This window comes from Hakea prostrata, chromosome 9 (genome assembly GCF_041222555.1).
Source record: "Hakea prostrata isolate BN-2017 chromosome 9, UWA_Hpros_2, whole genome shotgun sequence".
NCBI classification, from domain to species: domain Eukaryota; kingdom Viridiplantae; phylum Streptophyta; class Magnoliopsida; order Proteales; family Proteaceae; genus Hakea; species Hakea prostrata.
This window is the reverse complement of record NC_142608.1, coordinates 19,701,630-19,773,718: the sequence shown is the minus strand read 5'-3', so window position 1 is coordinate 19,773,718 and position 72,089 is coordinate 19,701,630. Positions and strand designations below refer to the sequence as shown.

At 39.9% G+C, this 72,089-nt stretch overlaps 2 protein-coding genes and 2 pseudogenes across 2 annotated transcripts; 1 reads left to right on the top strand and 3 right to left on the bottom strand.

The window, feature by feature from the left end:
• The first annotated feature begins 23,712 nt into the window (after positions 1–23,712).
• Positions 23,713–24,459, top strand: LOC149004951 (secreted RxLR effector protein 161 pseudogene; annotated as a pseudogene).
• A 14,619-nt stretch (positions 24,460–39,078) lies between these two features.
• On the bottom strand, positions 39,079–40,452 carry LOC149004950 (uncharacterized). Its single transcript, XM_089135749.1, has 3 exons — positions 40,398–40,452; positions 39,692–39,995; positions 39,079–39,589 (listed from the first exon to the last, which is right to left on the bottom strand). The coding sequence occupies exons 1-3, from the start codon at positions 40,450–40,452 to the stop codon at positions 39,079–39,081; spliced, it is 870 nt and encodes a 289-aa protein (XP_088991875.1).
• Positions 40,453–57,590: 17,138 nt separating this feature from the next.
• LOC149004949 (MLO-like protein 12) lies at positions 57,591–60,644 on the bottom strand (annotated as a pseudogene).
• A 2,643-nt stretch (positions 60,645–63,287) lies between these two features.
• Positions 63,288–71,220, bottom strand: HPY2 (RING/U-box superfamily protein). The gene is made up of 7 exons (XM_089168269.1): positions 71,038–71,220; positions 70,858–70,929; positions 70,672–70,791; positions 70,440–70,550; positions 68,428–68,567; positions 63,883–63,968; positions 63,288–63,797 (listed from the first exon to the last, which is right to left on the bottom strand). The coding sequence occupies exons 1-7, from the start codon at positions 71,137–71,139 to the stop codon at positions 63,652–63,654; spliced, it is 777 nt and encodes a 258-aa protein (XP_089024395.1). The 5' UTR covers positions 71,140–71,220; the 3' UTR covers positions 63,288–63,651.
• Positions 71,221–72,089: the final 869 nt, after the last annotated feature.

Below are 72,089 nucleotides of genomic sequence, written 5' to 3'. Positions count from 1 at the left end.
AGTGGGGTAGTTCCGCTCATAATCCTTTAGTTGTCGAGAGGCATAAGCCACTACCTTTCCGTGTTGCATCAACACGCAGCCCAAACCGATTTTAGAAGCATCAGTGTAGACCGTCAATCCACCGGAACTATCAGGTATAGTCAGAACCGGGCGCTTGTCAATCTAACTTTCAGCTCTTTGAAGTTCTTCTCACAAGAATCGGTCCAGACAAACTTCTCTTCTTTTCTAGTTAGCTTAGTCATAGGGGCAGCCAACCTAGAAAAGTTTTCAATGAATCTCCGGTAGTATCCTGCTAATCCAAGAAAACTTCTTATCTCAGTCACGGTCTTCGGTCTTTCCCAATCAGTAACAGTTTGGACTTTCTTTGGGTCAACACGAATACCCTCGGCTGAAACAACATGGCCAAGAAATACTACACTTGAGAGCCAGAAGTCACACTTGCTAAATTTAGCATAGAGTTTCTTTTCTCTCAACCTTTGCAACGTGCAGTTCAGGTGCTCCGCATGCTCTTCCTCATTCTTTGAGTAAATCAAGATGTCATCAATGAAAACGATTACAAATTTATCGAGTACATCGTGAAATACTCGGTTCATGAGGTCCATGAACATGGCAGGGGCATTAGTCAAGCCGAAAGGCATCACTTTAAATTCATAATGTCCGTACCTTGTTCTGAACGCTGTCTTAAGGATGTCACTTGACTTCACCTTCAGCTGGTGATATCCCGATCTCAAATCAATCTTTGAAAAGACAGCAGCACCCTTCAACTGATCAAAAAGGTCATCAATCCGAGGCAAAGGGTATCTGTTCTTGATTGTCAGCTTGTTCAATTCCCGGTAGTCAATGCACAGACGCATACTACCATCTTTCTTCTTTACAAACAAGACCGGAGCTCCCCAAGGCGACACACTTGGCTGCACGAAACCTCCTCGAAGAGTTCATTTAATTGAGTTTGCAACTCTTCGAGTTCGGTAGGTGCCATTCGTAAGGGGCCTTGGATACAAGAGCCGCTCCAGGAATTAAGTCTATAGAAAACTCAACTTCCCTATCAGGAGGCAAACCTGACAAGTCATCCGGAAAAACATCGGGGAATTCACTAACAACTCTGACTTCTTCAAGTCTCTTCTTCTCTCTGACCTTGCTTCCAGACGAAGCATCTCCCAAAAAGGCATGGACTTGCATTAGAGTGGACAAGGTCTTCTTGCTAAATCTTCCCTTCTCTCCTTGAAATTCGAAAACTGAATTCTCTTCTACACGGAACTGAATCTTCTTTGAGGAGCATAAGATCACGGCATTGTAGAAGGTCAACCAGTCGATTCCCAAGATTACATCAAAATCTCTCATGTCAAACAATACAAGGTTTGCCTTCAGATTTCTTCCACAAATCAAAATAGAACAATCTTCTAACACTTTATCTAGTTTAACAGCAGACCCAACAGGGGTACAAATAGATAAATGACTAGATAAACATCGAGGTGTCAAGTTAGTTCTCAAGGCAAAAGTAGATGATATGAATGAATGTGATGCACCCGTATCAAATAATACAAATGCGGGAAGAGAAGCTACTAACAGAGTACCTGTTACAACATCGTGGCAGGGGTCTTGCTCGGTACCAGATATGCTAAACACTCTGCCAGAGGGAGGGGCAGAAGTAGCAGCAGGAGTACTCTTCACTACAGGAGCTTGAGGTTGCACAGACTTCTTGGGGCAGGAACGAGCATAATGGCCTGCTTGCTTGCAGAGGAAGCAAGTAGTATCTTTCGGTCCAATAGGAGCTGCAGCAGGGGGAGGTCTCTGATAAGCTGGTCTAGGATTCACCATCCCAGGCCTAGGAGGATAAGTAGCTCCCTGAGGTCTGGCTCCACTGGACTGACCATAATAGCTCACAAGAAGGGAATTAGGATTTTGACCAAAATTTCTCGGCTGAAAGGCGGGTGCAGGATAAGGAGTAGGTCTAGCAAAACGCCGATCAGTGCGGTCCACAAATCCAGAAGGTCTAGGTTGCCAGGGTTTTTGAACTCGAGCATTTTCCTTTTCATTTTCTTCAAGCTTCTTCGAGTTTTGAACCACCTGAGCATATCCTTCAAGAGGCAAGACAGTGAGGTATGCCTTAATAGAAGGTCGCAAACCCTTGAAAACTTTTTCGCCTTGGCTTCTTCAGACTTAATAGACTCGGGGGCGAAGAAGAAAAGTTCTTCAAATTTATGCTGATACTCAAGCACAGACAAAGTACCTTGTACTAAGGCCATGAACTCGGCCTCCTTTGCGTCCTTTACAGCTTCCGGAAAGTAGTTCTTGCAAAAAGCTTCCTTAAACTTCTCCCAGGTAACAACACCACCATTCAAGGTCTCAAGGATAGGCCTAGTGGAAGCCCACCATGCATCAGCTTCTTGCTGAAGCTTCTGCTCGGCAAACAACACTTTCTGAGCATCAGAACATTGCAAATGTCTGAAGGCCTTCTCCAACTCACGAAGCCACTTGTTCGGAAAGAGGGTGTCCTTGGTCACACCAGTAAAAGAAGGTACTTGTAACTTTATGAAACTTTCCATCAAACGGGTGTGGGGTGTCCCGGTGAATCTTTCCATAAGAGGGGCTGCGGCTCCAGAAGTTCCAATTTCGGCACGGTTCTCATTGCGAAGGGTAGCAAAACCAGTCATCATTTGATTAAATTGGGCAGCCTGCTGTTGCATCATGTTGGTCATGACGCTGGCGATATCTCTAAAGCTTCCGATATCGGGGGCACCAGGAATGCCATTCGTGGTGTGGCTATCGTCCTGTGTCTGCTGATTAGAGCCCCCAGCAGGGGTTTCTTCGTTTCCGTTGCTTCCGGATCAAACGAAACGATTTCTAAGTAAGACCATTCTACAAGGATCAAAGATAAGGATACCAAAATTTCAAATTTGACAAAGACAACTTGGCCAACGAATAGGATAACCAAATCATGGTTAGAATTTATCAATATAACAGTAAAATAAATCAACATTGATCAAAATCCAAAGAAAATGAGTCAAGGAATCAAAAATTCCCAAAATAACCCAATGCAGAAAAATGAAGAATTTTGGTCGATGCTTCTTGGTCGATGGTATCGACCAAAAGGATCGACCAAAATAAATTCTGCGCGAAAATCAGATCTAAAGGGCCCACTTCTCATTTCATTTTCATTTCTCACTCAACCATTTCGAGTTTAGCTCTGGAGAAAGCGATTTTCTAGGGTTTTCAAAAGTGCTAGGATTTGATTCAAGGCTTCAATCATTCTTGATAATCTCACTTGATCATCTACACAAGTAAGTTCTCTTTCTTTTTCTCTTTTCTTGTAAACTTCATTCACCATTGTTGTGTTCTTCAATAAAACTGAGTAATACTTGTAGCTAATGGTTAGAATCATACATATAAATGATTAGAAACATGTTTTCATAACTTTTCAATTAAGATTAAGTTCCAAACACAAGATTGCATCTATTTTGGTTACCAAAACACTATTCATTTCACAAAAACTCAACTTTACAAGCACTTGTCTCATTTTCAAACCAAAAGGAATTTTGACATGAAACAAATTTCTACAACACTGATCTACTAGGGGAAAAGTGTTCCCACTCTCCATTCGGTCAAATTCCAATTTTTCAAAAATCACAAATGCAAGCCAAAAGAGGGATTTTTCTCTCTCTTACTTGCTGAATTTTCACTTTGAATATGCCAAAAAGATGGATTTTCACCAAATAAAGTATTCTAGCTTGCTTGTATAGGTCTTATGCATATGTTAGAATGATCAAATCAAAATTTCACCAAAATCGAATTTTCTGAAAATTTACGAAAATGCCCTTCATCTAACAATCACACACTGAGACTAATCCAAATGAGTTTCTTTCCTTGTTTCAACATATACACCATGGCTAGAGGAGGAAGACGAGTGGACAGGGGTAGAGGACTTGTTCCCCGGGCTGAGGTCATAGACGAGGAGCATTTCACTACTCCTATGGCGGAGTTTCTATACGAGCATTATTTCCATGATATACCGATCGAGCACGGACGATTGGTGGATGTGGATGATTTAGAGGTATTTCGCATCCGAGAGAGATTAAAGGCTATGGATTGGCTTCACTTATACACTACGGCACAGCCAGTCTACCCAGATATTATCAGATACTTCTATAGTAATCTGACTTACCGTATAGAGGATGATCTGAGGGATGGTTCTAGGATTGTCATGGATTCCATGGTCGGAGGTAGAGAGATCAGTTTCACTACGAGGACACTGGCTCGCATCTTAGATGTACCAATCATACAAGATTCCCGTTGGTGGATTCCCACTGGCACAGATATCACAGAGGTGCTTCTTCCTTATGAGGTATACGAGGTGTGCATGACTCTATGGGATGACATTGACTGCTATATGCCCCGGTGTGGTACCGCGATGCGTCCTTCAGCTAGAGTTATCGCTTGCATCGTCGGGCGAAACATCCTTCCGAAAGGCAGGGCATCATAGGAAAGTGTCGGTGATGGAGGCACTAGTCATTTATAGTATGTATACTGGAGTACAAATCGATTTAGCATACATCATGCAAAATGTCATGATTGATCGGATTAAGTTTCCTAGGGATAGGAACTTGGCTTTCGGTCGACTCTTGACTCGTACCTTTGAGTACTTTGGTGTGGACTTGGAGCATACACCTACGATTCAGGGTCGAGATTTAGGTGAGCCCATTTGTACATGGTTGATCAGGAATATGGGGCTCCAGGATGCAGTCAGATCAGAGGATGAGGATGATATCGATGATGCATCAGGAGATGACGACTCAGAGGATGATAGTACTGATGATGATGATGGTGGTGACGATGATGAGCATAGTGAGGATGATGATCAGGGCCATGATGATCAAGGTCATGAGGAGGTTCCCGCTCCACGATTTACTGAGGTCGGAGGCCCATCACACACGACTTCTGAGGCTCCAGATGTGGCTTCTCATCAGTCATCGATTTACTCTATTCTTGAGAGGATCGAGGCTCGGCAGGAGAGGATGGAGTTACACATGTGCACCCTAAGTGAGAGGTTTGCACGACTGGAGGAGGAGTTCAGATCTAGGAGGGATCAGACAGATCGCAGGAGTCGTTCACCTACATAGACATCACTAGGAATTTTCTTTTATGTCATTATGGATGTATTTCTCTTTTTCAGACTTGTAAAAATTTCCCTATGAAATCAATGAAGTTCAGTTGTTTTGTCTATATTATTGTGTCTTATTCATGAGTCAAATTATGTTTAAATATTTTGGTTTCTAGTCCAGGTTATCTATTATTCACTTCTAGGAGTACTTGAGTCACTTTCAGATCTGTGACTCGGAATGTTCCATCACCGTTTCTGTGGTCGGGGTTCCACTTGATCTTGGGCTCTGATACCAATATTTCACATCCACCCAGCCGGTACCCCATTTGGAATACCCGAGATGTGATCCACAGTCCAAGGATCAATGATCTGAGGTCCATGCCTCCCACATACACGGTAACACAATCATGAATAGTAATAATCAATGGTAAAAACAGCTAATACTAAGTATCATGAGTAAGATAAGATTAACTAAATCAGAGTGCGAAATATAGATAATAATAAAGTGTGATCAAAATCATAAAGGGTGAGAAGGTGTGGTAGCCACCCTCTCAGAGCAGCGGAAAAGAGTCAAGTTAGTTACATATCCAAGTATCACCAGAATAATTCAAAGACAAGTTAATTACAAGAACCAAGGTCCCACAAATACACCAGGGGAATGGGGCACTATGCTAGGGTTTCTTCTATACTAATGGTAGTCTCCTCAACAGTACGGATGAAGTAAACCCAACGCTGCCGCTCCCGCACAACTGTGGGGCTAACCCTGGTGCGGATAGTAATCCTCCTCGGCTCAAATATACGGATCCTCACCGACGCCACTACCCGGAGGGTAGTATGTGGAATCATAGTCCGCCTCATAGGAGGTGCCATTGTAATCTTCGGTACCTGGAATGTAATCTAAAACATTTGCACAAAAGGAATGAGTTCGGAGAACTCAGCAAGGAAGTTTTCCATAATTAGAAATCATACACATTCAGAACATATAATAATGCAATGTGATATGGAACATATGATGGATATGAGCCTAACCCTATGAATGCTGGTCTCTAGGGTAGACATGCTTTAAGTCATAGCACCGTACTTCTCTGGGTCGTCAGTCACTCTCCCATTTCCATATCTTGGGAATGCCCGGGGAAGATCGGTAAAGTCATCAAAAAGCCGTGGTAAAGGGATCGGTCACCACTCTCTCACATCACCATTTGGTCAAGTATTGGCGCATGTCAAAGTAAAGCCTAGCCCAATGCAAGTCATCTACTCAGTCGGTCAAGTTAGATTCAGATACGTCCATTCCTCGCCCCCGGCGATCCTTTCCGATATCCTTCACACTAGAGTCAGCGAAATCCAAGATTTCGGACTCATCAACCCTATTGGTCATCAACATATAGTAAACGGGAAGCTCTCACGTCCTCTCACGGATTGGTTACCGGTCTTGAGCGCCCGTGAGCCCAAGTCTATCCATATGCAACTCTACCAATAAATGGCCCCTTTCAGGTATCCGTAGCATGGTTTATGTCCCCTACCGGATTAGTTACCGGCCTAGAGCGCCCATCCAACCATACACTACCACGGGTTGTTCGGTCTCAATGCCCTTCCGATTCGGGTCTGACACGACAAGGATGAACCTAGCCACACAACTAGACAATCCTATGTATGTCATCCAATAACTCGGGAAAGTGTCAATAGGCACCATCGAAGAACATCCCATACTATTCCCTCCGATGCCCAAGGACAAAAGTGTCGTAAGGACACCCCCAAATCCCAAGTCATACGTAAGCAATCACACATCCAATCTCATCATTTCTCGTGCATCCAATGCATATTCATAATAGTAATCAAATCATGATATTGAAACGAATCATTATAAACATAAGCAAATCAAAATGATAAAGTAACACAACAAAAGTATAAAGATTTAAATGCTACTGTTCTAACACATATGTAACAGTCTCATAATGATTGAAAGGAAATTTAGGGATTTCATTCTTTAATTAAAGCACAGCTCAATATTTGATGACTTATATGTTTATGGATATAACCATCCTTACCTTTGATGAGTTGATGATGAATTGAGAATACCAAGAATAGTCCAATAGAATTGTTAAGGCCCTAAACAAACATCAATAATAAGTTAGAAAAGAAGTCGGGAAGATCGGATGTCATTTGGTCAAAACTGACTGAGGTTGCTGTCAGCAACAACTTTGGTCGATGGTTTTGGTCGATGGTATCGACCAAAAGGATCGACCAAAATTGTCCTCGGGGCAGAATAGTGGATTTTGGTCCGAAATGAGTCTTCCGGTGTTCGGATCAATCTGAAACTTGGAGGCATACTTAACAACAGTAGTAGGACACTATAAATCAAGGAATTAACCCAATCCAATGGTCTAATTAAAAAGCCCCAATTTGAGCTATCAAGTTCAAGTGATAAACATCATGGCATGAGTTGGAATTGATTGCATTGATGAGGAATAGCATGCAATAGTTAGAGGAACTAATAGAAATTTGATTGGAATCATATGGCAATGTTAAACATGAACATAATACACTCTATAGCTCAGTTTGATATCAAATGGTATGATGTTAATAGGTAAATCATGGAATACATATGCTAGGCATGAGATATAAGCATAGCATCAATGAATAGCTAAGGAAATCATGGATTGAGCATGAGTAGGCACTTGGAGTGGTGGTTGCAAGGTTGCAGCACCATTCCAAATGTCTCATCAACAAGATGACAATAGAAAAGAGTAGAAAATGGTAGGGTAGAGAGTGGAATGAGGAGTCATACCTTAGTGTGGAAGATGAAGACAAGAATCAATGATAAACTAAGTGTCTTTGATGAGATACCCTTCACACTAACCAAGGAGCTACTTTGGGAAGCTCTCCCCACGTTCCCAGGTGAGAAAATTATTGCGAAAGGCTCAAGGCTCGAGGTCACATTAAATAGAAAAGGAATATTCCATGGAATCATTAACTTGGAAGACTGGGATATTTTGGTCGATGGTCCTTGGTTGATGGTATCGACCAAAAGGATCGACCAAAATATTTTCAGCAGAAAAGTCAAGTTTAGAACAGCAACTTCAAGTAGGGATTTGAAAGGCTATACAAAGTCAAATTGAGTGAGGTTTTCTTCCACAATTCAATGAAGAAGTCTAGTTTCGGGGAATACCTTTGGATTGTGCACAAGAGGTCATTTGGTACATCAACCATATTAATCTTCTCCGATGCGCAGACTTTCCTTAAACACTGACAATGCATTTAAGCAAGGGGTATCATTGTCAATGTCCATGGGCTAGATCTCCGAAATGATGATCATCAATCAGAATGGTCTATAAATCTCTTCTTCCACCGCTTCGGGTCTTCGGACCTGAATACAATAGTGGATCCGGGTCAGGGTCAAGGTTAGAATAGGGCTGGATATTACAACCAGCATATATATAAACAAGTGTTGGGGTACAATCTTCACTCGGTCAAAAGAGAAAGAAATCATCAAGAAATTACAAGATCGAAAGAGCTTTGCCAGAAGTAATACAGAGTCAGGAAGCAACACAGGAAAAAAGCATATTATCAAAATCCTCTACAATTCCATACTCTTTATCCAGCTTGACCAGAAGAGGCCTGATCGTTGATCAAACCTGTATTCAAGGCAAACTCTTCATAACTGAAACCTTGGAGAGGAGCATAAGGAGGGGAGTCATCGAGATAATGCATGATATCTGGATCTGGAGGTAGAGGGTCGTTCGTATCCTTGGACCAGTCAGGAAGGGGAAGACCCAGCTCTGCAAACACTTCAGGATGGCAACTAGCACTGTATGGAGTCGTATCAAAATGAGGATCTTTCCTTAATATCGATTCCCATACTTCGTTTTCGCCAACCCGGTATGCCTGCAAGTTATAATCGTTCAGCATGTCAACAAAGGGCTTATTGTGCAAATACTTGAAGATGCAAGCTCTGCGAACATTGGTTGGAAGGGATTCAGGCAAAGGAATAACAGCTTGCATTTGGGGTAACGCTTCAGATCCTATCGCGACTGACTTTCCTGCTTCTCGCTCCAGCCTCTGGATCTTCTCCTTGGCATCATCCAAATCTGAACGGAGACGCTCAATCACAGAGTTTTTCTCTCCTGCAACCTCCCAAGCTAATCTCCTAAGACGAGCAATTTCAGTATCCTTGGCTCTAGTGTCTTCCCAAAGCCTGGAAACTTCATTACTCAGTTTACTGAGTCTAGAGGCTGCTTCCATTTGGTTGTGGAAGTTGCCAGTGAGACTCCTGCAACAACTTCCGAGTTAGTCAGGAGCAAAAGAACAATCTTCAAAATCAAAAGTTAATGAAGAAAAACTTACATCACCAATGACTTCATAAAGTCATCGCTTGGAAGTTTGGAAAGAGCTCTACTTTGGGTAGGCATTTGAGCAGCAGTACACCACTCCAGCGCCTTGTCAAACTCATCAGACTTCCTCAGTGAACAGTTAGGATGAGCTACATCATCCGCCAACTGACGGCGCTTCTTGGTGACAAAATCCTCCAGCTCCAAAGAAGGAGAGGAGGAGGATGCCAAACAAGCATTACAGTTGGAAATAGAAGCAGCACCTGCAGGAACCGCGCCTTCATCAGATGCCAACATAGTTGCCTCAGATGTCCGAAGGGTCTCCTTCGAAGAATACCAAAGGGTTTCTCCATCTGGGGCATCAAAAGTACAGGCAGTGACGAAGGGATCAAGATCTTCCTGGGAAGACCGAGCGATCTCTTCAGGCAAAAAGAGCATGGGAGAAACATCAGCAAAAACTGTGGGAATTTGATCTGAAGATTCACCAACAGCAATCTCCTTATGCTTAGAAGATTCACAGATGCAATCGCCTCACAGGAGCAACCTTCGCCGGTACTAGGACAATTTTCTTACAAGAATTCGCCCTAATAAAGCTCAAATCAATTATGGGAGGCACTGCAAATACAAAAAGTGGTGTTAGTATGAAGATCCTACAACATACAAAAAAAGGGGAAACCCTAGGTCTCTGTTAAGCATAAACTTTTTGGAACTTCCTTAATAAGTAAACCCAAAGTATTAATACTGTGGGGTTTACTCAGGGAGAAGAAGAGATGAAGATTCGTGACAAAAGACTTACTTTTTCAAACTTCTGATCGAGATGGTGTTGAAGGACAAGAGTATAAGAAGACAGAATGTCGTTTTGCAAATCTATCAGACAAAAATATTTGCAGATGGCAAGATGATGGTGAAGCACCTCGGAGAGGCTTAAATAGCCCCAAGGTGCGATGCGATGGTTGAAACCCCAAGGTAATCAAAGGATAGGATTAAAGAGACGCTTCGAACTCCTCAAAACGAAAAATCAACGGTCAAGGGATAACGGCACTTCAAATTCAAAATTCAAAGGCTGATCAAAGTTTCCTCGTGGAACAATATTCACTTGATACGAGGATACTATCAACCGTCGCACCACATGAAGTATTAAACTTCTTAGGAGAGCGATTGGCGTACGAATACAGGAAAACGTTTGGACTTCGCAATAAGTGGAGGAACGCTTGGAAATAAATGTCCAGAGAAAATGAACACTTTTCTCCCGAGCGCGTATCTGTGACATCCCGAACGGTATCTCCAGTTAAAGTACAAGTTACTCTACAGGATTAACTTGTATCATTTACGTCTTGAACTAAAGACGGCATTTTGGCACACGAGACGAAGAAGCATAAAGACAATCATTGGAAGAGTTTGAGAAAAAAGATTGATTTCTATTTCATCAATAATGTGGGGGGCCAACCCTTACAAAAGATATAAATATATACATAGGGAATTTGTTTTCCTATGTTTCTTCTGCATCATCAACGGCAGTATTAACCGAGGAGTCTCTATCAGGGTCTTTTTCTGAAGCAGGCTGAGAAGGTTCTTCGGGAATAGGCGGCGAATCAGCAAGATATTCCTCAATAATTGGGTCCGCTGGAATTGGATCCTCCTCTTCCAAGGTCCAATCCGAGAAGGCCAACTTAAGCTTACCAAAAATCTCTTTGTGGCACACCTCTCGGAAGGGATTTGTATCGAAGGAAGGGTTGGATCCAAGAATTTTTTCCCAGGACATCGTTCGCTCCGCTCGATAAGTTTGAAGGTTGAAACGGCCCATTAATTTGGTGAAGGGGACACTGTTCAGGTACTTCTGGATGCATTTCTTCCAAAGATATGGCTTGATATGTTCGGGTTCACTGGGAACTGCCATTTTTGAGAGGCACTCATTGTTCAGGGACTTAAGCTCAAGGCTCTTGCCAAAGACAATGGCCTCCTGTTTGTGCTTCATGGCCTCACGTTCAGCATTGCGGGCACGAACATTGGACGAGTCAAGTTCCTTCCTTAGGGAATTCAGCTCCTCCTCGTGCCTCTCCTTCAGCTCTTCGGCTGCCTTTTTCAGCCAGTCGACTTTGGAATTGGCCTTTGCCAAATTTTCTTCGCAGGTTTGCAGCAAGGAGCCGTTGCGACCAACTCGGCTCAAGGCTTCCATGTGTTGATAAAATCTCAACACCGCATTCCTAAGAAGATAGGGAGATTATTAGAAAATCTCAGAGAAGATTACAGGGTGATTGGCAAAGGATCAAGAAAATTAATACCTAGTGGAGTGACTAACAAGAGCATCATCCTCCAGAGCTTCAAAGGCCTAACGATCGGCAGGCAAAAGATCTAAAGAGCTCCATTCAACAGCTTTCTCGGGATCCTGAGTTGCCCGGTTTGTTCGTGTCAGCATCCATTGAGGCATGAAGATCTCCTCAGAGTCCTTATTCTTTTTGGATTTCTTCGGGATGGAAGCAGCAGCTGAGTCATGCTTCCTTTTGGATCGAGTGGGAGAGGGGAGGTCTATCTCTTCCACAATTGGTTTTTTACCTTTCCCCGAAATGTCAGCTACTGGTTTCAAGTTCCGGATACCTTTGTATGAAGGGTCTGGGGGAGGTACGGAAGATACTTGTTCTTCAGTCAAGGCTCGAGGAGACCGCCGTTCAGCAGTCACAACAGCCTTGGTAGCTTTTACCCAAAGACTCTTGGGATCCATTCTTGGAGGCACTACAAAGAAAGACAAGAGTCAGAGTTAGAAGAATTCTCAATATTTTCAAGGTAATAAAGCATGGCGGATAGAGAGCTCACGTCGAGCCAACCCCCAATATTGAAGGATGGATTGGTATTCCATCTCATATCCATGTATCTCTTGATACCATGGAATTGACTTGATCTTCCCGACGGCCGCTCTGTCTCCTTGGGATAAAGGAAGGACCCGGTTACCCTCAGAGTATGAAGTGTACTGCTTCCAGACAATCGGGAAGTTGAGGTCAGATTGAGGCGCTTGACAGAAGAAATACCGCTTGCGCCACCCTTTGTGATTAGAAGGGCAAGTTCCTTTGGCAAGAATGTTGCCCCTCCAGTCAAGTTCCACTCTATTGCGCTTGGAAAGCACAACCCAACCGGGAGGATGGGAGATAGAAAGAATGTGAAAATGTATGAAAAGAGGAAGAGAAGGCGTGATGCCAAGTTCGAAACATAATCCCAAGAAGCCGACGATGAGACGCCAGCTATTGGGAAGAAGCATTCCAGGACAGATGTCCCAATGATTTAGAACAGCTGCAAATAAGGGATTGAAGAAAGGAAAGCAAACCCCGCTTTCCAGTGCATCTATATACAGGGAAAATTCACCCGAAAGGGTCGAATCAACTCTCTCATCTGGTTTTGGAGCCCTAAGTTGGTACGAAGAAGGAAAGCCAAAACCCTGGATAGCTAAAGGAAGATTCTCCGCATTATAGGAGGAAGCTACAGAATCAGGTCCATCGGCGGATTTGACGGATTCTTTTGACCGCCCAGAAGACTCGGCAGTTGCCCTAGGAATCATGGAAGGTCCAGACTTAGGATGCATCGAAGAAGTCTCGGTTCTTTCTTCTACTCTTTGTTGGTTAACTTTTGCGAAGTCACGCCAAAGAGCAGTTAGGGTTTTATTGTCACTATTCGACTGCTCAGAGGGGAGAGAAACGAAGGCCTCATTGCCACTGTCACTTTTACCAGTGCTTGACGCAGGGGAAACCCTATTATCTTCCATTACCAAAGGGTCTGACGACAGTTTCTAGAGAAAAAGAAGCCTGGTAACAGAAGGTAAACTTTGCAAAATGTTCAGTAAACTTATTGATTCACTGAGGCAGAGAGCTCGAGAATGAAAGAATCGTAAAGGCGCGAAGAAGACGACGAGGTTTCAAAATTCCAGACAATAAGAATGAAACCTAAGAAGACAACGAACAACTTTTAAGCACCCGCACGGATGTTCGAGGACATGAATGATCGAGATTCATTCGGCATCAACGATCGAGATTTGAGGACGGTTCAAAAATTTGAACTCACGAATCCAAGACAGGTGTTCGAAAACCGTCGTTTTGATTGCGTGAGCCACGATAGTTGGCAGGAGGATGTTTAGTGACACCCTCACAAAATTCGAGGAAAAAGCGACACTACCCCATTAAATGCGAAATGACGTTTAAAGGATTATGCAAGACTATTACTTGACGAAGAACCCAGTTAAAAACCAAGCCCTCGAGATCGACCGAACGCTTGGTCTGGGGGGCTCGTGATATGGAGAAAATATGATCGAACTTGGTTCATTCATGGTTCGACCATCGACTCTGGTCGACGCGAAGGGAATCGACTCGTTTCCGAACAAGCCGGGTTCAGGAGGTAGCTTGCCGAGGAAGAAAACTAACTCAGTTACAGGCACACCCTAATCCAATACTTAGGGAGGAGGTTGATTAACCTAATCGCGGCAGTTAGAATTGGGCGGCTGTCACTTATCACTTTCAGAAGGATAATCATCAGATAAACAATCGGGTTATCGTAGGAGTCCTCTACTAGTCCAAACTAGTAGAAGTCTATCACTCAACGGATCTATTTGTTGAGATCCAATGGCTATCCGAAGAAGGCTCATATGCATCCAGCGAAGGAGATTCGAAGGTACATTCTATATAAACATCGCCTCCCCACAAGGGAAAGAGAGATCTAGATACACACACTTGAACGTGATCACTCAGATGCTTACTATCTGAATCGTATTCCAGTTATTCATTCCTTAGCTCTGTGTTCTAGCAGAGCCGTTTGTGATTAAGTTCATCAACTGACTTAGCCTTCGGAGGTGGACTCCCGACCCCCGCAGTCGGGCCACATCTAACGCTTTGTTTTGCAGGTCATTCTCAGGAGATCTAAGGACTGAGCAGATTTTGGACGCATCAGTATGTTTTATCAATTGTCCAATGCTTAGACATGATGACACATATTGGTTAATTACATGGATAAGCTAGGATTATTGGTTAGGATATCATTCTTTTATGTCGATGCCCATCGGATAAGACATGAATGAATTATTTTTTTTAATTTTTTTCTGACGCCCATCGGCTATAGGAATGTTTAAAGAAAAAAAAATTTTGATTGATGTGGTTCTTGGATTATCGAATTTTTCCTTATGCTCATTGGATAGAAGAAAAGTTTGAGACATCTAAGGACTTGTGATTGCCACATATGTCCAATGTGAATGTTATAGTTTTGTGCAAGTGGGTCATGGTCTCCTCATTATGTTACATGTTATATAAGAGATGGCCGGTTCTTCTAGCTCATTGAATATGTCTGATATCATGAAAAATTGCATCTTGACTGGACCCAATTATGTTGAGTAGAAGCGTAGAATTGACTTGTTTATTGGATTCTACAATTACTCTATTTGTACTAAAGAGAATTGTCCTGCTATGCCTAGTGCCCAATCTTCTAAAACTGCAAAGGCTGCTTATAAGTTCTGGATTGAGGTTGATAATAAAGTGAAATATTTGATGTTGGGTTATATAATGGGTTCTCTTATAAATAGTCCCTCTGCTAAGGCTATTTTAGATAGTCTTGAATTGAAGTTTGGCAAGAAATCTAGCCAACACATTGAGGGTTTGTGGGAGAAATTTATTAGAACTAAATTACCTGAAGATGGAGATGCTAGAGAACATGTGAATAGTATGATTGCAGTAGCTGATCAATTAGTTTTGCAGGGAAGACCAGTTGATGATAAAACTAAGATTTCTAAAATTTTATCTTCTTTGCCTGATTCTTATGAAACTATAAGACAAATCTAATTTGTGTCTGGGTTAAGTTGAACTATGTTGATCTTTTATCCAAGGTTACTGGTCATGAAGATGCTAAATTGAGGAAGAAAGAATTTGCAATTCATGTTGTTGAAGAAAAGGTTGATAAGCCCAATAATTCAAAGAAATACCAGAAGAAGTAGAGGCTTAACAACAAGAGGCATGATTGGCAAAAGAATAAGAGAACTAATGTGAGACAGGATATTGAATTTAAGTCAAGGCAAGTTGTATGCTATTTTTGCAAGAAGCCTGGACATAAAAGGTCTCAATGTCATTCTTTTCTAATATCTAATGGTAAGCAACCTCAAGGGGTTCAAAGAACTAAGGAGAATAAGTGATGGGAGGAGCTATATCTATATGGGAAATGATGATAAAGCATCAATTGAAGGAGTTGGAATTTTTGAGCTAAAGTTGAATGATAGAACATTCTTTAGTTTAGTTGGTTGTTTGTATGCTCATAGTATAAGGAAAAACTTGTTATCTGTTTCAATGTGGCAAAACTTGGTTATGGATTTTATTTTGGAAATGGGAGATTCTTAATGCATAAAGATGGTAAAGTTGTGTTGCATGGCTTTAGAAACAACAATATGTATCAAGTGCAATTATGTGGTAATGTTGTATACAATGTGGATGTTTCTGTTAAATCTAATACCACATATATTTGCATTTGAGGCTAGGACACATCAATGTGGATAGAATTGGAAAATTAATTAAGTCTGGAGTATTGACTGGAGTATCTCTAGAGAAGTTCCCAACTTGTGAAAGTTGTATTTCTAGAAAAATGATTAAGAAATCTTACAAGAAAGGTGAAAGGTGTTCCCATATTTTAGAAAAAGTACATACTGATGTATGTGGACCTATGAACATTATTGCAAGAGGATGATTTCATTACTTCATTACTTTTACTGATGATTTTTCCAGATTTGGCTTTGTATATCTTATGAAACATAAATCTGAAGCTTTAGACTTTTTCAAAACATTTCAACTTGAAGTTGAAAAGTCGACAAGAGAAGTGATTAAGTCAATACATTCAGATAGAGGTGGAGAATATCTATCTGATGAATTTGAGAAGTATTGTGAAGAAAGTGGCATTAAACATTTTAGAACTCCTCCTCATACCCCAGAAGCTAATGGTATTGTAGAAAGGCGTAATATGACTTTGCTTGATATGGTTAGATCTATGATGGCTAGAGAAAATTTTCCCACTTCTTTTTGGGGAGAAGCTTTGTATACTTGTCACACCCCACCCCACCCAGCCGGATCCGGGCATACCCGAATACCCGTGGGGGTGATACACCACAAGACCTAAGTTCAGTGACAATTCCATACAACATGATATAGTAAAATCAAACGGACAAGAATAAATCAAGTTTCAGATATAAAGTTATCAAATCTGAAATAATAATTACAATCATCCATTATTTCAAATCGAAAGGGTATAACATCAAAGTTTTGAAAAGAAAAGAGAGTAATTTTCATCGTAGTGGAAAACTAAACTAGACTAGTTCTCTAATGGAATCTAACCCAAAAGAATAGTCTTAACACTGGCATGAAGCTCCATGCGTGTCCACTTCTTCTTCAATCACTCCTTCAAGAAGATATGCCTCCAACGAATCCTTCATTTGGAAGAAGTCCTCATAACCTGTAAAATCCAGTTTTTACCTAACCTTGACCCGACCCGGTCATTGTTATGTTTGCAGGTCCAAAGACCCGAAGTGGTGGTAGGAGGGACTTATGGGCCCTACTGGTTGATGACGTAATGTCGGGATTCCAGTTTATGGACATTGATGATGCTGCTCCTTCCTTGAGCACATTACCAGTGTTAAGTTAGAATCTGCGCACTGATGAAGAGCGAGACAGTTAAAATAGCAAACGGACTCCTGTGCATAATCCGAAGGTACTCCCTGAAACTAGACCTCTTGAGTGAACTGTAGGAGAAAACCCCATGCAATTTGACCTTGTATAGCCCTCCAAGTCCGCACCTAAAGTTGCTGAACTATTCTGTAAAATTTCTGCAGAGTTTGTTTTGGTCAATACTATTGGTCGATACCATCGACCAAAGGTATCGACCAACAAGTCTGCTGAGCCCAGATTTAAAGATTCTTGGAATATTCTTTTCTATTTATTTATTCCTCGAGACTGGAGCCCTATTCTCGCGTCTTTAACATATGGGAACGTGAGAGAGCCTCCCAAGAACTCCTCCTTGGTAGTGGTGAAGCATCTTCTTCATCAATTATTGCCAACCACTTATTCCTACTTTCTTGTTCCACTTTAAAGGTATGACTCTCTCTCCTAATCACTTTCTCACTCATCTTTTCTCTATTTTACTGTTGGGACCATGGTCAAGGTGCTGCAACCTTGCATACACCTTGCCATGAACCTTCTAAACCCTATACAATGATGTTTTCACCGATATGACTATGATTGATTCACCTCATGATCATTGACTACACATTTCCATAATTTATTGCTTACCAACTTGCTTTATTTACCAAAACTGAGATGAAGCTCGTGATTTACCTAATCTATACCTTGCATATGTGCTCCATGTTACTTCTAAACGATTCCCTACCTAATCCCCCATGTTTTTCCCCTAATTTGCAGTGAGTTATAGCCAATGCTATGATCTACAACTCTTAACCTTAATATGTCAATTTGGGGATTTCCAAATGGACCATTGGATTATGAAAGTTTCTTGATAATTAGTGTCCCCATGTTGTGTTTAGACTATCCTCCAAGTTTCATGTCAATCCGAGACCCGGAAGACCAAATCCGGGCAAGAATCCGAAAAGCCAGCTTGCTGTCCTGGAATTGATTTGGTCGATACTATCGACCAAATGTATCGACCAATAGAGTTCTTGTCAAAGCAACTTTTTCCCGATTCCGATTCGTTTGATCTCCGATTGTTCTGATTTCTTCTCTAACCTTTCATATATGCTTGTTTAGGACTTTAAGACTATTTGGGCCATCGCTTGTGATCTTGGACCATTCTCTTCTCCGATTCAAGGTAAGGATAGTTATCGATGTAATTACCTAGGATATGGAAATCTTGACTTGGTATTCCTAACCTAGTAAATATAGTTTCTATTTCATATTCTTATCATGTTAGACTTGCTACATATGTCTTTTAACAGTAGCTTTGTGTTTACATTATATTACTTCAATGTTTTATCATGTTTATCAATTTCAATATATGATGACTTATATCAATGTCATGAATTGAATGTTTATTATGACGCTGTATCTTGTGAACTGATATGATGAACTTGGGCATGTGATTGCTTAAGTATAACTTGGGATTGAGGGGTACCCTACTGGTGCTTCTGTCCTTGGACATCGGAGGGAATAGTATGGGATGTTCTCCGAAGGTGTCCATTGACGCTTTCCCGGGTTATTGAATGACATGCATAGGATTTGTCTAGATGTATGGCTAGGATGTCCCTATCATATCAGACCCGATTCGGAAGGGCATTGAGACCGAACAACCCGTGGTAGTAGTGAATTTGTGGGCGCTCAAGACCGGTATCCACTCCTTGAGAGGACATAAATTGCATTACGGTTACCCGAAAGGGGCCATTTATTGGTAGGGTTACAAATGGCTAGACTTGGGCTCACGGGCACTCAAGACCGGTGAAATGATCCGTGAGAGGGACGTGAGAGCTTCTCGTTTACCATTTGTGGATGACCAATAGGGTTGATGAGTCCGGTGAGTAATATCCGTGACTCTAGTGTGAAGGATACCGGAAAGGATCCCGAGAGGGGAGGAATGGAAGTATCTGGAACTGGCATGATATGATTAAGTAGATGACTTGCATTGGGCTAGGCTATACCCTGACATGCGCCAATACTTAGACCAAACGGTGATGTGAGAGAGCGGTGACCGAAACCCCCAACCATGGATTTGTCCGAGAGGGATGCGGGACCCAATTCCCCCGGTGATGAGTGACCGAGACTACCTAAAGAAGTATGGTGCTATGACTTAAAGCATGTCTACCATAGATGACCAGCATACTTAGAATAAAGTCATATTGCATTATATGCCTCATATCATCTGCATCATTTTATGATTATCTTGTGGTTTATGTGTGGTGGGATAACTTCCTTGCTGAGTTCTTTTGAACTCATTCCTTTTCTGTTGCAATATTTTATTAGGCTATTCTACAGGTGATTACTCTGATGGCACCCTCCCTGAGGCGGACCCAGATACCTCATACTACCATCCGGAGGCTGGCTACGTTGAAGACTTCGGTGACCATACCGAAGAAGATTACCAGGCGTACCAGGGTTAGCCCCGGAGTTGTATGGGAGCAGTCATGTTGGGTCTCCATGGTCCTCAACTTTGAAGAAGATATATTTATTATGGAGGAGACTTATGAGTAGTTACCCCTTCTTTTGTGACAGTATACTTAGAAGAATTGTAATAACTTTAACTTACCTTTATAACTTGAGACGTGTACTTAACTAAATTTTGACCTCACTTCCGTTTGGTGAAGGAGTGGATTCCGCCCACTGCCTTCTTAATTTATCTGATTTGATATTTATTTCCGCACTCTGATTATGTCTGACACCTTATTTCTGAATTCCATGATCATTCATTGTTAGTTTATGATTATTATCTGTTCATGATTGTATTATCGTCGATGTGGATTATGTGGTCCCTGAACTATGGATCTTCGGGGCTGTGGATCACATCCCGGGTATGCCAGATAGGGTACCGGCTGGGTGGATGTGATATAACCTGCAGTATAATCTAATAGAAAAAAACATAAAAAAGGAAATGAGTTCAATAGAACTCCGTGAGGTCAACTTAACAACATATCATGCATTCATTGACAACATTTCACACCACACATATAACATGAATATCAATAATGTGATTAATGGCAATGATATGATATATGAATGACTATGCTATTATGCTTTTAACTCGATCATGAAGTCTCTATGGTAGACACGCATTAAGCCATACACTAGTTTTCTTTGGGCAGTCTCAGTCACTCTTCCCTCACGGCACTAAAGCATGTCTGTTGGATTCTCCGCGGTTGTTGGGTAAAGTCCTGTTAAGCCATGGTTGGGGATTATGTCACTACTCTCTCACGTCACCATTGGTATAAGATTTGATGCGTGTCAAGGATAATCCTAGGCCCAATGCAATGTCATATGGTTTCGCACAACATGTGGTATATATACTTCTCCTATGGCATCAACCAACTCGGTTCAGTATCCAATGTCTCCCCTTATGCCTAGTGCCCTGTTGGTTCGATACTTTCCCACCTATGAATGGAATCCTCAACAAGAGGCATCTGTTGGACACCATTCTTTAACCCAGTGGTTATCCACATATAATGGATAGGATGCTCTCCATGTCCTCTCAAGGGTTTATTATCGGTCTTGAGTGCCCATGAGCCCTTATATATTATATGCAACCCTACCTCTCTATGATGATAGTGGGCCTGCTTGACACACAGGACCCAACCACTAACATCCCGGGTTAACCGGCTTCAATACCCCTGCTGAAAGGATAGTAGTATTTATGAGGTCATCTAACCAAACACTTCTAGATATGCCCTAGATATGTCAATCAGTGATCAGGGAAAGCACCAAGGGCACCATAGGAATGCGTCACATACCGCCTCCTCTAGTGTCCTATGATAGAAATGCCAAGAGGGCATTCCCCATTCCCAATCACAATCTAAACAATCACATAATGTCACTAGGACAACCCATTACCCTAGTTTACAACATAAAATAGAAGGAGAAATTTAATTCAATATCATCTATATAATATCATATCAATAATTTAAGTAAAAAAAAAAAACTCAATCCATTAAATCTCATCCATTTCATACATTCTCATATCACCATTTAATGAATATTAACAATTAGAAGCTAATTTATTTATTTACCTTTCAACAATCACATACATAACCACAAGATAATACTAAAGCAATGCAAGATATCAATAATGAAAATTAAGTAACATCATTATACATGTAATATAAGGTTAAGTATATTCCTCACCTTTTACTTTGATCATTTCTCCAAAATTCCAAACTTCATTCCCACAGCTTGGTGTCTAAAGATACTAGATACATAAGCCTATTTATGCAAAGAAATAATTATAAAAAATTAGAGTCAATTTGGGTTTCAAAGGATATCCCAAAATCTTCCCACAAAAACAGAATTCTGACCATTAGTTTAAAAAGGGGTAGTTCTCAACCTCATTAGTGAATGGTCTCTAATTCGCCACCGATTCGAAGTCTAAACGAAACGAAACTTTGGGGGAAGCTAATTGGCAGTAAAATGATCCTACAAGTACCTTCAATTTGATCCAAATTAATCTAGATCAAAAAGGCCCAAATTGGCTCTCCTAAATCACCTGTGGGTAACTTGGAGAGTCAAATTTCGAAATCTTTCGCAAGGAGACAAACCATTACTCTCATACTCAAGGGAAACATTAATACAATAAAAGATGATCATCCAAGATACCTAACACTTTTCCTTTTCAAGATCTCACAAAATAAGAGAAGAAAAAGTACTCCCAAAACCATGTATAAGAGAAGGATTAAAGAAAACTAACATTTCTTAATGTTTTCACAAAGATTCGAATCACAAATCACCTTCGAAAGGATGCGAACCGCTCTTCTTCTTGGTTTCTCCTCTTCCTGTAGCCTCAACTTCGTTCTAGCATAAAGAAATGTGGTTACGAGTGAGTTAAAACATAAAATAGGGCTTAAAAACCCAAAATTCCATTTTTGCCCCTAAACAAAAAATGGGGTGGGGGTTGGTTCACCCAATTGGCCCAACTTACCATCCATGGTTGGACCCCCAAACAGACTCCGAATTCAGTGATTTTTGTCTTGTTGGAAAGGTCTTTCAATGATCTTTAATTTGATACCTTATTCGCGTTAATTGGATTCTCCATCGCCGATATACGAACGTTCCAAAATCACCCTTTTAACACCATTGTGATTAATCTTTTCTCTTCACTTAAACTCTAAGAGAGTTGTTGAGTCATCACAAGGGTCATCTATAAACATTAGTTCCATTTCCAATCCTTTGGGCTCGATTTGAATGGTCTGCAGTTGTCGCCAACTCGAGGCCGGAGTTGTCGGTCTTGAAACCACAGGTTAAAGGGGTAGAAATTCGAGGGATTTCACAATACTGCTATTCACATACTAAATAGAGTTCCCATCAAAGCTATAGATTCTACACCATATAAGTCCTTTTATGGAAAATAAGCCAGTATTGCTCACAGAGTGTGGGGGTGCATTGGTCATATCCTCATTCTTGATCCTAATAGTAACAAGTTGCCATCCAAAACTAGAAGGTGTGTCATGGTTGGGTATCCTCATCTTTCCAAAGGTTATAGGTTATATGATCCTGAAAATCAAGTTATAATTGAAAGTATGAATGTTAAATTTTTAGAAGATCGTTTTGATAGTGGGAGCAATTTTGATTCTGACAAGAGAATTTTGGAAGAGTTGGAAAAAGGTGATGATTGTCATCAAAACTATTTGGGTGGTGAGTCCTTTGATCCTATTGTTTCATCAAGTCCAAATAATCGTAAGGAACCTACTCCAATTAGAAGAAGTGAAAGGATTTCTAAAGCTCCTAATATGTTAGATTATTGTTTATTCAGGCAAAACTTTTGAAAGAGTTAGTGTAAATGAAATTTTTGAAGATCCAGTGACCTATTCTCAAGCTATGTCAGATATTGATTGTCATCATTGGATTACTGCTACGTAAGATGAAATTGATTCTATAAATAAGAATGATGTGTGGAAGTTAGTTGATAAACCAATGAATATCAAAATTGTGGGTTGCAAATGGATCTTCAAAAGAAAGAAGGATATGAATGGTAATATTGAAAAGTATAAAGCAAGACTTGTTACTAAAGACTACACTCAAGAGTATGGGGTTGATTACACTGAAACTTTTTCTCCTGTTGTGCGAATACAATCTATCCGTGCCTTTTGGCGTTGGTTGCATATTTTGATTTTGAATTTTATCAAATGGATGTAAAACTAGCCTTCTTGAATGGGAATATTGATGAAGACATTTTTATGGAACAACCTGAAGGTTTTATTTCAAAAGGAAATGAAGGAAAAGTATGCAAGTTAGAGAAATCAAATTATGGTTTAAAACAAGCTTCAAGGCATGGAATTTAAGGTTTCATATTCAAGTTACTAGTATTGGTTTTATCCAAAATACTGTTGAAGCTTGTATTTATGTAAAGAAAGATGGAGAAAATGTTGCATTTCTTACTCTTTATGTTGATGACATTCTGCTTGCTGGAAATGATATTGCTATGTTGGTGGAAATTAAACAGTAGTTATTTGACAAATTTGAAATGAAAGTTTTGGGTGAAACCTCATATATTTTGGGTATCAAAATTGAGTGAGATCGTCAAAATAGAACTTTGAGTTTATCTCAAGAGAAGTATATTCATACCTTACTAAGTAGGTTTCATATGACTGACTGCTTGGATGGAAAAATTCCTTATAACTATCTTAGACCTCTTTCTAAGGAAGATAGTCCTAAGTCTAAGAATGCCAAATTGAATAATTTATTATTTCCTTATGCATCTGTTGTGGAAAGCTTGATGTATGTGATGATTTGTACTCGTCCAAACATAGCATTTGTAGTTGGCATGATCAGTCGTTTTCAAAGTAATCCTGGAAGAATGCATTGGGTTGGTGTGCAATGGATAATGAGGTATCTTAAGCGAACAAAAGGCTTTAGATTGGCTTATCATTCTGATAAGCTTGACCTCATTGGATATTCAGATTATGATTATCAAGGGTGTGTTGATAGCCGAAAATCTACCTCTGGCTATGTGTTCACTTTGGGTGGTGGTGTTATTGCTTGGAAAAGTAAGAAACAAGAATGTGTTGCTCAATCAACGATGGAAGGCGAATATATTGCTTTAAATGCAGCTGCCAAAGAAGGTGTTTATCTTCAAAAGTTTCTGTCAGAATTATTGATAGTGGATTGTGTAAAGAAACCTATTCCACTTTTGTGTGACAACAATTCTGCAATTGCCATCACAAAAGATCCAAAGTGTCATTCTCGGGTCAAGCATATAGAAGGTCGATATCACTCTATTCGTGATGTGATTACAAAGCAAGATGTTGTCATTGAGAGAGTGCCATCTAAGTCAAACTTGGTTGATCCCTTCACAAAAGGTTTGCCTTTTGGTGTATTTGAAAACATGTAATGGATTTGGGATTGTGTTAGGCTAAGTGGGAGACTATAGAAATTATGTAGCCCAACACATTTCATTATATTACTTGCACATTCACATTGGACACTTGTAAGGTTATTTTAGTTATATGTGGCATTTATTGTTTATGATGAATTATGTGGTTATTTGGTCCATTGGATTGTTTGAACTGATTTTATGGATGATCATTTGGTTTGAACCACTTTCTCATCCTTGACTTGACTGTACCCATCATAATGTTTTATTGTGTAAATATACATTGTTGGACTATGATAGGTTTGAGGGGTGCCAGTTAAAATTGCTCAGACTATGGGAGATATGAGGATTATAATGTCTCTCTATGATTAGTACACTTTGAATCTATGGAGTCCATCCATGTAAAGATTATGTGTATGTTGAGTGTTGATCTTAGTGACTAGTGCTCCATTGCCAGTGACTTGACAATTACGAAAGTGTACGCATACCTACGGACTGCCTTTTGAAAGGATCTATTGATAAAATGGTTTTGCAAATTTGTTTTATATATTAGTAAAAAACTTATCTATTTTCTTCTCTATTTTTTGCAAAACCAATTTGTTTTCTTTTATTTAACGGCAGTTCTGTAATTTTGTTCCCTAAATCTTTTGGAAGTTTTTTAGTAATTGTCAAGGTAAGCTTTGATGGCATTCTGGATATGAGCATTAGTGGGCTAGAATCTCACTTAGGGCGGACTTTATGGCTTGTCATCTCCACCCTAGAGATATAAATATCTCAAGGTCGCACAGGCAAAGGGATCTTAATTTTTCAGAAGCTCGAAATGCCAAGTGAATGTATACTTGTCCAGCTGGGGTGAGTACCCTAATTGCTTGTGAGATCCTTGGCATCGAACGTGTTTCTTATTGTCGTGTTCATCTTTAAGTTTCATCCTTGACTTTTGCTTCAGTGGTGCTAGATCTTCCTTTTTCTTTTATATCATCTCTACACGGTTGGAATTTATCTTCCAAGAGGTGTGTTAATTCTATCATGATCTTGTCAAATAGTAATTTCTTCTTTTATAGATTAAATAATCTTGATTCTATCTTTTAGCTAGTTTTTCTAAAAGTTACTCATAGGGTTCAAGTGACTGAGAAGAGCTGGGCATTTATGGTCCACCATATTAATGCTATAACTAGATGAACCCCTTCTAGATATGTGATGGAGGAGTGTAAGGGAACACGATCCTCTACCCCGATAGGTAGAGGATCCAAACTAAAGGTGGAAGGGGCAAGGTCGGCGGATTGTAGAGGACTTGGGTGAGTGGTGAGGTTGTAGGTGGAGACAGAAGGGGTTAGACTAGGTTTGGTTTGGGAAGATGAATATTATAGAAGTATTATGAAGATTGTAGAAATTATTTGGATATGATTCAATGAGGACAACCCTGTCTTTATATAATTAAAACTAACAATATTAAGCATAAGGGAATGTTTGTAATAAAAAAATTCAAAGGGGTGTAAATGTAAAGGTTTGTAACTCTAGGAAATGTACATTTAATTTGTTCTAAAAGAAAACAAAGGAACAAAAGAGAGAAGAGCAGAGTGGACCTTTGCAACACAACTCCGGTCAAATCCGACAACTCAATTAGGCTAGAAGAGGTAAAAAGATACAATTTTTCTTGCATTCAAAAAATAAAAGATTGTACGAGTGCATAAGACTCGTGTTTAGCAAGGTCCAAAGAGGGTCAGTGTACGCAACTTTACCCTTATTTCCACAAAGACTACTTCCAGTATAATATAATATATAATCATCCTCAATGACCATTTCAAATAATCAAATTAAAGTACTCTGTAACAATATTTAATATCCTAAGTGAAGAGGTCATGATTCAACTGTCCCAAGTAGTATATTTAAATTATATATAAAGTTATCTCAAGGATGTAGTCAAGGTGTGCTTAAACTTGTCCAAATGAACGTTGGATCAAAAAATAATTATAATATCAATTGAATAAATAAATTCAACAATCCTAGACTTAGACAAACTCCAAAACCTTATATATACACATTATTACAACAACACAAAAGTCACAACTATAGCTACACAAATCCTCATTTGGTTTTGGGGTAAGAAAAGAAAAATCCTCATTTAGCGTTCTCTAGTTACTTGTCACCCTTCTTGGTTCGTAGTTTTTCCTCAAGCTTCAACTAGAGATAATTCTGAAGATGGAATTCCAACGAATAGCAACCATTGTTTTTAGTCTTGTTGTCTTTGTTGCCATATTCAATCAAGGTGGCGTTCAGGCAATAAGGTTATTATCAGAAGATTTTGCAAGTGGGAGCCATTTTACAAAACATCCTTCTGTTTATGAGAAGGCCAAATCGAGTCTGGATTGTTGGCTTGGTCGATTATCTTCGGGGCCAAGTCTTAGTGGTGCTGGAAATTAAAAAATGTGAAATGTCAATTTCTGATATGGAAGACTTTATTCTTTTTATACGTGGGGGTGTTTCTCATATACTTACTCGACGCCAATAGATGTGAAATTTCTGTCTCCCATAGGTGGTGGGGCGGTCATTCTGTGCCATATTGAGTTCGGTTGTAAGAACTATACTCTTAACATATATAAAATCTTTCTTCCCATTTATTATATACCTCCGAAAGTTATAAGTCAATGTGGGAAATTGTATCAAAATTTGTTATTCTATTCACTGATGCATTTGTTCATTTACATACCTTGAAAGTTCTTTAATTTAAGGTTATAAAAGTAATTGTTAAGAACTTTATGCAAATTGCTCTTGGAAATAAATCTTGGTTGTTATCCTTGAGGGGTTGTTGCTCAGCTGGCATGCATCCCCTTAGGGCTAGAGGTGAACATTATATGTAAAAGATTTGTAAGATAAATCCCGTGGCTGCTTTATTTGTAAATTATATATATAAGATATCCCCTGAGGATGTAACAAAGGTATGCATAAGCTGTCATGAGCAAACCTTAAATTTTTTTTTTTTTAAAAATCCCAATGTCCCTCCATATATTTAAGTTATATATAAAAATTACCTTGAGCTCAAGGTGTGCGTAAACTAGTCCCATTTCAAGATTCAAGTCAAGTAATATGTTTTTTATTTAAATCTAAGAAAAATAGAAATTATGTTTGCTGATTCTCTAGTAAAGAAGGCCTTGTCAATGTCATGTATGACTGACAATTTGATTAGTATCCAGACAACTTAGAAAACACAAATGTGTTTCCCCATAGGAATGTAACAATTGGAGGGTATTTCTAGGTTTTGAGCATAGCCAATGTAATTTTTCAAAATTTAATATAAGAATAATAATTTCAAATATTCAAAGTTGTCGGTCATTATTCAATACAAATTCAATGAACAAAATCATGAACAACGTCAGAAAAGGAGTGGAATTCTTATTTTAATTACAAAGCTCTTCTTGGTTGGTTTCATAGTTCTTTTCCTGATCATCAACCAATGATATTCCCAAGTAAAAAATTTTGGCAAATGGCAATCATATTTTTCTTGTTTTAGTTACTGTAATAACTTAAGTTGGTGTTGAAACAAAAAATGTATTATCATAAGATTTTGCAAGCTATTGTGCATTATTTTACGAAATATCCATCAATTTATGGATGGTCATCCGTCCAAAGTCTTGATGTTGCCTGAAACTAATATGCATGGTTTTTCTTCTTTTTTTTCCCTTTTTTCTCTTTTTTCTCTTTATTTATTTATTTATTTATTTTCTTTCTTTTTCAATTCATTTTTTCACTAAAATGATCATTATATTAAGTGAAGAAGAAATATTAAAAAATACATCAATAAAAACCTTATAAGGAACCAACCTCCCTTACCCACAACAATTGTTGCCCCCAATACACCCTTCCTCACTAGTTCCTACTCAGATTAGAAAACCATTAACTCATAAAACAAAATCTAGGACGTCTAGAGGCATCCACATCAAGTTCATTAAGGATTAAGCTGACCAAGGAATGTTAATATCAGAAGTTCCTAACCTAGCTGCCAAATTTGCCAAAAAATCTGCCCACTGTATTAGTTTCACGATAGCAATGTGAAATCTTCAAATCTATAGTCAGCAAATATTCATGTAATTTTCTCCACATATAAAAGATATACCAAAGTATTTTCTTCTGTTGTATTAAAGTCACCACAGCTTTTGAATTAATTTCTACCCAAAGCTTTGTAATTTGTAAATGCCTTGCCCAACGTAATCCGTGAATGAAAGTTTCCAATTCAGCCTCAAAGTTGATTTTAACATCTACAAAAATACTGGAATTGAAAACCACCGTAGCAACTTCATTTCGAAATACTCCTCCACTGCCAGACCTTCTTAGATTGCCTAAAGAAGACCCATCAATATTTAGTTTTACCCATCCTGCAGCAGGAGGACACCAAAAACTTTCTTGTGGAGGAGCAACACTAAAGACAGAGAAGTGAAGGCCCAGACTTCTTGCATCCGAAAAAATGGTAGGAGTTACTTTTCTCCCATCCATTTTAAAGCCAAATTGTACTAAGTCTGAAAAAATTAAACTCACCACCTCATTAGTCCTAAAATTTAAATTTTCAAACCGGATTTGATTGTGGACCATCCAAAGAAAGTATAAAAGCAAACAACATCCATTAATTCAAGCAGTCCGTAAAGGAGATTGTGAAGCCTGGTGTTTCCAAGCCTTGAACAACTCTACAATCGAATCTTTTACTGTCCAACTATAACCAAACTTTGCTGCAAAAGCTTCTCCACATTCAAGTGAAAATGAGCAATGAAGAAAGAGATGGGTTGGCCATGATTGGCCCTAATAAAGTATTTGTTGATGAGTGGCATTTCGCTTAGGGCTGCAATTGGGCTGGGCTGGGCCGGGCTTTTGCAATCCCAAGCCCAGCCCTATATGTTCTAATCTGAGCCCATTCCCGCTCTAACCCTAGTTCAGGGCCAATGATTATTGTTCTTGGCCCTAAGCCCTATAGGGCCAAGCCAAGCCCATTCCCGCCCTAATTGGTCCTAATTGGCCCGGGTCAGGATGGGTTGGCCATGATTGGCCCTGACCCTGATTAGCCCTGATTGGCCTTATCCCTAGTCCTGATTGGCTCTAATTAGCCCTAATTGACCATGTCCCTGGCCCTAATTGGCCCTGACCCTAATTAGCCTTGTCCCTAGCCCTGATTGACCCTATCTTGGCCCTAGCCTTAATTGGTCATATTCTTGGACCTAAAATAAAAAATGTAAATTTATATAAAAATAATAATAAAAAAAATAAAAGTATCATAAGTAAACTAAAAATAAAATTCATAGAAATATAAGATGATTCAAGCTCATACAAAATGATAAAATAGTCAATAAGTTGATAGTGTTGCTTAAAACATAAATAAATTCATTATCCATAATTCTATATTAATATCTGAAAGTCTCTCATTGCTTTGATGATGGAAATTGAAAACCTCTCCCATTACTTTGGTGATGGAAATTGAAAACCCCTCCCATTAATCCTTATTCAACAAAAAAAATTCATATTCAAAACTTTGTAAACAAGTAAATCAACGATAATTTAGTATTGATATTTTTTTCCGTAGTTAAAGAAAATTATATTTTAGTTACAAATAGCTATCTGATGTTAATAAGTTTTTTTTTTTTTTTTCCTGAAATATCACATTGGAGGCAAAAGAAGGATGTCAATATTCATGATGAGAAGTTAGGGTGTAGATTTGTTAGATATCAATTCTCTATATACTAGCTTTTATTATTTATAATATATCATCTCGCCTTAGTCAAAAAAAAATCAATGATTTTTTGAAACTAAAAATGACTTAATTCGAAAAATATAAATTATCTTAAAAATAATATAAAAAGTGAACTCATAGTCTAATATTATCAAAATGACTGAAGGTCAAAGTCGAGACTTATAGTTATATCAATGTTAATGTGAAGATTATGGTAAAATTCTAATACATGATTAGGGTCAAATTAACATTAAGACTAGAGCCAAAATTAGGGTCAAGATCGGGCCAAAATCAGGTGGATGCTTACTACATTGGTAATGAAGATATAATTTATTTTTATTAATTTTTTACAAAACATACAACAATAACAACAACAATAAGCCTTGTCCCAACTAAATGGGGTCGGCTACATGGATTCTTGCCCTCCAATCAATTCTGTTCAAGGCCATGCTAGATACAAAGCCTAAGCTATACATATCATTTCTCACCACTTCTCCTAAGGTTATCTTAGGTCTACCCCTAGCTCTTCTAGTTCCTTCAATATGGATTATATCATTTCTCCGAATATGAGCATTTATAGGTCTCCGTTGAACGTGGTCGTGCCACCTCAAACGACTTTCTCTAAGCTTATCACTTATGGGAGCAACTCCCAGACCAACTCTAATATGATCATTTCTTATCTTATCCAACCTAGTTTTGCCACTCATCCATCTTAGCATCCTCATTTCTGCTACACTGAGTTTATCTATATGATTCTTTTTAACAGCCCAACACTCTGCATTGTACATCATAGCTGGTCGAACAACGGTCCTATAAAATTTTCCTTTAAACTTTAATGGAATACGCCGATCACATAAGACCCCAGACGCACCTCTCCACTTCATCCACCCTATTTAATTCTTTGGGAAACCTCATCCTGTAAATCACCTCTTTTACTTATAATTGAACCTAGGTACCTAAAACAATCACTCTGAGGAATCTCTTTATCGTCAAGTATCACCATCTCATCATCTGCCCGATCATGACTAAAGTTACAAACTAGATATTCTGTCTTCGATCTACTAAGTTTAAAGCCTTTTGATTCCAAAGCTAATCTCCATGATTCTAATTTGGTATTAATCCCCACTTGGGTCTCATCAATCAACACAATATCATTCGCAAAAAGCATACACCAAGGGACCTCATCTTGAATGTCTTTGTAATTTTTTACAAAACATGATCATGTTTTTAAAAATTGACAGGTGTCAAATATTTACCCATGTGGATTATAATTAATTCATCTCCATATGGGTGGAGGGTTCAGACTCAAATCATGGTCAAAATCATGGGGCAAGATTAGGGCCAATATCAGGGCTAGGATCAGGGCCTAAACCCAGGTCAGAATCAGGGCCAAAATTAGGGCCAAAATCAGGGCCAAGATTAAAGCCAAAATCAGGGACAAGCCGGGATGGGCTGGGTGGGCCAGAGAGTAATCCCAGGCCCACCTTTGGCCCTAGTTCAGGGCCAGAATATTTTGGCCCTAACCCGCCCTTAGGGCCAAAATCTTTAGCCCAAGCCCTATTCGGGCTCAAGGCAAGCTTAGGGCCGATCTGGGCCGCCAGGGTCAAACTTGCACCCCTAATTTCGCTTAGGCCATCTTCAACCACGCACTATTCGCACTTCAATTTCTAGATATTCTTTACCATGATCTTCTACTACTTCAAATAAATGTTCGTCTTGTTTTCTTGATAAATTACACAAAAAAACTTATTTACCAATAAATGAACAATTAGTGCATCACCACTTCATTTAAATTTTGTGATATTTAGGGACCTCTCCTCACACTTCCACCACTAGACATAAATATTTCCTAATATTTGTGGATGATTTGCCAAATTTATTTGGATATATCCCCTTGCCAATCGTCATATGCTTTATAACATTTTTTAACAATTCAAAAATGTGGCTGACAAATGGTTTTTTAGACTTATTAAAGCATTACAATCTGAACCAACGGGGGTTGGTCCAAGTGGTAAGCAGCTTGGTCCTCTTAAGCAAGGTTCTAGTATTGAAACCTTGTGGATGCAAAAAATCCCTGCTGGGAGACTCACCCACCACAGCAAGATGTGCGTCCCGGGTCGAACACCGGATTAGTCAAGGAAAAGCCTTGGAAACCGGGGTTGGCAAAAAAACAAAAAAAAGCATTACAATCTGATTGGGATGGGGAATACAAAAAATTAAACACCATCCTACAAACCCATGAATTAATTATTCACGGAATTGCATGTCCCCATACCCATAAACAAAACAGGATTATTGGATGAAAAATCCATCACATAGTTGACACGGGTCTATGGTTATTAGCTCATGCCTCAATGTCATTAACCTATTGGACCTATGGCTTTGAAATAGTCGTTTACTTAAATTAATTGATTACCAACCTTAGTCCCTCATCATGTATCCTCATTTCAAAAATAATTTAATATGAAACCCAAATATCACTTCTTGACAGTCTTTGGATACACATTTTTCTTGCTACTTAGACCTTGTAATCCACCAAATTTTTTATGCATCTCCGCCATGTGTGTTCCTAGGATATAGTCATATTCATCTTGGATATTGGTGCATGAATTTAAAAACAAATCGTATGTATATTGCATGACATGCACATTTCATAAAAGATTGTTAATGTAACCAGATGGGGGTGTAAACAGGTTAATATTAGTGGATTAGGTCAATTTTTTGGTTAATTGCAAATTGACAATTATATTGGCAAATTTGAAGTAAATAAACAACTACAATCAACCATAACACACAATTTTAGAGTGGTTTGACTTAGCAAGTCTATGTTTATTCTTCTCTTGGCCTCAAGAGAGATTTTCATTAGTGATTCTCTTTCAATATGATGGGTAGATAATCAAACCCTTATAGTGTTTGTTGGTTTAGGACAAGAGCACTCTTTTACAATCTTTGTTTACCTTGAACAATAGCACCCTTTACAATATTTGTAAATGGGAAATAACACTTTCTTCAAATTCTAATCAACCTAGACTAGAATTACAACAACAAATTACAAGAGATAGGGAAAGGTATTACCTATCAAGGGGTGTGATACTTTAGCCCTTAAGTGAGTGTGATGGAAATGGAACAAATGCTTACAAGAAATGATTTGCGACACCTTTGAATGCCCCAAATGCCTTCAATCATGTCAACCTTACTTCTATAAGCTTTTTTTTTTATTCCTTGGAATGATCTTCAAAGAGTAGATGCAGATGAAAGGAAATAACATAAGAAGTTTTTGTAAGATTTGAGAGCTTGGAAGTGTAAAGCAAGTGGATGTGCAATGTACTTTGTAGAGGCTCTCAAATTGGGGTGGTTGTGCTTAAAAAGATGACATTCAAGTGCCTTGGCCCAAGTCCTAACAGATAGAAAACAATCATATTCTAACTGAAACGGCTCGTTGGTTGGGAAAAACTAGTTGATGGTCTTTAATTAGTCAAACGATGCACTGTTTGGACCAGACGACGTGCCGATCAAGGCGGTGTGCACCATTTTGGCCAAATGGACCAATCTGCTTGGTCTCTGTAATGCAAACATATTCAAAGAGCACATCATTTGGGTGTAACGGTATGCCTTTCAATGTAATGGTGAGCCATTTCCATGTAATGGTGCGCCGGTTTGCAGTTCAATGTAAAGTGAGCCATTTGGGACAACAAGCTTGGACTTACACTTTTCATGGGATTTTTGGTCTCCTAACCAACCCTGTGTTCACATAGACACTCCTAGATTGTCCTAGGCCATTCTAATGACCTTATGCACATGTTTTATAATGAAATGAATGCAAAGTACATGTTTATATGCATGTGAAGTGTCCTAACCCTAAGGTCTTCATCTTGAGTTTGATTCTTTTTGAGTTTTCAAGTCTTCAATTTAATCATCAAGTCCTCATGTCCATCTTGGCTCAATCTTTATATCCAGCTTGATTTGGTTTTCACTTGGGCTTGGACATCTAATTTTGAGCCAAACTTGTTCCATTGCACTTGGCTTGATTCTAAGCACACACAACTCAAAGTACACATTAGTACCTTATGTTTGTTATCATCAAAACCAATGGAGGTTGAGGTGGCATTGATGTGGCAATGCTGACAAAGTATTTCCTTAACAAAGATAAATTTATTTTTATGACTTTAACTTCAAAGTGTCTATTATGCTTCCTTCACCTATGCTATGGTTCACTGTAATTTTAGTGCCTACATTCCCAATAAATAACTTAACAAGCAGTAGTGCTGCACTTGGTGCATCCCACACTCTTCCCCAGTCCCCTACTCCAATTATACACCCTAATTCACATGTTAATAATGCAACCCCAACATTATTGCCTAATGATAATGTTTTAGCTATATGCATAGAGTGGTATAGGTTCAAAAGACCCGTTGTCACATCCTCAACCAACAACCTTGGAAGAAGTACAAGCATCTCAATGAACCCACCACATGCCGCTTAGGCATAATCCTAGATCCTCAACAAAATATCCCTTGCCTTCAGCAAAATGTGGTTGAGTCAAGTATGGAGAAGGAGCCCACTTGTTTCACAAAGGAGAATAAATATGCTAATTGGTGTGATGCAATGCTAGATGAGTTTATTGCTTTATTGTCCAATAAAACCTTGACTCTAATAATATTCACAACTTTTACAATATAGTGAGTTGCAAGTGGGTCTACAAAATCAAGAGCCATGCGGATGACATAGTGCAACATTATAAAGCATGCCTTGTGGCAAAGGGCTATAAGCAACACGGATGGGTCGATTATACAGGAACATTCAACCCAATTGTAAAGCCCACAACAGTAAGAATAGTTCTCTTATTAGTGATGACATCTAATTGGTAGCTAAAACAACTTGATGTTAGCAACACATTTTTACGTGGGTCACTCACATAAGATGTCTATATGATGCAATCCCTTGGATATACAGAAAAAGAGAAACCAACTCACATTTGCAAACTTCAAAAATCACTTTATGGTTTGAAATAGGCTTCCCGTACTGGGTTTCAAAGAGTAAGTAGTTACTTACTTGCACTAGGATTTGAAGGCTCAAAAATAGATCAAGCTCATTCATCCTATGCCAGGGAAATCACAAAGTTTATCTTTTGGTTTATGTCGACGACACATTGTCTCTAGATTGGATCCTACACTACTTGCAACAATAATAGCTACATTACAAAAAGAGTTTGCAATACGGGATTTGGCAAACTTGCATTATTTTCTAGGCATTGAAGGAGTTCTTCTATCTCAACAACAATATATAGTAGCTCTCCTACAAAGGATAGGAATGAATGGAGTCAGCAAACCAGTTCATATACCAATAGCTACACCAACACACCTCTTTCTGTGTCACAAGGAACTCCGTTGAGTAATGCTTCAATATACTTCTGTACGTCACCTTAACAAGGCCTAACCTATCATTTGCAGTTAACCAAAGTCTGTCAATTTCAAAAAATGCCAACAGATGAATGTTGGCAGACTGTGAAAAGAATCCTACAATATTTCAAATAAACCTTAAATCATGGGTTACTATTGTTAGAGAGTTCCAATACACGTCTAATGGCATATAGTGATGCTGACTGGGCTATATGCTTTGATAATAGAAGATCCTTATATGCAGTCTTTATGGGGGATAAATTGATTTCCTAATCAGCTAAAAAACAGTCCACTACAGCTCAGTCATCAACTAAATTTTAATACTAGGCCATAGCATATTCCACATTAGAACTCGTATGGTTACTATACCCTTCTAGGTGAACTTGGGGTTCAAATCACTCATCCACTAGTTTTATGGTGTGACAATTTGGGAGCTGATACTTAATGCACAACCCACTATTCCATACAAGAACAAAGCATATCGAAGTTTACTTTCACTTTGCCCAGCATTTAATAGGCCAGGGCAGGTAGCAAGTTAAGTTCCTCAATACCAAAGATCAACTTGATGATATATTTACCAAAGCTTTATTAAGAGTGCAGTCCCTAGACATCAAACATAAGTTTTCACAGATGTTCATCTTTCACTTTAGAGGGGCTGTTAGGAAACTGAACTGATGTAAAACACAATTTTTAATTCTTCCAAATTTCAATTCGAATTTCAAATGCATTTTTGACTTGTTCAAACTCTATCCACTAACTGCTACAGGATAGAGTTTGAAAGAAGATGAAGCTCTTAGTAAACATACATTTACAGATTTTAAAGCACCCATTACCCATGAGTAAAGCTTTCTCCCAAATCTTCTGCAACTTTACAGGTTTTAATTTTCTATGGAATTTCTTTAATTTCTTTTTCTGGTACAACGGAGCTTTTATATGTGGGTGAAGGGAACTATTATACATTTTTTTTTTTTTTTGGTAAACTGATATTTAATTAGAGAACTGGCAAGAAAAAGCCAAGACATCCTGAGTACAAGCTTCAAGAAGCCAAGGAACGGAATTAGGCCACACAGTCCAACTTGCCACAGACTGGGCCTTCCTAGCTAGGGAATCGGCTACCAAATTAGCCCACCTAGAAACATAGTGAACTGACCAAGACGGTTCAAAAGCAAGCAATTGTCGAACATCCTCTACCACGCGAAAGGCATCTCGTTCAACAGGGAGAAAAGGGTCATCAAAACAGTGGATCAGGTTAAGAGAATCACTCTCAAAAATCACATTTTTCAGCTTCTCTTTTCAGCCCAGAAAATCGCCTCTCTAAAAGCAAGGGCTTCACCTGTGAAGATGGTAGAAAAGGCACCAGGGATCGGCGCAACAAACAGGCATAAACCCGAGGAGTTTCTTTGAATGAAACCCATACCAGCTCGCTCCTCATCTACAGAAAAGAGAAAAATCGGTGTTGATTTTTGTTGCAGAGCCAAACGGAGGGAGCCACATCCTAGGGATTTCGTTGCCACCGTTCCCTGAAGTACGAGTGATCCTCCCAAAATCATGGTAAGCATTCCAAGGTTTCTCAACAATTCGATCAGGGTTCCATTTCAAACCATTGAAGCACAGGTCATATCTTGCTAGCCAAGAGAACCAACACGTAAAGGAGAACAAGCTGAAAGGCTTCCTTGCTAGCATTCGAATCTGGAAAAGGCAGTTTTCCCCAATCGCTAATAATTCTTCTCAGAGATCTCTGCTCCTGTAATCCTACCGCTTCAGACAGACCTGTACCAAACCAGATTGCTCGAGCCATATCACACTTGAATAAGACATGATCGATCGATTCCACTTCCTTCCCACATCCGATGTAGGTAGGGTCAACTCTGATTTGTCTAATTTGCAGATTCTCACCTGTAGCCAATGCTTGATTCATTTCTCTCCACAGGAAAGATCGGATTTTAGGGTAGCATTGAGCACTCCATATCTTCCTCCAAGATTTAGCCGGAATATCTTCCCAACTGTGGCTACGAGAAGAAGATGGAGCAAGCAAAGCTTGAAAGTCCCTTCGATTGCATTGCAAATGGTAAGCAGTCTTTACTGAGAACACACCATTGGCAGCACCTCCCCATGTTACAGTATCATCAGCTGGTAAGCGCTCAAGATGAATTTTTAGAATTGCCTCAACTTCTTGGGTTGTAAAATTGTAATGAGTTCATGTTCCAAGATCTTGAGGTGGGATCGATAAGATCGGAAACCCATTGAATTGAGCACCAGGTAGGCTTATCCGAGAGGACCCTAAAGTTAGGTGAGTCTGGGATCCAATTGGAATTCCAAATAGGGGTGTTAACTCCATTGCCAATTAGAGAGATAAGCCCCATATTAAGAATTTCTCTGGCCTTTGATTATGCTCGCCACGCCCAAGAGGAGCAGGAACCTTTCCTAGCTTCCATGAAACTGCAATGAGGATAATACACAGCTTTGATGAACTTTGCCCAAGTAGAATCAGGAAAAGCCCAAAGACGCCATGCCACCTTGGATAACAATGCCCGATTGTGAATAATAGGATCGTGGAATCCAAGACCTCCCTTTTCCTTGGATCTACAAAGCCTAGACCAAGACATCCAATGCACCCTGTGCTCATCTCCCTTCAGACTCCAAAAGAAGTTTGAAATTGATTTCCTTATGTCATTATGAAGATCCACTGGTAGAAGAAAATGGGACCCTGCGTAAGAAGGAATAGCAGAAGCAACCGATTTAATTAAAGTTTCACGCCCAGCTTGAGAAAGTAACTTGGCTTTCCACCCTAGAGTTCTCTTACCAACCTTTTCTCCCCCATCTTTGAAAATAACCGATTTCTTTACTCCAAAATCAGCAGGCAAACCCAAATATTTTGATGGACCCTCGCCATATTTAATTTTGAGCACCCTAGAGAACCATCTTCGGAAGCGCATAGGGGTATTAGGGCTGAAAGTAAAAGATGATTTGCCTTCATTGATAGCTTGACCACTGGCTTGACAATACAGGTCCATGCAAGCTTTAAGATGGGTAATCTGATGAAGATTAACTTCTGAAAACATTAAGCAATCATCAGCAAAAAGGAGGTGGGAAATGCGGGGAGCCCTGTTTTTCACACTGATGCCTTTGATTAAACCTTGATCTTCTGCCACAGCCATAATAGAACTTAATACCTGGGATCCAAGGATAAAAATAAATGGTGAAAGGGGGTCACCTTGTCGAATGCCGCGAGAGGGACAAAAGGAGCCTTTCTCCACCCCATTGACCAACAACGTGTATGAAACTGATGAAGTACATTCCATAACCATATCAACCCACTTCGAAGAAAAGCCCAATTTCAGTAGAGCAACTCTGATAAAAGGCCATTCAAGCCTGTCGTATGCTTTACGCATATTCAACTTCATGGCAAGAAATCTCTTTTTCCCTTTTTTTCGATGTTTCACATAATGAAAAATCTCATGAGCCATAAAAACATTGTCTGAAATGAGCCTATCAGGAACAATGCCGATTGGGAGGGGGAAATAATACCTAAAAGAGAATTTTTGAGTCTTTCTGCAAAAATCTTCGAGATAATTTTGACCACCACTCCGCATAGGCTGATAGGCCTAAACTGTTCAGGCACTTCTGGATTAGGCACTTGGGAATAAGGCAAATAAAAGTAGAGTTGAGATCTTTAGGCATAATTCCCCTGACAAAGAAATCTTTCACACGACTGCAAACCTCCTCTTTAGTGATATCCCAAAATTTTTGAAAAAATATGGGAGGAAAACCATCCGGCCACGGAGACTTAAGAGGACCCATGGAGTTAAGAATAGAGAGAATTTCCACATCATTAGGAACTCTACATAGCTCCACATTTAACTCATCATGAACAAACGGTTGTACCCCTTCCAATGCTTGAGCCAAGGCCACCTGTGAAATACCCTCTGAAGAAACTTCATCTCTGAAGTGATCGAAAAGGATAGCATCCAATTGACTCTCACTAGAGGTCCACAACCCATCCGGGTTTTTAAGTTTCAAAATTCTATTTTTCTTCCTCCTGTGGATGGTAGAGGCATGAAAAAATCCAGAGTTTTTGTCGCCCAATTTGACCTAGTCAATCCTAGATTTTTGGTGCCAAAGCATCTCCTCTCTAGCTAACTCTTCATCAAGAAGTTCCTTCAATTTATCTTCTTCTTCCATACACTCCACATAATTTGCCCTTTTTTGAATCAAACCAATTTGAAGCTTCAAGTCCTTAATTTTTTCTTGGACTAGGCCAAACTCTACCTTGTTCCATCTCTTGAATTCCTTCTTGCAATTTTCAGATTTCAAGACAAATGGATGAGTATTACTGCTGCCAACAAGAGAGCTCCAACCCTTAGCTGCCACTTCCTTACACCGTGGATGTCTCAACCACATGGATTCAAATCTAAATGGCCGAGACCCCCTTACTTTACCCCCATCTGAATCCAAAACAATTGGATTGTGATCTGAACAATAAGCCGGATTGACAATAACCACCGCATCTTCAAATAATAAATTTCACCTTGCATTAGCCAATACTCGGTCCAACTTAATTCTGATATTCTCCGACCCTCTTCGCCTATTATTCCACGTGAAACAGGGCCCATTTGAACCTAGATCCATCAAACCACACTGAGAGACCATTTCTTGAAATTGTCTAGAATCTTTACCACCTGCCTTGTTGCCACCTACTTTCTCATGCCAGTTTAGAAAGCTATTGAAATCCCCTAAGCATAGCCAAGCGCCATTTCTCTGAGAGCTAACATATATAAGCTGATCCCATACCTTCTGCCTTAGGTGTTTAATTAAATTTCCATACACACATGTCAAAAAGGACTTACCTTCAACAACTACTTCCATATCAAGAATATGAGCATCAGCATAAATTACTTTCATTTGAATGTCATTTCTCCAAAAAATTACAAGCCCACCGCATCCACACACACACATTCATCAAATTTTAACCTTCTTTTAATCTTCAGCATCCTATTCAAGTGACTTTTAGTTTCAGCCAGGAAAACAATATCAGGCTGCTCAAAATTGGAGAGATTTAAAAGAGCACGAATTGCCCGGGGACTCCCCAGCCCTTGGCAATTCCAGCTGATGATCTTCATATGGACCCGTGGGACTGATAAACCCCAGTCTCCACGGGTCCAGATTCTAAAAAATGCAAGTTCTCTTCCAACATCAGAGTAGAAGAATCAGAGATCTCCACTGGTAATTTCCTTGGGCGGCCTCTTCTTCCCTTGGACATCACTCTTGAAGGTTCGGCTATAGTCAAATTATTCCATTTCTGTGAAGTGGGTTGGGCCAAAGGATAATTAATAGACCGTTGAGGGGGTGGGAATTGAATGTCTGTAGTGGGCTGGATGTCACGCCCTCCCAGCCGGTACCCTATCTGGCATACCCGAGAGTGTGATCCACAGCCCGAAGATCAGGTATCGAGTGATCAACCTCCCACATAAACAATAACATAATCATGAACAACCATAACAAGAGTGCGGAAGATAAATCATAGATCCAATAATGAAAGAATGAATCATAAACGAAACGAAAAAAAAAAAAAAAACACATTCACAAAAAAAAAAAAAAAAAGTGAAGCAAAAATCCCACTTTACATCCAGCGGAAAAGTAGCTCAAAAGAATAAACTAGATAAAAGCTAATCCCAGTAGCAAGTACATTGGGTAACTAAATTATTCTCCACTTTGTAGACGACATCCTTGTAAGTATAGATCTCATAGATAGCACAAGGACGCTTCCACTCAATGGTCGGACTAAGCATCGTACAGAGCATAACCACCCGTGGAATCTTCAGAGTAATTGTGGTAACCGCAATCACCTTCCCCGGAGATATGCCTCTTCGCCTTGCGCTTCTTCATAGGGACCGTCATAGTATTCCGTACTGCAGGATAGTCTAACAACATTGTACAATAAAGGAATGAGTTTCAAAGAAACTCGAAGAAGGCGATTAAAATCCATAATAACATAAATGGCGAATTCCGGAACAAACATAAATGCAATATGATATGAGACAAACAATGAATGAATGATTCTAACTCTATGTATGCTGGTCTCTATTGGCGAGACATGCTTTAAGTCATAGCACCGTACTTCTTTAGGAAAGTCCACTCACATCCTCAACCATTTAAGATATCTTGGATTCCCTCCAACCATTTAAGATATCTCGGGCGACCGATTGGTAATGGGTCCTTCATCCCTCGGGACAAACCTTGGCGGGGGTTAAGTCAACACACTCTCTCACAACCATTTGGTATAAGTATCGGCGCATGTCGGGGGTAATACCTAGCCAAATGCAAGTCTTCTACTTGGTTACATCAAGTCAGATCCGGATACTTCCATTCCTCGTCCCGACGATCCTTTCCGGTATCCTTCACACTAGAGTCCTCATAGTCCCTGACTACGGACTCACCAACCCTATTGATCATCCACATATGGTAAACGGGAAGCTCTCACGTCCTTTCACGGGTTGGTTACCGGTCTTAAGCGCCCGTGAGCCCAAGTCTAACCATATGCAACCCTACCAATAAATGGCCCCCACAATGTGATTCCTGTCCTCTCACGGGTTGGTTACCGGTCTTGAGCGCCCATGAATCCCCATTGCTACCACGGGTCGTTCGGTCTCAATACCCCCTCCGATTAGGGTCCGACATAACAGGACATCCTAGCCAAACACTACTAGACAATCCTATATATGTCATCCAACAGTTTAGGAAGGTGTCCAGAGGGCATCTCCGGAAACATCCCATAATATTCCCGTAGTAGTCCAAGGACAGAAATGTCAAAAGGACACCTCTCCTTTCCAAACCATACGTAAGCATACACATGCATCAATTCATATCATCACATATATGGTAACTCCATATATGGAAAGAAATCAATATTTACAATCATTTGTATAACATTGGTAAGTAAATCATACATGAATCAATTCAATATGAATAAGTAATGCTACTGTAATCAAAGTTATGCAACAGTAGAATATCATTGTAAGAATCTAATTTAGGAAACATATTAATGATATTCAAATATAGAAACTAGATTCATGCTATCTATGTAATTAAGGAAATAACCATCCTTACCTTTTATAACTCGCAAAGAATCCTAAGAAATCAAGTAAGATCTTGGCAAACTTGAGAAGAAGGTCCTAAACAAGTATATACAACATATTAGGAAAGATCCCTAACAGAAAATATAGCAAAGCATCCGAAACAGACCAATTCCGGAGTTGCTTTGTACTCATTGGTCGAGTGGATTGGTCGAGTGGTTCAGTCGACCAATCAGTCGACCAATGCGAGATGATAGCTTAGAAAATCGGAGTTTTGAGATATGAAATCCGAATTTGGTGGTTCAAAAGGGTACTAATCAAGGGGTAGACTACATCAGTAGTATTCTAGCATATAGGGGACCTCAAAACACTAATCAAATCAAGGTATCAAGATCCAAATTAGGAAACAAAAAGTTACCATAAATAAATCAAACATGGATCTTGATGAATTTTGAAATAGAAAACAAGGACAAGAACAATAGGAGGATGGATCATTGCTTTCGGTAATGAAAACATGAAAACATGCATAGGTCTTCATAGAATAAGGCTTAGAAGCATAAATCTAAATAAGGAAATAAAACCTACCATATATGTACTATCATGCATCATGAAGAACACATAGTAAGGTAGAAGAGAACAACTAGAATTCTATAGATTATGGATCATAGAAAGAAAACACAACCATTAACCACTAACATGATCAATGAAAGAAGATCCAAAGAGATCGGAATTCAGATTAGGAAATTAACAGAGATTAAATCATGGTTTGATCATGAATCCTTCAAAAGCTTGCAATGATCATGGTTAAGATCATTGTTCTAGCCTTAAATCCTTAGGATGATCATGAGAACATGTTCAGAGATGTTTGCAACAGAGGATGCAGCATCTCTTCTACTGTCTCAACTCAAAAAGGAAAGAAAAACAAAGATGTAGGAGAAGAAGAGAGAGTAGACATACCTTTTGATGCAAAAAGAAGAGTTCGACGAAGATCCGCCAAGAAAACTCCAAGGATGCAAGAGAGATGACTTGCGAGAGGTCTTTGGTTCGTTCCGAGAGGGTTTGGAGGCAGCAAATACGAAGTGGACTCGAGGTTAGACTTAAATAGAGCAAGAATCAACCTAATTGCCAAAGACAGCACCCATTGGTCGAGTGGATTGGTCGACTGGCCCGGATCGACCAATCAGTCGACCAATGCGATAAAGAAGGCCAAAACAGGGAATTGAAGGCCCAGATCAAATCCAAACCTAAAGGGGTTTTGCACACAAGTCAAGTGACTTACCTAGTAGGTAGAAATGCCTTCAAACCAAGATAGAGAGCACTCCAAGCCATCAACTAATTAGATCTTCAACAGGATTCTGTTTCCATAAATAGAACCTCATCATCAACCTTCATGGATTCAAAGCCGGACACCAAGTCCTCTACCGGGATGGCCCAAAGCTGACTTCTTACTTTACTTCGGGTCATCGGACCTACAAATAACAAGGTTTCCGGGTCAAGGTTAGGGCTGGGTTTCACATTCTCCCCCCTTAAAGAAATTTCGTCCCCGAAATTGAAAGCGTACTGTGCTTCCAAAGAGGTAAGGAAACTTCTCCTTCATGTCTTCTTCCTTCTCCCAAGAAGCTTCTTCAGGGGTATGGTTCTTCCACCGAATCTTCACCAAAGGAATGGCGCGATTCCGCAGCTGCTTGTCCTTCCTATCCAGGATTTCGGCCGGTTCTTCATCATAGGTCAAATCAGCACTAAGTCCTTCAGGTGCTTGCTGCAAAATGTGTTCCGGATTCTCTATGTATTTTTCGAGCATCGAAATATGAAACACATTGTGCACACCAGCAAGAGACGGAGGTAATGCTAATCGATACGCAACGGGTCCAACCTTTTCCAAAATCTCGAAAGGTCCAATGTAACGAGGGCTAAGCTTACCCTTAACATTGAATCTCATCACACCCTTCATTGGTGAGACCTTGAGAAAAACTTTCTCTCCAACTTGAAATTCCAAATCGGTCCTTCTCTTATCAAGCATAAGATTTCTGTCTCGATGGGCAGACTTAATCCTTTCTCTTATCATATCTACCATAGCACTTGTAGCTTCAATCATCTCAGGACCTAAGACTTTTCTTTCACCTGTCTCAGTCCAGTACAAAGGTGTCCTACAAGTACTACCATACAAAGCCCTGAATGGAGCCATGCCTATTGTTGCTTGATAACTGTTGTTATAGGCAAACTCAACCAAAGCTAGGTGTTCATCCCAATTACCACCCATATCCACCACGCAAGATCTCGAGCATGTCTTCCAATGTCTGAATTGTCCGCTCGGATTGTCCATCGACCGTGGATGATGAGCTGTACTCAAGTTCAATTGGGTTCCCAAGGCCTTCGCAAACTGTTCCAAAACCTTGAGGTGAACCTAGGATCACGATCCGAAACAATACTCAAAGGCACACCATGCAGACGAACCACATTATCCACATAAAGCCCGGCTAGCTTATCCGAGTATGAGTGATCTTCATAGGAATGAAATGGGCTGATTTGGTCAACCTATCAACAATCACCCACACAAGTGTCATTGCCTTTACTTGTCCGAGGCAAGCTAGTCACAAAGTCCATGGAGATATCTTCCCACTTCCAACTAGGAATAGGAAGGGTTTGAAGTAATCCGGATGGAGGTTGTCGGACGGCTTTCACACGTTGGCAAGTCTCACACTTGGCAACAAAATCGTCAACATCCGCCTTTAGACCAATCCACCAAAAATGTTCCTTCAAGTCCTTGTACATCTTGGTGCTTCCGGGTGTACTGAAGAAAGACCGACCGGTGTGCTTCCTTCAATATTTCATTCTTAACTTCATCGTTTGGTGCACACACGGTCTTCCTCTAAATAACAAAGCACCATCCATGGATATACCAAAGTCGGGTCCGACTCAGATTCGAAGAAATCTTCTCAACTTTGGTCAAAAACGCTTGATCAGAACTCTGCAGGGCAACAATCTTATCTCTAAGACCAGATCTTGCCGTCATGGCAGAAAGAATAAAATCAGAATTCTCAGGAACGATTTCCAAATCAAAATTCTCAATAGAAGACCACAATGGTAAACTCAAAGCATTCAAATCCAAAGTCTTCTTCTGGTTCTTCCTACTAAGAGCATCGGCAACAACATTTGCTTTCCCAGGATGATACTGAATATCGCAATCATAATCGGAGACTAGTTCCAACCATCTCCTTTGTCTCATGTTCAACTCCTTTTGGGTAAAGAAGTATTTCAAACTCTTATGATCCGTGAAAATGGCAATCTTCTCACCGTAAAGATAATGTCTCCAAATCTTCAAAGCAAAGACAACGGCGGCAAGTTCTAGATCGTGAGTGGGGTAATTCCGCTCATAATCCTTCAATTGCCGAGAAGCATAGGCTACGACCTTGCCATGCTGCATCAGTACACAACCCAAACCAATCTTTGACGCATCGGTATAAACTGTCATACCACCGGAACTATCAGGTATAGTCAAAACCGGGGCACTTGTCAATCTATCCTTCAACTCTTGGAAATTCTTCTCACAAAGGCGTCGGACCAAACAAACTTCTCTTCTTTCCTGGTCAACTTAGTCATAGGAGCAGCCAATCGAGAAAAGTTCTCAATAAACCTTCGGTAGTAACCCGCCAATCCAAGAAAACTTCTTATTTCCGTTATCGACTTCGGGTCTCTCCCAATCAGCCACAGCTTGGACCTTTTCAGGATCGACACGAATACCTTCGGCTGAAACTACATGACCAAGGAAAACCACTCTCTTAAGCCGGAAATCACACTTGCTAAACTTCGCAAACAACTTCTTTTCCCGCAACCTTTGCAAAGTGAAACTTAAATGACTCGCATGCTCTTCTTCGCTCTTCGAATAGATCAAGATGTCATCAATGAAAACAATCACAAACTTATCAAGCACATCATGAAATACTCGGTTCATGAGGTCCATGAACACCGCAGGAGCATTGGTCAATCCGAAAGGCATGACTCTAAACTCGTAGTGACCATACCGCGTTCGGAAAGCTGTCTTGAAGATATCACTAGACTTCACTTTCAATTGGTGATATCCGGACCTTAAGTCAATCTTCGAGAACACAACTGCACCCTTCAACTGATCGAAGAGATCATCGATTCGGGCAGTGGATATCTATTCTTGATAGTCAACTTATTCAACTCACGGTAGTCGATGCACAAGCGCATACTACCGTCTTTCTTCTTGACGAACAAGACCGGAGCTCCCCAAGGTGACACACTAGGCTGCACGAAACCTCTATCAATGAGCTCATTCAACTGATTTTGCAACTCTTTCAACTCGGTAGGAGCCATCCTATACGGAGCTTTAGATACGAGGAGCGGCACCGGGGACGAGATCAATAGAGAATTCGACATCTCTCGTCCGGGAGGCACTCCGATAGATCATCAGGGAAGACATCAACAAAGTCGCAGGACAACTCGACTTAAGTCGACTCTTTTCTCCACTATACCCTTGCCTTCAGATGAAGCATCATCCACTAGGGCATAGACTTGCATCAGTCAGACAAAGCACCTTCTTACAAACCCTTCTCTTTTCACCTTGAAATTCAAAGACCGGACTTCCACAAATATGGAACTGAATCTTCTTTGAGGAACAAAGGAACACAGCTTTATGGGCTGTCAACCAATCAATTCCCAAAATAACATCGAAGTCCTTCATGTCAAGAATTACAAAATTGGCTTCCAAGTTCTTCTCACCAATCAACACGGGACATTTAGATAACCCCTTATCTAGTTTCACAAACAGGACCAGAGGTGTACTAATCAATAAACAACTAGACAACTTCTCGTGGATTAGGTTAGTCTTCTTGATGAATGCGAGATGACATGAACGAATGAGATGCACCCGTATCAAATAAGACAAATGCAGAAATAGAAGCGACTAACAATGTACCCGTAATCACATCATGGCTTGGATCCTGCTCGATCGGAAATACCGAAAAACTCTACCGAGGGAGGAGCAGGAGCACTCTTCACCACCTGGGCAAGGTCTTGGGCAGTGCCGCTCGGACTGAGCACGAGCAAAATGACCAGCTTGCTTGCCGCGAGAAGCAAACAGGATTGCCGGATCCAACAGGGGGTGGCTGCAACAGAGGACTTCGAACAAAAGGCCTTGCACTCGCACTTGCACTTGCACTTGCATTTGCTGGTGGTCGGTTTCCGCCATATTGTTTAAACCGGCCGGGCTGCTGAAAACCCGTGTTCGACCTACACTCTTAGCCTGAAAGGTAGGAGTGGGGTAGGGTGTAGGTCTCACATAACGACGGTCATTGCGATCCACCAAACCAGAATTCCTTGATCGCCAAGGCTTTTGCACACGAGCACTTTCCTTCTCTGTTTCTTCCAACTTCTTCGAGTTACGCACCACTTGAGCATAGCTCACTATAGGCTGGACTGTGAGATAAGCTTTAATGGCGGGGGCGCTAGTCCTTTGAAGAACTTCTTTGCTTTGGCGAGGTCTTCCTTCAAAGAATCTGGAGCAAAGAAATGAAGCTCCTCGAACTTCGTTGGTACTCCAACACAGACAAAGTTCCTTGAGTCGAATCATAAACTCAGCTTCCTTTGCATCCTTCACCGCCTCGGGAAAGTAGTTCATACAAAAAGCCTCTTTGAATAACTCCCAAGTTACAACTCCGGCATGCAAACCTTCCAAAACAGGACGAGTGGAGATCCACCATGCATCGGCTTCTTGTTGCAACTTCACGCTCAAAGCAAACAAAATCTTCTCGAGCTTCCGAGCATTGCAGATGCCGGAAAGCCTTCTCCAACTCACGAAGCCACTTGTTAGGAAACAAGGGGTCCTTGGTAACACCAGTAAAAGTGGGTACTTGCATCTTGGAAAACTCTCCATCAAGGGAGTATGAGGAGTTCCAGCTAAACCTCCCGCATTCGGGACTGCGGCATGAGGATTCACATTAGCACCAGCCCGGGTCTCATTATGCAGAGTCATGAAACCCACCAACATCCGGTTGAACCGAGCTGCTTGTCTGCTGCATCATATTGCCCATAATATTGGCAATATCTCCGAAACTTCCAACATTCGGGGCACCGGGGATCTCATGAGTACCCCGATCAGCATTTGGTATCTCACCACCTCCATGAGGTACTTCACCACCTCCCCGAGGTATTTCACCACCTCCATGACCACTGGATTCACCACGCCCACTTCTCGAGTAACCATTCTGCAAAAACCGAGAACATCAAAATACCGAATTTTGAAGATTCAACATAAACCACAAGTCCAAATGATTTGAAAACTTAAATCATGCTCAAATATATCCATATAGTCATCAAACAATATTCCATAAGGCAAAAATCACATTTTCCAAAAATTCAACAGCAAATGAGGTCACCGTGACCATTGGTCGAGTGGTTGGTCGAGTGACCCATCGACCAATCGATCGACCAATGAAGACAGTAATACGAAAATTCGCATTATAAGCCTCATTTCCACATTCCAACCTCATTCTAACTTCTTCCAAAGGTGAGAGAGCTCTAGGGAAAATATCCAAGAGTTCCCACAAGTGTTCTTGAGGTGATTTAGTGCTTCAACAACAACAACACAACACACCATCTTCACAAACAAGGTAAATCTCTCATTCTTTCTTCCATTTTCATCTTCTCATGCTTGCATTTCAATAAAACCATGCTTTACTTGTATCCAATGCTAGAAATCATGCTTAGGAATGCTTAGAAACATATTCCCTAGGTTTTAAACACAATGACATGCATAGACAACAAGTTTTAACACATTTGGTGCTCATCTCGCAAAGTTTTATACCGAAATCGATATCTTTAGAAAAATTTCGTTTTCTCTCAAACCGCTTGAAATTTTCGCACGAGATCAAATGCTACATGCTCAAGATGACATTGTAGATAGGTCCATACAATTTGATTTAACCAATTTCAACTTTTCAAAAATCCAATTTTGACCTAAATTGCAAAATCCCCAAATTTCTTCTTGCTGAATTTTTCGCTTTAATCCATGTTTTTGATCGATTTTCATCAAAACAACTTCATAGACATGAAATTCCAAGTATTGTGCACATGCTAGTATGTTCAAATCAAATTTCCCCCAAATTTGAAATTTTCCGAAAAATTACGAAAATACCCTTTTGGCTCAAATCTTGAAACAAAGCACTAATTGGAATTGTCTCTTGTCTCTTCCACGGATACATCATGCGAGGGGAGGACGAGGAGGAGGTAGAGGTCGAGGTCGCATCGTAGGTGCCTCGGGGGCAGAGGTCGGGTTCCTTTCGAGCCCGGAGAGGAGGTTAGGAGACCGGACCTATTTGACACACCTCGGAGCCGAGGTTTGCGTACGAGGCCTACTTCAGCTATTGTAACATCGAGATGGGGCGTCTACTTCACTTACGCCAGCTCAGAGCCTTCAGGATCCGGCAGAGGTTCGACACTTTACAGTGGACTCACCTCTTCACCGAGGATTTGCCGGTATACCCGGAGCTAGTGAGGTTGTTCTTCAGCAACCTTACTTACACAGAGGAGGCTCGGGGCCGGGGACATCCACTCGGACTTGTCCTCGGGAGCGGTGGTCCACCAGACTCAGATTCGCTTCTCTACCCGGACACCGGCCGAGATCTTGCAGGTCCCTTACTACCCACGGTGTGTGTGGATACCTGCAGGAGCTGCACACGGACAGCCATCCGATGCCGTACGAGCTCGCGAGATATGCTCTACGCTATGGGATAGCCGCCGATGCTTCACACCGTGGACTAGCGGACGGATGACGGGTTCTCGCACGTATTATCGGTCGCATAGTCGGCCGGAACATCATGCCGAAAGCCGGACATCACCATCGGGTCACAGTGATGGAGGCCTTGGTCATTTACCGCATCTACATGGGCTTCGAGATCGATCTCTCCTACATCATTCAGCAGGTCATGCTTGGACTTAGTTCTGCGGCCTAGCATGCGGAACCTTTGCTATGGGAGGCTTCGACTTTGATCTTCGGGCATTTCGGGGTGAGTTTCGAGGATACTCCGATGGACACTAGATCACGGGGATACCCCATTGGGACTCGGACCATTCGACGGATGAGACTACATCGGTTAGAGAGATCTCCTGGTCCAGAGGGTGAGGATGATGATGAATCGGAGGATGAGGATGAGGGATCAGAGGATGGAGGAGAGGATATCGGTCCCGATAGTGATGATCAGGCCGGAGATGATACTGAGATATGCGCAAGGCTGAGCCCGTGCATCACGAGTTTCCTTCATCACACTTCGAGGCGGTGGCCCTTCACATGCGGTTCCGGAGACTTCGGATCTTGGTGCACAGATGAGATCGATGACTTCCATGCTAGAGAGGATGGAGGTCGGACAGGAGCAGATGTACGAGAGGATGGAGTCTCGACAGACGAGGATAGAGCATCGGGTGACTCGCCTAGCGAGAGGAGTTCGAGCATATAGAGATCGGAGTAGATCACCTAGATAGACTGTACCTTAGGATTTCCCATTTATGCATTTCAGATGTAATCATTGTAAAAACTTTTGAAATTAATGAAGTTCATTTTGTTTCTCTTTAATTATTGTATGTTATGCACTTTTCTTTTCCTTGCATTAGTGTCATTTGTTCAAGTATAATTATGGTATGTTATTCGAAATGTTCTGTTATGCCTCAAAGTTCAAGTTTCTAATTCAGTGTTCTATTATTCACTTCTAAGAGTAGAAGAGTCACTTCAGATCAATGACTCGAGAATGTTCAGTTGTTGCCTTTTGTGGTTAGGATCTCCTCGAACCTTGGGCTCGATACCAATCATCACGCCCTCCCGGCCCGGTACCCTATCCGGCATACCCGAGAGTGTGATCCACAGCCCGAAGATCGGGTATCGAGTGATCAACCTCCCACATAAACAATAACATAATCATGAACAACCATAACAAGAGTGCGGAAGATAAATCATAGATCCAATAATGAAAGAATGAATCATAAACGAAACGGAATAATAGATATAATCGAGTGTCAAACGGATAAGTAAAGTGAAGCAAAAATCCCACTTTACATCCAGCGGAAAAGTAGCTCGAAAGAATAAACTAGATAAAAGCTAATCCCAAGTAGCAAGTACATTGGGTAACTAAATTATTCTCCACTTTGTAGACGACATCCTTGTAAGTATAGATCTCATAGATAGCACAAGGACGCTTCCACTCAATGGTCGGACTAAGCATCGTACAGAGCATAACCACCCGTGGAATCTTCAGAGTAATTGTGGTAACCGCAATCACCTTCCCCGGAGATATGCCTCTTCGCCTTGCGCTTCTTCATAGGGACCGTCATAGTATTCCGTACCTGCAGGATAGTCTAACAACATTGTACAATAAAGGAATGAGTTTCAAAGAAACTCGGTAAGGCGATTAAAATCCATAATAACATAAATGGCAGAATTCCGAACAAACATAAATGCAATATGATATGAGACAAACAATGAATGAATGATTCTAACTCTATGTATGCTGGTCTCTATTGGCAAACATGCTTTAAGTCATAGCACCGTACTTCTTTAGGAAAGTCCACTCACATCCTCAACCATTTAAGATATCTTGGATTCCCTCCAACCATTTAAGATATCTCGGGCGACCGATTGGTAATGGGTCCTTCATCCCTCGGGACAAACCTTGGCGGGGGTTAAGTCAACACACTCTCTCACAACCATTTGGTATAAGTACCGGCGCATGTCGGGGTAATACCTAGCCAAATGCAAGTCTTCTACTTGGTTACATCAAGTCGGATCCAGATACTTCCATTCCTCGTCCCCGACGATCCTTTCCGGTATCCTTCACACTAGAGTCCTCATAGTCCCTGACTACGGACTCACCAACCCTATTGATCATCCACATATGGTAAACGGGAAGCTCTCACGTCCTTTCACGGGTTGGTTACCGGTCTTAAGAGCCCGTGAGCCCAAGTCTAACCATATGCAACCCTACCAATAAATGGCCCCCACAATGTGATTCCTGTCCTCTCACGGGTTGGTTACCGGTCTTGAGCGCCCATGAATCCCCATTGCTACCACGGGTCGTTCGGTCTCAATACCCCTCCGATTAGGGTCGACATAACAGGACATCCTAGCCAAACACTACTAGACAATCCTATATATGTCATCCAACAGTTTAGGAAGGTGTCCAGAGGGCATCTCCGGAAACATCCCATAATATTCCCGTAGTAGTCCAAGGACAGAAATGTCAAAAGGACACCTCTCCTTTCCAAACCATACGTAAGCATACACATGCATCAATTCATATCATCACATATATGGTAACTCCATATATGGAAAGAAATCAATATTTACAATCATTTGTATAACATTGGTAAGTAAATCATACATGAATCAATTCAATATGAATAAGTAATGCTACTGTAATCAAAGTTATGCAACAGTAGAATATCATTGTAAGAATCTAATTTAGGAAACATATTAATGATATTCAAATATAGAAACTAGATTCATGCTATCTATGTAATTAAGGAAATAACCATCCTTACCTTTTATAACTCGCAAAGAATCCTAAGAAATCAAGTAAGATCTTGGCAAACTTGAGAAGAAGGTCCTAAACAAGTATATACAACATATTAGGAAAGATCCCTAACAGAAAATATAGCAAAGCATCCGAAAGCACAGACCAATTCTGGAGTTGCTTGTACTCATTGGTCGAGTGGATTGGTCGAGTGGTCCAGTCGACCAATCAGTCGACCAATGCAGACAATAGCTTAGAAAATCAGAGTTTTGAGATATGAAATCCGAATTTGGTGGTTCAAAAGGGTACTAATCAAGGGGTAGACTACATCAGTAGTATTCTAGCATATAGGGGACCTCAAAACACTAATCAAATCAAGGTATCAAGATCCAAATTAGGAAACAAAAAGTTACCATAAATAAATCAAACATGGATCTTGATGAATTTTGAAATAGAAAACAAGGACAAGAACAATAGGAGGATGGATCATTGCTTTCGGTAATGAAAACATGAAAACATGCATAGGTCTTCATAGAATAAGGCTTAGAAGCATAAATCTAAATAAGGAAATAAAACCTACCATATATGTACTATCATGCATCATGAAGAACACATAGTAAGGTAGAAGAGAACAACTAGAATTCTATAGATTATGGATCATAGAAAGAAAACACAACCATTAACCACTAACATGATCAATGAAAGAAGATCCAAAGAGATCGGAATTCAGATTAGGAAATTAACAGAGATTAAATCATGGTTTGATCATGAATCCTTCAAAAGCTTGCAATGATCATGGTTAAGATCATTGTTCTAGCCTTAAATCCTTAGGATGATCATGAGAACATGTTCGAGAGATGTTTGCAACAGAGGATGCAGCATCTCTTCTACTGTCTCAACTCAAAAAGGAAAGAAAAACAAAGATGTAGGAGAAGAAGAGAGAGTAGACATACCTTTTGATGCAAAAAGAAGAGTTCCGACGAAGATCCGCCAAGAAAACTCCAAGGATGCAAGAGAGATGACTTGCAGAGGTCTTTGGTTCGTTCCGAGAGGGTTTGGAGGCAGCAAATACGAAGTGGACTCGAGGTTAGACTTAAATAGAGCAAGAATCAACCTAATTGCCAAAGACAGCACCCATTGGTCGAGTGGATTGGTCGATCGGGCCCGATCGACCAATCGGTCGACCAATGCAGACAGCAAGGCCAAAACAGGGAATTGAAGGCCCAGATCAAATCCAAACCTAAAGGGGTTTTGCACACAAGTCAAGTGACTTACCTAGTAGGTAGAAATGCCTTCAAACCAAGATAGAGAGCACTCCAAGTCCATCAACTAATTAGATCTTCAACAGGATTCTGTTTCCATAAATAGAACCTCATCATCAACCTTCATGGATTCAAAGCCAGACACCAAGTCCTCTACTGGGATGGCCCAAAGCTGACTTCTTACTTTACTTCGGGTCATCGGACCTACAAATAACAAGGTTTCCGGGTCAAGGTTAGGGCTGGGTTTCACACTGGAGGCTTTGGTTGGTTACATGACACATGGGCTTGGTTTGTGAGAGGTTATCAAAAGGGGGTTTAGGTGGGCTTAACAAAAGTTGGGCAGATGGAGGCCCATAACTTGGAGGAGGGGAAGGCTCAAGCTGGTTGCAAGATTGGCCAGCTGTAATAGCAAGCTGCGTTGGGGCAGCAGGTAGGTGGGCCACCAAAGATGAAGATAAGGATGGCATATGCAAAGCTGGTTCATTTTATTGGGTTAAATTACTGCTTGCCAGGTGGTTTAAAAGGGATAGAATTGCAGGAGAATGGTCAGGACAGCTGCGCAAGTAATTTTGAATAGGTAAGGGGAGCTAATTTTGGTTGTCCGCCACAGGCATGGTAGCTCTGGATTCTAGGAAGAAATTTCCCAAGGCTGGCTGGTTTGGATTAGGGAAATAGTAGGGAGGACTTTTAGGAACTTCCTTTTCAAAATTATCACCAAAACGGAAAGGGGGCAGAGAGGTCTTACTGGAAGTCGCACCCGCGGCAGCTTGGATTCTAGGATTGGTCGTAGGAAATATCAGTCTGTTTCTCAGAGTACCTTCTTCATCTCTTCCCAGGTCTTCAGAGTTGGACATTGGAAATCGGTCACCTCTCCCAACACCGGTGACCGGAATCTCTCTCTCAGGTGTACATCAAAGTTAGAGCCTTCATTCTCCACGGAGTACTGTTTTGAGAAGATGATCTTAGCTGATTTGATAAGCCTTGCCTCAGTGGTTATGCCCCTTATTTCTCCCACACATTGCGGTTTAGGTCTTTCCTTGCAAAGACTGAACTCTCTGCAACCATGGGTGTTGCGATGCATTTTAAAATCTTCAAATTTTTTTTATGCAACGTCCTTCTTCATGTCCAATCTTCCCACAGAAGTCGCAATACGTAGGAAGACGTTCGTATTTGACTGCAGCTTCCACCGCCAGCCCCTGAGAACTTGTGACTCTAAGACATACTCTGAGAGGTTTGAAAACATTGATTCTCACCCCTTGCTCTTAGGTATGAGATCTAAGCACCGAACTGCATACCATCTACCAGCATGACTGAACTGGTTTCCCCCATCTTCCTAACTAATTTCATGATGATCACAGGATCTAGGAGTTCAACAGGTAAGGAATGTATTTGAATCAAAAAGTCACAGAATTTGAAATCCCACTTTTTCCTCTCATTCCACGGTTCTAAGATAATAAGATTTCCGGCGACCATCCAGGGCCCTTCCTTCACCACATTTTCTTTGTCGAAACGATGCTGAAATTGGAACAAAATTTTCCTATTTTCCAGAGTAGTAACCTCAACTTTGTGACAAGTATTCCAAGCGCCCAGGAGCCCTTCTGTAATTGCTTGCTTCCTGAAGACTTTACCTTCCATAACGCATCCTGCTAAGGTATTTTCCCAAGACTTTGTAACCCTCAGTTCATCCGCCGCATCGAGCTTTATTTCATCATCAGAGTCATCAGAGCTATAATCCGTTCTACTAGAACTATCATTAGTGGGAGGAGGTGTATGGGAGTCAAATCCAGCCCCCTGAGACTGAAGTGAAATGATAGTACCTAAAGGGATACTGGAATGTTCAGATGAAGCCATTTGAGGGGTGAGAAGAAACAACAGAACACTTGCTACAGTGGTTCAAACGTAGGAACAGGGGAGGCCAATCACCAACATAAAAGGGAGAATACCACGCCAAACGGTGGAGAAGAGCACCACGCCGGACGGTGGAGAATAACACGCCAGACGGCGGAAAACATACCACCAAGAAGAGTTGAACTTGTGACTTATTCATAAAGAGGTTTTAGTAATTGCCAATTTTACCATTAAAAAAAGTGTTGATCCCTGCCAACTAAGCCAATTCTTTGATGGTAATAAAGTTTAATTATTTATTTAAAGTAGTTATTAATTCTCTTTTTTGTTTGAAATTGATAATACACTCTTGATCATAATTTGCCAATTCTCTTTCAACATTATCTGAAAATCACGATCAAATCTCCCATCAGATTGAGATTCATTTGATTGATATGCGTACTCTACCAATACAATATAAATTCAAAGATTTCATTCAATGACGTGATGAAGAGATCCGATTTGTGCCCGAACCGACAATCTTTTATCTTATGAAAAATCAAAACATAAAATTGTATTACTTTACTTGGAGAGCACAAGCACATACAAAGTGACCATTATACCTGGATTAACCTTGGAAATGAGCAAGGGTATGGTGGTCATTACAACACCCACATAGGATATAGGCCATGGGCAGCTTGTCTACACAACCAACTACATAACAAATATATTGTTGAGTATGGCTCGTGCTTCACATTGTGTTGCCGACGGACATTGGGGTCCCACTCCCTAGTGAGAGGGGCGGGGGTTTGGGGAGGCCGCCCTGGCGGGGGTGTGGGGGCAACGCCCCCATAGCCTGTAGAGAGTCCATGTTTTTGTGGGACTTAGAGTTTCTTTACAATATGGGCTTGGGCCCATGAATCACTGTGGCTTAGGGTTTCTAAGCGCTTATATATATTCTTTTGTAATCGAACATTGAATATGGTGAAAAACCTAATGCTAGACGTAACCTCACATTGAGGTGAACCAGGGTAAAATATGTGTCTCTTTCTTCCTTGTCTTCTATTCAACTATGTGATTGATCACTCTAATCCTAACACACATACGGAGAAGCTACTTGGAGTTTGAATTGTCTACATCCAAGCACCACAGGCAGGGCATCCAGCGGCCGGATGTAGGAAAAGATGCCCTGCCCAGACACAAAAGATCTGCGTCAACTATATGTGAGATGCTGTTAATGAAAAAATAAGGATCTCGAGATCCAAGAGAGCATCATGACTCATGCAACTAGATTTCTCACAAATGCAATTAGCAGGATACCGATCTATATCAGAATCAATAGGTAGTTAGCTCAAACAATCTTCAGGGTAACTCAACAACAAGCTCATTTTGCCATCGAAAACTAATCTCTCTATGGTACTTTTCCTGGCCATCCATTTCTGGCTCAAACTTTCTTCTTCTTTGATTCCACTTATACTATTATCTCTGAAATCAGTTGATGCAAGATCAAATTCTACACTTTCAACCCCTTCTTCTTTAGATACTGAAGTGTCCTCGTAGGAAGTGCTGAAATGTACAGAAGAGGTAGTGGAATTGGTTCTGCTAGAAGCTATATTCCTCTTGGCCCTTTCATGCCACTTCTTTAGTCCATGAATGACTCCATCAGTGAACACAGCCTTCTTCATTGAAAAACCCATCTATTGAAGTTTCAATTGCAAGGATGATTAGATCAGTGGAGAAAAGAAGTTGAGTTAAAGTATATATCTGCACCTAAATATTATGATCTCTACCTGTGTGACCAAAGCATACAAAGGTAGTGTCACATAACCACAGAGAAGTTGAACCATGATTCCCATAGCAATTCTTATAACAATGTCGCTTGTTGTTCTATGAAAGCAAGATCTAAACCCATACTTGTACTGCAATTTAAGTAAAACTGAAATATTAGATCATAATACAATGAGATGAAACAACAAAAGAAGTAATTAAGCTAATCAGATTCAAATACTAACCCATGTCCAAGTGAAGAATGCCAATTGGAAGGAGTTCTGCACAGCCCAAGGCTCCCGATTTAGAATGAGAAAGGGGAGAACAATGATACTTGTTGCACTAGAAAGAAATTTTCAATAGGATTCTTGGGCGGTATAATGATCGTTTTACCTGAAATAAGATGAAATGCATGAGGTGGAGAAGCAATCGAGGACGGCCAAACCAGAAGAAGTCATCACTGGGTTTCACAAGGAAAGTTCCTCTAACAACAGGAGCAGTTTCACCACTCGTGAGACACATTCTAGTTATGATAACTTGAAGCTTTGTCCCTACTAACGAAGCATCTGCAACACAATAGGTAACCAGTGTTATCTGCTTAGAAGTAGTTCTTTTATTTTTCTCTCCCCCCCCCGGGAATTCTTTAAACATAAGTACAAAATAGTTGGGACTTACCACCAAAGGAATGAAAGGAAGCCAGTAGTAATTGTAGAATCCTGCAAATTTGTTCATGACCAGAGAGGTCAAATTGGATTAAACTTGTGTACAAAGGTGTCAATAGCAAATAGAAAAAGATAGGCATACCATTAGCATTGAAGAAAATGAAAAATACTACGAAAACCCAGAGCCAGAGACTGCAAAAGTAATAATAAAAATTAGTGTTTTCAAATGTATAGTATGAGAAATGTGAATCTTCATGTAGGAAAAGGTACCTTGTCACAACAACCACATGAAAGTCATCATCTAAAGCTCTTTTAAGAAACTCCTGGAAATCAAAACTGCTTCCCTCGGAAAAATGGGCCTGGAAGAAGAAGAAATTGAGTAAAATATAAATACCAAATGTTAAGCTGCTTGTGTTTTCCATTATAAATGTGCATTGGATTACCATAATGAATCCATGACGAAGGGTGAAATAATCTTCTCTGGAGTGAGACCCTTCAAACTGTCTTAAAAAGCAAACCTGCGGAGGATGCAAATGTAACATGAGTATTTGTTTCTGGGGTTATTTTTCTTTTTACTTTGATCACAGATCTTCAATAGGAAGTAACTGGGGGAAGCAGAATTGTTGTAGCTTACATACAGGCCAACAAAGTAGAAGAAGATAAGGCAATGTAGTTCAAAAAAACTACTTTTGCAATGGTACCAGAAGGGTGCCGTGCAGGCTCAACAGAATATATACTAGTGATTCATCTTCCTCGAGCTTACCATTGGTGAACTGATAATCCAGTGAAGCTGTTTCTGCTTCCCAATACTCCCACCTTCTCATCTGTTGGGAATCACAAGTTCACAACATCACAAAGTGTAATGGAGTTCATGAGGGTTTTCACCACTTTATACTAGTTTAGTTTTTTTCCCTTCAAATTTGATGCATTGAAGATCCAGAATAGTACCTTGGCCATGCCAAGGCCAAAGGCTAGAAGACAAGAGAGAGCATGAAAGGAGCCTAATACAAATATTAAGAACTGCAGCTCTTGGACACCTTTGCTGGACAAAAAAGAAACTTCTCCCTGTACACAAGTGCATGGCAAAATGAAGTACAAATTAACATTCTCAGATTGAGGAATTGAACATACTTCAATGTCATGGATTCATACCTTCTCTTGGCAAATGGTTTCTTCCACTGCATCACTTGAAATTGTATTGTTCTGGCAGGGAAGGAAGGTCTGAGCAACGGTAATTGGAATGCAAATCTTTGAGATTGGATATGAAGCCCAAAACCATTAACTCTGCTTTCCAAACCAAAAGAAGAGGATAAAATTAAAGGAGAATCCAAGATGAGTGAGAAATTAAGCGAATAAGAAACAAACAAAACCCTTTGCAGCTTACCCAATTTCATCTTATCACAAGAGCCCAAATGAGAGATCTCCTTCTGTTTCTTTGAACAAACTGAAATAATTAATCAATTATAGAGCACTTCAACATGGAGCGATCAGAATTCGTATAACAGACATTTAATTGTCTTTGAAAACAAACAATATTGATTTAAGTGATGCAACTTAAATCAAGGTTCCAGTGAGAAGTAATATGTACTATTAAAAATTGACAGAGAAACAACCCTAAATGGGTTTGAACAAGAGATCTCCAGTACTTGAGACTTGAGAAGAGATTTAATTATCTCCAAATTTAATTGAAGAAAGTAGATAGTTTGGTTCTTCAACCTTGTATGGTTCCTTTAACCCGGATATATTTGAAAGGTAGCTGCAGAGAAGTGAGAAGTTACTTCTACCTATGTTGTCAGCTCTTTAGAAAGGAATAATAACAAAATGGCGACTCGTGGATAGAAGTTCTGGTAAGCATGCATATACCTTACTTAGAAGATGAAGGCCATATTCAATGAGAATAGAACTGGTTATCAGGATTGCACAAACAACAGCCACTGCCCATGTTGGTGTCTCTTCCAAAGTTGATTCAACCTGTTCTTCAGCCATCTCTCCCTCTCTCTTTCTCTTCTCAAAATTGGGATCTACCGAGTGAAAAACAGACACAGAGGCTGAGCTTAAATAGAAGACAGAAATTTGACGAGCTACAGGCATTCAAACTGCAGTTGTTGGGTAAGTCAAAATGTCAAAGTAAACATTCTCTGTTTCTCGGCCTTTGGAAAACGAAACGTCCGTTCTCTGTTTAATTTTTTTAGTCAAAAAAAAAGGAAAATAAAATTTCTCCCATAGTAGGAGAATTTTGAAATTCTACTTTGACAAAAAAGACCCCTGTTACTTATTGGGTGACCATTTCATCAACATGAAACAGAAAGAAGAGATGGTCATGTTTTTCTAATCTAGATAGATTATTTATATGCGAACAAGAATCATGCATTACGCATATGGCAGTCATTAAAACCTGATTTGAACGCTGGCTTTCGTGTATAACCAACCTCAAAGGCTCAAACCAATTTTGGCCCGGTCTGGGCGCTTGAAAATTCTTTGTTCTTCGGATTTTTTTACTATATATTAAATAATAATATGAATTAAGATTTTTATTTTTTTTATTTTACTATTTTATGTTCATGATCAAAGTCAAGGTCAAAGGTTTTACAAAGATTGGTTTCATCTAACGGAGTGCAAATTTAACCCTGATGGCACGAATTCACCTGAGGAGTGGGTCAGGGTAAAGATGTCAATAATAAGCAAGAACCAAATCCAGAATCTGGATCTAGACCAAATACCTTGGACTGACCGAATTTAAAATAGTAAAGGATTGAGTTTGGAATCTCCAGGAACTCATCTGCAGGTCTCTATGACTATTTGTGGCTGCTTTCATTCCTCTCTACTGCTATAATCTGGATCCCAATTGGTAAACAGTGAAGATATCAATTCGAGATGATGTTTTATTTTTCTTCATTTGCTTCTTTACTTTCTTTCTTCTGCAGACTTGAGTATCCTTGCTCAGAGTATAGAACCTAATGATGTAAATCTGAGATCCTTCCAGTTTCAAATGAGCAAATTCCATTTGAATTTCTGCTCCACTGAGGCTTCAAAAAGAGCTGGATGGATATTTTTTTTAATGAGCAGATCCTGAAAAAGCTATCAAGATTATCCATGAGTTTCATGGTGGTTGTCCATGCATTATTAAATCCTGAATAGCACTCTGTTTTGCATCATTGCAGAACTCTTTTCAGCTGGCATTCTTCATGTGGACTTGGGTTTATCTGATTTTGTAAGTTGGGAGATTCATTTGGATCCCATGGTTGACCCAGTTGACTGCGACAGTATGAGTTTGGGTTATCTTTTTTCCATCAGGAGATAAGAGTACATCGTCTTACCCAAAAAAAAATAAGACTGCATCGCTACTGAAATTGTCATGGACACCTGTTCTAGCACAGAAACCACTGAAGATAAATGCAACAACACCACATAGCTCATGCAGTTGAAACCTCTTCTGCCCCTAAAATCACTGAAGAGGCTACACAGGAGAAACTCATCAGGAGAGGTAATTACAGAGAGATCTCTTTTACCAACCCTTTGAAAGACCTAATGACTATGGAATAACACAGACATCACTCAGTAGAAAATGGAGCTTTCCCAATTGCAGCAACGAACTCCCCTAACCCAGAAATCATTGAAGAGGGTATGCTGTGGCACCATATTGTTCCTGCAGTTGAGCTCCTCTGCCCCAAGGGTAGCTGAACAGACTGTAAAGAACTAAATCTTCACGTGGGGAAACTATGAAGAGATCTTTAGACCTCTAGGAAAGAGCTTCAAAATGAGGAGGGGGATGGCAAACATCAGCTCAGCATTAGAAGAAATTAATTCAGGTCTGAGATTAGTCCATCTCCAACACCAACTCCTATTAAATTCTTGATCCCACCAGTTCCTGGTACATAACTGAAAATTTAAAAGAAAATAGAAAATAAGTAGTTACAATTACAATATTCTCTACATAAGATGGTTTTGTTCAGCCACTTACATTCTTAAGATCAACAGAGCCGATGCATGGCTTGTATGTCAGCAAACAAATTCTTGACTGATTTGTCATCCTGATCAAGCTATGAAAGATGTACATGCAATTCCCTTGGATACAAGTGTGGAGAATCAGAGAGTTGGGCTTTAAGGCAAAACTTAAATTTTACAATAATATTACTCATGTTTTCTTCCACTAATGCCTACATTGTTAAGGAAGAGTTACACTAACAATCCAAAGGAGAACAAGCATTAATAAGTTGGAAGATACACAAGGAAAGGTGATTACGACAGCAAATTTGAGACATTAAAGTTCTCTCATACTCTAGGATGTTACAAATAAATTGGAGCTCCAAATCATAGACTACCTGAAAAGAACCATTGCGAGAACCACAATAGCAGCTTCTAAACTGGATTTCCAAACCAATCATCAAAATGCATGTCAAATTTGATTTGGATATAGAACAGAGTTAACAAGGACACGGATACAGGTATTGATATCAAAGACGTAAAAAAGTGTTTTTTCACATGGCACTTCAATGTGAAATTACATAAAATTATACAGAAAACAGAAGTTGAGACTTTAGTTAAGTGAAACTGTGAAGCTGGATTTGTGTAGTTGATGCTGCAGTTCCACTCACTATTTAACACCTGCTCAACCATGTACTTCCACAGAAACAAGGTGCATTCTTGTTATATTACTGCAACATTTTTTTGATTTTAACTCTTCTTGAGAATTACTACTATTATCATCATTTAATCCAAAAGAAGTTTAAAAAAAAATGATATCATTCATTACCTTCTTGCATAGACAGTATCTAGAAAGTAGAAGTATTGATCAGTTATATTAGTCCAAAACAAGCAGATTACAAATTATAAGACAGTTAACTATATATAAACTATGCTATCCTCACTGTCAAGAAAGTAGGGAAAGAGACGGAATGAACAAGGGCTGTATTTACATTAACTATGTATTCTCCAATTCAGAACGACAATTATGCCAGTGAAATGCAATAGAACTCATAGCCATCATAGATTACTATTGCTGCCGCGATGATGGTTCAGTAAAATCTTCTACCATGTCTGGCTGTGCATTTTCCTTGCTCATTGAACGCAGTTCATCAATTTCAACAGGCAACAAGGGATCACATGATACTCTCCCTGCCTGTAGTATCCTGGGGCAACCTGAATGCAGATATCAGAAAAGTAGGTCAATTCCCACTAGGAGCATAATAACCTGGTCTCAAAGTAGGATAGCAAACCCAAATACCTGCCACAGGGCATTGAGGTTGTGCACCCTTTGATTTCATGTAGTGCTCCACTATTTTCTTTTCATAAACATGTTTACAGTCCATACTGCACACACAGACAGGTGTTTAAACAAGTATCCACAAGAAATATCATGCCTATACAAATGCAATATATTACAACCATATGCAATATATATACAAAAGATAAGTTGTTATGCCATTCATAAGTTCTATAAACAAGATTTCTCAAGAACCAAGAAACCCTGTAGTGTGGTCATACACAACTGTGACCTGAACGTGCATACGTTTTGGTTATATGGGTGATTAAAATGCACTCCAATACTACTAATGATAATATCCAGACTCCCTTCCCTCTTTGAAAGACTTGAGATTCATTGTTGACAAGTTGAAATTCTAAAGATATATACAGATCTTTCCACAATTCACACATACAAAAGTTTCTGGTGGGTATAATGAAGAATAAATTGGAAGATAATCACCATTTGGGATAGGAAGAGTACATATGGCAAAGTTGCATGTTTAATAAAGAGCATGACACAGAAGAGGTTGAATGACTTGACAAATATGTTCCCACTTGAGGCGTAAGCCCTATATTTGAAGAGAAACACCACCAAGAGGACCCAAGTTTAGAGCCATCTGGATTTGTGCATATATAGCTTCTGCATCTATGTTAGGACCATAGCATAGCATCAATGCCATGTGTCTCTCAAAATAAATACCTAAGCTTTCACTTTCCGATAAATAGGGTTAAGGAGAGCAATTGCACTCTGAAACAGGAACATAAAATATTCAATGACACATTCAACAACATTTCTAGTTCAGCTGCACCTAGTTTCTGAGTGCCAGCTGGGGTGCTGTCTGATATAGATCAAAGCTCTTTCTGGTATCATATTTTTAATTTTGGTCCGCTTATGAAAAAAAAATAATTAAAGTGATTTTTGATATAAGCATAAAGACTGTTTGGTAACAAATAGGAATTATAGATTACCTACTAAGAAATAGGTTTGTTATACTTTATTTGAATAGTAATTTTATTGACACATTGGAAACACTAGAAAAGCAAAGAAGCTCCCATATATGGTCAAAATAAATACAAGGAACCTGATTTTCCTTTCTAGCAAGATGAAGTGATGTGAACACAGGGACCCCCATGTCTGAAACCCTAAGCGGGGCCCCTAGGATGGATCCAAGAAGCCTCCATAGGCTGGCCGAACCATCTATCAGGGGTATTTTGGGCATTAGTGCCCTTATCTTCTATTATTTTATTTCTGAATTTATTATTATAATATTCCAGAATATCATTTGAGTCCAATTTGTTAGATTGAGTCAGGTTTGGTTTGCTTGAGAGTCCCAATTTGACTTATAGTTGGTTGCTTAGTCTTAAGTTATCTAATTAGCATGTGCTTAAATAAATAACTTGAAGTGTATTAGTGAGATTCCAATATAAGGGTTGTAATTTCATAGTAATTTTATTCATTTTAAGGGTATGTGATAAGAGCTCAGTCTGAGATATAATTGGATCTCATCAATTAGGGAGATCCCACTTTGCATCATAGTCTTTAATTTTGGGCTATAAATAGCCTCTTTCTGCATTGTAAATTTGAGTCTTAGATAAGTTAATGAATTGAGTGTTTGAGGTTCCTGTGTGGGAAGGCCCTGGTGGCTGAAAAAGCTTCGAAGTTCTTCTGTTTTCTTCAATTCAACAGCTCTCAAGAGATCTTCAAGCATTCCCACTTCCCAAGTACGGTCCCCTTCTTCTGTCTACAAGCCTTCCTACCCCCTCCCCTGCCTTTTGCAAGCCGAAGAGGACCCTCCCCTTCCACCATAGCATTTCCCAACCCCTCCCCTCTTGGCTATCCCTAGAAACACCCCCAACCCTGTCGCAAATACCCTCTCCCCCTTTTCCTTCTGTTTCAGCTACCTAGCCCATTGCCTAGTAGTCGTAGGTCTCCTCCTTTCTCCCCTGTTTCTGCAATTCCAGCAGCACCCTTCCTTGGTTAAATCCACCTCCCTAGCCCCTTTCCTCCTCTCCTATAATTCCACCAAACCCTATAAGACAAACTCCAAGTTATTTGCACCATTCAACCTATTTTTCCCTAATCTGAAAATTTCTGCAGGTCTTCTTCAAACTCGGAATTCTGCAGAATTTTTAGAAACTCCACCCCTTTGACCCTTCTGAAACCCTGAGCCGTACTTCTGAATCACAGAACCAGCATAGACAGAGTCCAAAACCACAATGGCTGAAACCTCTCTAAACCCTAATTCGGAGTTTGAATCCAAGATTCAAATCTGAACTTCAATCTTCAAAGAATTCAGATCTGAGTTTCATATTCAGTAAGCTTGGATTGCTGAGGAAACCCTAGAAAACCCCTCTACCTATTGCTGGAAATTCCTGGGTAGCCACATTCTAGGGAAATTACAGATTTACCCCTAACCCAAGATCCATGGTTTCATCATGAAGGTTCCGCAATTCACCTTAAAAGTTCTAGTCTGAAGGTAATTGGAGCAATTGGCAACATGGTGACAGAATTTTTATAGCATTTCCCTCCCTTAACAGAGAACCCTCCTTCATCCTATTATCTTTGTTATATTTTGACCTGGACTTATGAGAAAATGCCCATTGAGGTTCTCATGTAAGTAACCAAAAATAGTTTTAGACCATAACATTATAAGGTTTTGTCCCCATTATAGTTTTTCTATTATTTTGATCAAGCATAAACAAAAATAAGGTACATAAATTATACTTTACACTTACTAAATCATTTTTTGTCAGTAAAAACAAAATGAAAGATGATACTCATTATGGTTGGGTCATATATGTCTTGGCCTTTGATTCCAAGGGTTTACTTTGTAATTGATTTAATAGATCTAATATACAGTTAAGTAGAAACATGAATTTATTTTATTAGTTTACTCAGAGTCATGTTTTGACTCTACTTGCTTTATTATTTCTTAGCCCACTTACATTACCTAATACTTTAAGGATTGTCTAAGCCTTTCCCTTTTAGTATAAGAGTCTTATCTTTTAGCCTTTTATATACAGGGTTAAGCATTAAACACAAATTTGATTAAAGAAATTGCTCGCGCAAACTGCTACTGCCTTCTTCCTCCATGTGAGAGCCCCATTTAGTGCGTGCTCTGAACTCCGATGGGATTGGTATGGCAACAATTGACTCTTTATGGTGGAAGAGTGCCAGAAGTTTTACTCAAATTGTGGAATTAGTGTGGGACCAAAGACTCTTTGGGTGGAAGAGTGCTAGAAGGTTCATTCAAATTGTAGAATTGGTTTGGGACCAATTAACTCCTGGCGAGAAATGCCCAGGAGGCTCAATTAAAGCTTTCTTTCAACCTCTTGAAGATCTACTCCAAGATTTCAGTTGAAAACCAGATCCAGATTTGATCTTTATTCAAGTTTCCACAATTGAACAAAGGTTTCTTCCCCTATAAGTTTAACCCATCCCTGTATCATCCCAATACCAAATCCCCCCCCCCCCTCCCAAAAAAAAAATTAAATTAAATTAAATTAAATTAAATTAAATTAAATTAAATTAAAAAATTAAAAGATTAAATAAAAAAACTCAGTATCACCCAACCATATCTGCCTAGGAGAATCCAAATTGAATTAGGAATTTTCAAAATCTTAACATGTCCATTTAACCATTTCAACCATTACAATTACCCACTGAAACCCTAATTTTGACCCATTTGAACTTGGCTGTTCGTTAAAGATCCTGGGTAATCGGCTCCTAATTGATCTTTTTCCTGTCCAAGACTATATCACTGTCCACATGCTATTGGTGAGCATGCAATGCTTTTGAGGCAGTGGTGCAGCTTATACCAAATTGAAAAAGTGACATTCTCTGAAGCTTTGGATGAAGCCTCATTGGGCTTCACACAACCATCAGATGCTTGTAAACATTTATAAGGTATAATGTGCATGGGTGTAGGTATAAATAAGGAATATGTCTTCTTCACTGTCACTGACAGTTTTTCATACAAAAGAACTTCAAAATCAGGGAGACAATACTCATCTAGACTCTTTAATGTAATAATATTCTAAAATGAACCAGACCTGAACAAAGCAGGTTTATGGTCAGATAAGCTTAATCTCCTTACCCAACCAACATACCAAAGCTGTACCTTTTGCCAAGGACCTCTTATAAGTTTCCATGTGCAAGATTCATGCTCGCAAGCACTATGTTTCTTTTACGTCGCTAGTCAACTTTGTCGGAAAAAGGAGAGAGAAAAAGTTTTACATGTAGAGGGAGACAATCACTTCAGCTATGAGAGCATTCCTCAACACTGGCTCATAAGCACTCCATTTGGCATAATGTAAGAAAACATACGACCTCAAATTTCTGTGTCTCTCTTTTACAACGACAATTGCAGCAAAGGCAATTCATACGAGATCTGGTACATGCATGTGCATTAAAATCTATAACAGCGTATCAATCTGATATTTGGCACTTAGGAGCCGTTCACCTTTTTATATTTAAGAAAATAGAACACACAAACACACACTTCGGAGGGAATAAATATGATACCTGCGCACAGGTTCTGCCAGCTCTGTAACAGGCTTTCCACTCAAGGGACATGTGACATTCAAAATGTTGCTCTCTGTACTAGTCATCACGATGTCCTCCTCTTCTTCACCTGGCATTGGTTCCCCAGCATGATGGACATTCTATTGGAGAAGCAATCACAATAGCCAGCATTTAGAAGAAGTGTCTCTAACTTTCATGGGGAAAAGGAACCAACAAACTATTAAGTAAAGGTACTATTATAAGTTGTCTATAGAATTGAAACAGCATATTGAACCAAGAAAGGACAAACATATTAAAACAAAGCAAACTGAGATGAAATGCTTCTCAAGATATCAAATCAATCAGATTTTAGCATAATTCAAGAAATCGTACGCCATTTCGCTTTTCCAGAGGAGCATGTCGAGACAGGATACAGGAAAAGTCATATAACTAGAATTGAGATCTCGTCAAGTTGAGATCTCAAACCAAGATTTCAGTTCGACCAAGTCATATAAATGGCCTTTGTCTAACTTGAGTTAACAAAATCAGTAGAACACAACCAAAGTTTCACCCCTTTTGCCTCTTCTGGTTGTCACCTGAAAACTCAGATTTCTGCCAGATTTCTTGCTGGATTCTTGGTCAAAGCAGCTCCCTAATTGAGTTAGTTCTTAGTGCTCCACACATACCTTCCTGATTCTTATCAGTTAAATTCGTAGGCTACCAAATCTGTCTGTCTACTGCAAAATGAAAGCTTTGCAATACTGCAATAGTTCAAAATGTATATAAGGATAATCTAATGTATCTAAGGAAATGCAAGAGTAAAATAACTAAATAGAAACTAAAATTCAAAAATAAATTTCAGATAATTGCTAAGCTGATAGTCACCATGTGCGGGGTGGCGTCCCAGACATCCAAGAGGATGTGTCATCACACAGCAACCTTGAGCTCCTTGTCTTGCTTTTGTTTGGGCTTTTCCCTTATGCTCTTGTATTGTCTCCCTCCAGCCTATTCTCTTCTTTGGTAATGAATTTATTTATTCATCCAAAACAAACAAAAAACAAGCAGGGACTAAAAGAACAAAGCCTCACAAGTTATTGGTCTATGAAAAACCTTTCTTCACACAACCATAAGGTTAGTAATGTTTGTATAAGTTTAAGAATTTAAACTCTAAGTCACACAGAGATGACAAACATTAGTTATAGATGCAAATTGAGATGTACTTACAAGCACCCCCTTTTTCTTGGTATTCCATTTTAAATTGCAAGTACCATTAAATTTGAATATCCCATTCTCTTTGCCAAGGTTTTCAGTAAAAGGCTTCATCCGTCTTAAGCCTCATGGACCAGGGAATATCTAATAGATATATCATTCTGCATGCCACAAGTCAAAAGCCACTTCTTACCCTTGTGGATACATAACCTTTACCCCTTCATTATTGGTGATGGAAGACTTTCAAGATGATGCCAACAAGATATCTAGGGCCACACAATGAATTGTTGTTTTAGTTTCCACTATCAGATTCTTCCTGATATTGTCATTCAAATCATACACATTACATACTAATTCACTCCAAAGTTCCACAAGAAATATAATTGACAACAAGAAAGCCTCATTTAGTTGGGACAAGGCTTGTTGTAGTTGTCATTGCTGTAGAACCAAACACAATATCGAAAGGAGAAGAGCACCCTTATGATTATTGTGAGTCTTCTTCTAAGACTGTGTTTTAGGTGGAACCCCAGTGGGAATCCCAATTCACTAAACATGAAACATGTCAAGTCAATGACATCTCCTGACTGATCTGTGTATTAGTCCTCAAACTCACTACCAATGACATAAGGGGTTCTTAAAGAATGAATTTATACGGAAAAATAATGGCCCAACATATTTAGCTCCACAAATTGCAGGTAACAGAGAAAAATGACATGAGAAGCAAGCAGCATTGATTCATCTGATTCTCAAGATCCCCAATTATAAAACATGTCAAAAATAAACAAATATATTATAGCTCAAGTGAAAGGAAACAAAAAGCATACCCAGATGGCTTCCTTGAACTGCCTATACAAAATATGGTTCTGCGGTACTGAAGACGAATTAACCTTGATCTTCTTGACCTCATCATCTAGCAAATTCTTAAAATCTGTTAACTGAAATGTGCATGAAGAAAACGGGAACTTTAGTGACTCTCGGAATTGGGGGTAGGGTTAGAAAGATGAAGAAAACATCACAAAGTCCAAACTCAATACAAAAAGGAAAACAGAGAAGCACCTCTTCTCCAGGTGGACATCCTTGATAATTGTCAGCAACAGTTTGAATTGCCGACGAAAAGTGTGCGCATTCTTCAGACTTCACCAACAGCTCCAGAAAGGCTTTGTCAAGCTCTTTCACCTGCAACAACGGAGAAAAAGTTCAGGGTTTTCCTTTTCCCCAATTTCTTTTGGTCGTTCCATCTACCTTTTCAGGCTGGTTACTCTTCTCCGAGTCCACTGCGATTCCCTTAATGACGGCCAAAGCTTTTCGGATTTCCTGGACCAAACAGTTGGTGTTCAATGAAGATGTAAAAGGTGCAGTATTTTAGGGTTAGGGTTGATGTGAAATTCAAAAGCCACAGAGGTGTGAACACAGAGAAATTACCACGATGAGAGACTGATTTTCATCCTTCAATAGCATAGCTGCATTTCTCATCCTCCTAGCACCGCCATCGCTACGAGAATCCGAAGCAGAAGTAGAAGCCATAAGGAATCTTTGTGTGTGGTTTTTGGAAAGCAGATCTTCACAGGTCACTTCGAAGCAATGAATGAGTTTGGAACCAAGCCTACTCTGCGGAGAATTGAAATGCGAGGGAAACAATTAAAAAACGAGGGAAAATCGAAAAAGAAAAGAAGTCGGATTAGCAAATTGCCAAGCATCACCCCATCATGCGGACGAACCACACGAAAAGTTGTTAAGCGGACCGGTTCGATCTAATGGTTCGATTTCGAGTGATCATTTGATTAATTGATCTCGATTTTGAAGGTATCCTGGTACATGTGAAGATTAAAAACAAAACAAAAAACAGGAATTTTTGGCGGCACCCACTTAAGTAGGCCTCTAATTTGTGACTACCACTTAAGTGGACTAAATTGCACATTGCCTAGTTTACATTTTTTGTAAAATTGCAAGTTACACATCCTTAATTTTTTCGATTAGTTTGATCTAAAATGATCATTTTGCCTATAATGTGTTGGTAAATATAATTTTGTCACTTATTGATATGGAAGACAATGAACCGCTTTTAAGCACCCGCACGAGTGTTCGAGGACGTGAACGATCGAGATTGATTCAGCATCGACGATCGAGATTTAGAGACGGTTTGAAAGTTTGAACTCACGAATCCAAAACAGGCGTTCGGAAACCGTCGCTTGGGTTACGTGAGCCACGATCATTCGACTGCAATAAGACGCATGGCATTACCCTCACAACGCTCGAGGAAAAAGTGACCACCGCATTAAATGTGATATGACATTTAGTGGGATATGCAAAGATTATCGCTTGACAAAGAATTCATTTAAAAACCAAGTGCTCGGGATCGACCGAACGCTTGGTGTGGGGGGCTCATGATATGGAAAAAATATGATCGAACCTGGTTCATACTTGGTTCAACCCTCGACCCCGGTCGAGACAAAGGGAATCGACTTGCTTCCAAG

Excerpts from the sequence above, each read along its gene's own strand:
- LOC149004950 (XM_089135749.1), bottom strand. The coding sequence starts at position 40,452 with ATGAAAGTAATTTATGCTGATGCTCATATTCTTGATATGGAAGTAGTT. Across the intron at positions 39,996-40,397 it reads TATGGAAGTAGTTGTTGAAG|ATGGGGGTAAAGTAAGGGGG; the intron begins GTAAGTCCTTTT and ends TTTTGGATTCAG. Across the intron at positions 39,590-39,691 it reads AAGGAACTTCTTGATGAAGA|GAGGAAGAAAAATAGAATTT; the intron begins GTTAGCTAGAGA and ends TACCATCCACAG.
- HPY2 (XM_089168269.1), bottom strand. The coding sequence starts at position 71,139 with ATGGCTTCTACTTCTGCTTCGGATTCTCGTAGCGATGGCGGTGCTAGG. Across the intron at positions 70,551-70,671 it reads GATGTCCACCTGGAGAAGAG|TTAACAGATTTTAAGAATTT; the intron begins GTGCTTCTCTGT and ends TGCACATTTCAG. Across the intron at positions 63,969-68,427 it reads CTGGCAGAACCTGTGCGCAG|TATGGACTGTAAACATGTTT; the intron begins GTATCATATTTA and ends CTGTGTGTGCAG.